The sequence below is a fragment of the Ceratotherium simum genome, chromosome 35, assembly GCF_057802395.1.
Source record: "Ceratotherium simum simum isolate JZ-2026a chromosome 35, ASM5780239v1, whole genome shotgun sequence".
Taxonomy (NCBI): Eukaryota; Metazoa; Chordata; class Mammalia; order Perissodactyla; family Rhinocerotidae; genus Ceratotherium; species Ceratotherium simum.
The window spans coordinates 6,443,118-6,515,206 of NC_141934.1; the positions used below are offsets into that span (position 1 = coordinate 6,443,118).

At 40.9% G+C, this 72,089-nt stretch overlaps 2 protein-coding genes across 2 annotated transcripts in view; both read left to right on the top strand.

Annotated features, from left to right (window-relative positions):
• Positions 1–2,226, top strand: part of ZNF280A (zinc finger protein 280A) — a 5,640-nt gene extending 3,414 nt beyond the window's left edge. The window contains exon 2 of the mRNA XM_004444036.2: positions 256–2,226. Within this exon, the coding sequence (XP_004444093.2) occupies positions 323–1,777 (1,455 nt within the window). The 5' untranslated portion in view covers positions 256–322 and the 3' untranslated portion in view covers positions 1,778–2,226. The remainder of the gene's footprint in view (positions 1–255) is intronic.
• A 5,512-nt stretch (positions 2,227–7,738) lies between these two features.
• On the top strand, positions 7,739–29,763 carry ZNF280B (zinc finger protein 280B). The gene is made up of 3 exons (XM_087423930.1): positions 7,739–7,869; positions 8,705–8,765; positions 24,992–29,763. Exon 3 carries the CDS (start codon positions 25,065–25,067, stop codon positions 26,694–26,696), a length of 1,632 nt encoding a protein of 543 aa, XP_087280056.1. The 5' UTR covers positions 7,739–7,869; positions 8,705–8,765; positions 24,992–25,064; the 3' UTR covers positions 26,697–29,763.
• Positions 29,764–72,089: the final 42,326 nt, after the last annotated feature.

Below are 72,089 nucleotides of genomic sequence, written 5' to 3' on the forward strand. Positions count from 1 at the left end.
CCTAATGCTTCCCTTGCTTCACCCTACTGATGGCCCTGCAAGAGGGCACGTTGAGCAGTTTGCAATTGCGGCAGACCTGGGGGACTGGAGAAGTAAATTTGGAACTAACGTGTCACTTAAGTGGTTTGAGCCTGTTTCCTCACATGTAAAATAAGGATTTTAATAATTATCTCAGTGTTTCAGGGGAGGATTAAATAAGGCAATGATTTTGTCTTTTGAAATAAATACTGACTAATGTCACATGGTTGCACTTAGGTGGCCATTTACACAAAGAAAGCACTAGAAGTTGAAGGGACCGCTTTAAGCAAAAAGCAGCTGTAAAATGATAGATCTCCTCTTGTCGTGTGAGGAGGAACAAGCGCCAAACCCACCACAGAAGAACACAGGAGAATCCAAACTCAGGGACAGGTACAATGAAGATGGTGAGCTGATCTTTGTTGGAGTGGAACATGTAAAAGAAGACGCTGAAATTCTCTTTGTCAGAGTGATTTCAAATTCAAAACCAGTCATTTCAAACATTTTGAACAGAGTGACCCCAGAATCCTATTCAAAAAGAAAGAAAGGCCACGTGAATCAAGATCCTGCTTGTGCATGGCAGCCTGCAAATCACATGACCCATTCCTCAAAAGCAGTGGTCATCTCGCCAGTTTTTCAATCTGAATGGAGAGCAATAGATAGTCCTATTATTTCTGAGCCTTCACCTAAAGCTGATTATAAAATGAGCTCACCGCAAGTCATGCCTCACAATTCCTCCGATTTGTTCTCCCCATGGTCTCAGAGTCTAGTTGGAGCCGTACATTCCGTAGGAGGCAAGGATGAAAGTCCTCGTGATTCAAAGCGACTTTCCACTTGTGATATAAACAACGGAAATCCTAAGAGACCTAAACTCAGTGATGGAATCCCAGGGGGATATTACTCAACTGTGGCCCCTTCAGATATCTCTCCTACAATGAGCAGGAGTTTACCCTCAGAAGGTGTCCCATCTTCACTAAGCCGTGTTCAGAACAGAGCATCATTTTCTTGGGCTTATGCAAATGACAAGGCACATTTCCATCTTATGGATCCAGACACAGCAAATAGTGTGGAAAGGCTGGAAAAAACAGACTTTTTGAGTCTAGCAAGTCAAAATGAGACTGTTGATCCCAAGAAAGGAAATCTGATCATGTTACTTCATGACTTTTACTACGGACAGCATGAAGGAGACGGGCAGCCAGAACAGAAGACGCACACAACCTTTAAATGCCTCAGCTGCTTGAAAGTTCTAAAAAATGTTAAGTTTATGAATCACTTGAGGAACCATTTGGAACTTGAGAAGCAGAGGGGTGACAGCTGGGAAATTCACACCACCTGCCAGCACTGCCATCGGCAGTTTCCCACCCCATTCCAGATGCAATGTCACATTGAAAGTGTACACACTACCCAGGAGCCCTCTGCTGTCTGCAAAATTTGTGAATTGTCGTTTGAAACAGATCAGGTTCTCTTACAGCACATGAAAGACAATCATAAACCTGGAGAAATGCCCTATGTGTGCCAGGTTTGCAATTACAGATCGTCGGCCTTTGCTGATGTGGAAACACACTTCAGAACATGCCACGAAAACACTAAGAATTTGCTTTGTCTGTTTTGCCTCAAAATTTTCAAAGCTGCGATACCCTATGGGAATCATTGTTGGAGGCACTGGAACAAGAGAATCTTTCAGTGTTCCAAGTGCCGGCTACAGTTTTTGACTTCAAAGGAGAAAATGGAGCACCAAACCAAGAATCATCAACCGTTTTAAAATCCAGAGCAATTGGAAGGGTTGCCTCCTGAAACAGTGGCTATGATTCAAAATTTAGTTCAACCAGGATCAAGAAGTGCAGCATTCGTTATTGTGATCAACACTGACCCTCAACTGTCACGTGTAAAAACTAAAAAGAGGATGGCTGTCAACTCTTAAGTATTCCAGATGTCACTGCAGCTAGGGTTCTGGTGAAAAGTTATGTTCTACCCACCTCTAGGAATTCTGAAAGGCAGAATTGAGGCTGGGCCATCTTGGCTGTAGATGATAACAAGCAATGTTAGCAATTGTCAGATTTTATAGTGAGAGTTCTCCAGCTTCCTACTGTCAAGAAATAGCTCAGAAGTCTTCATGCTCTTTCCTAGTCAACCCCTCCCCCTACAGTAACCACTATTCTGACCTCTACCAACATAGATTAGTTTTTAAATAAACGGAACAACACAATAGTGTTTTTTTTGTCTTTGTTTTCCTTTAAATAAATGAGATTCATTCTTGTGTGTAGCCATGGCACATTCTTTTCCATTTGCTGGGTAGAATCCCATTGAATGAATATAGCAGTTTTATACACCCATTTTACCATTGATAGATTTTGAGGCTCTTTCTTTTGCTACTTTTTTAAATTTTTTTATTTTTATTTTTTATTTTATTTATTTATTTTTTTTGGTGAGGAAGATTGGCCCTGAGCTAACATCTGCCAATCCTCCTCTTTTTTTTTTTTTTTTTTTTTGCTGAGGAAGACTGGCCCTGGGCTAACATCCATGCCCATCTTCCTCTACTTTATATGGGACACCGCCACAGCATGGCTTGACAAGCGGTGCATTGGTGTGTGCCCGGGATCTGAACCAGTGAACCCCAGGCCACCGCAGCGGAGCGCGTGCACTTAACCACTTGCGCCACCGGGCCGGCCCCTCTTTTGCTATTTTGAATAAAGTTGCTATGAGCCTATGTGTGTCTTTTCATAGACATATGCAGTCATTTCTCTAGGATATATATATATATGAGAAGTTCTGGAACTGCATAGATTTAGCTTTTCAGTTTAGATACTACTAACACGTGTTCCAAGTGACAGAAACAATTTACATTTCCACCAACAATACTGAGAATTTCATTGCTACAGATCCAACACTTGGTACTGTCAGTCCTTTTTATTAGTGCTATTCTTTTGAAGTTGTAGTGGTATCACACTAGTTTTCATTTGCATTTTCCTGATGAGTAATAATGTTGAGAACGTTTTTTTCATATGCTTACTGGTCACTTGAATATTATCATCCTCTATTAAATGCCTCTTCAACTCTTGCCTCCCTCTTTCTTTCTTTTTTTTTAAATTACACTGTCTGTCAACTGGGAAGGGCATGAGGGAACTGCTAGGCACTGAAAATGTCCCGTATCTTGACCTTGATGGTTATTTCATGGGCGTATACGTACATTAAGGTTGGTGCTTCGTCGTGTGTCCTACTTAAGAAACTATTGTTAAGCCAGCCCTCATGGCCTAGTGGTTAAAGTTCGCCACACTCAACTTCAGCAGTCCCAGGTTTGGTTCCCGGGTGTGGAACCACACCACTCGTCTATCAGTAGCCAAGCTGTGGCAGCAGCTCACATAGAAGAACTAGAAGGATTTACAACTAGAATATACAACTATGTAGTGGGGCTTTGGGTAGAAAAAAAAAGGAAGATTGGCAACAGATGCTAGCTCAGAGTGAATCTTTCCCAGCAAAAGAAACAAATTATTGTCTACTAAGGACATAAAGATATTCCTCCTATGTTTTCTTCTAGAAGCTTTACTGTTTAGCTATTCACATTTAGGTCTATGACCCATCTCAAATTAATTTTTTTGTTTATGGTGTGATAAATCAAGCTATCAAAGTTAATTTTTTCATATGCATATGCAAATTAACCAGCACCATTTACTAAAAAGACCACTCTTCTACCACTGTATTACAGTGGAAACTTATACAGATGACTGTATATATATTTCTTGATTCCATTCAATTCCTTTTGTCCAGTTCTCTACTCTTGTGCTAATGCTACAATTATCATATCATAAATATTGTAGCTCTGCCTAAGTTTGTGTGATGGTTAATTTTATGTGGCAACTTGAGTGGGCTAAGGGATGCCCAAGATAGCTAGTAAAACATTATTTCTAGGTGTGCCTGAGGGTGTTTCTGGAAGAGATTAGCATTTGAATCAGACTGAGTAAATAAGATAAGCAATCATCAGTGTGGGTGGGAATCATCCAATCCAATCCTCCAATCCCCTGAAAGCCCTAATAGAACAAAAGCGAAGGGTGAATTTTCCTTCTTTCCATGAGATGGGACATCCATTACTTCTGCCCTTGGACATCAGAGCTCCTGTTTCTCATGCCTTCAGATTCTGACTGAATTACCCCACTTGCTTTCCTGGTTCTCTAGAACTTCTTGCAGACAGTATATTGTGGGACTTCTCAGCCTCCATAATTGCATGTGCCAATTCCCATAATAAATCTCTTATCTCTGTGTATATCCTATTAGTTCTGTTTCTCTGGAGAACCCTGACTAATACAGCTATTTGGGAGTTTCAGTTCTCTAGCTTTGGTGTTCAAAATTGTCTCGGCTATTCCAGGTGCTTTGTTGAATCAAAGTTGTTATAGTGGACATCTTCGTCTTGTTCTCAAACTCATGTACAATAGTTCATCATCAATTTTGGTGTTTGCTTTGGGGCTTTTTGTAGCTACCCACTGACTGCAGGAGGATTGATCTACAAATCAATAACAAAGATAATAGAGAAAAAAATCCCAAAAGTTTGGAAATTAAGCAATATAATTCTAAACAGGGCTGGGACTAGGGTGAGGGAGGCAGGAGCCTAAAGTGCAAACATGCCATCCCTGCATTTTCATAGGCCTCTCTAATGTTGTCTAGGCTCACCCTAGTCCTGAGTCTTGTTCTAAATAACTTGTAGCTGCTATGAGAAATCAATGTGGAAAACAAAAATATTTGGAAATGAATGATACTGAAAACAATACATTTTATGGAACAAAGCTAAAGCAATTATTAGAAGAAATTCATATTTTAATTGCATATATTTGAAAAGAAGAAAGGTTGGGGTCTGTGAAATGGGTGAAGGAGGTCAAAAGGTACAAACTTCCAGTTACAAAATTAAAGTCATGGGAATGTAATGTACAGGATGGTGACTATGGTTAATAATACTCAATTGCATATTTGAAAGTTGCTAAGAGAGTAAATCTTAAAAGTCATCATCACAAGAAAAACAATTTTTATAACTATGGTGACAGATATTAACTAGACTTATTGTGGTGATCATTTCACAATATATACAAATATCAAATCATTATGGTGTACACCTGAAACTAATATAATGTTATATATCAATTGGACCTCTATAGAATTAGAAGAAGGGGGAGGAGGAGGAGAAAGAAGGTTGGAAAAATAATGATCTAAGTCATTGCTTTCCGTAGAAGTCTCTGCAGTGATGGAAATGTTCTGTATCTGCTCTGTCCAATATGCCACATGTGACTACTGAGCTGTTGAAATGTAGCTAGTGTGACTGAGGTAATGAATTTTTAATTTTATTTAATTTTGATTAATTTAAAATTAAATTTAAAGGTACAAGAAACAAATCTTCCTTACAAATGAATTACAACTAATTTGTGTACTCTCAATAATTTGTGTATCTCATAGACACTCCCCCTTCCATGAAACCACATGTCCCTTCCTGAGTTTAGGCTGGATTTAGTGTTTTTGTTTCCAAAGAAGAGAAGGTAGAAAGGGGGAAAAAGTAACTTTACAGTGGAGAAACTAGTGGTAAGTCATATCGAGAGAATATATCCCTGATGGGAAGTGATAAGGAAACATTATCTCTGTGGTATAATTCTAAAAACCTATATCCCCAGTGTAACCATGAGAAAAACATCAAACCCAAACTGAGAGACATTCTACAAAATATTAGACCCTTAAGGACTCCTTAAAATTGTCAAGGTCATGACAGACAAGGAAAGTTTAAGAAACTGTCATAGATCTGAGTCGGCTAAGGTCACACTATGACTAAATGCAATGTGGTATCCTGTATGGGAATTTAGAACAGAAAAAGGACATTAGTGGAAAAACTAGTGACATTTGCATAAAGTCTGGAGCATAGTTAATAGTACTTACTGAAGGATATTGGAGTAATTTGGAATTCTAAAGGAGGTCTTTTCACACATATACACCTTAGACATTGCAAATATTTTCTCTACATCTACATTCTCTTCATTTTGACTATAGTAAATTTTACTGAACAGATATCTTCAAATGCAAAGCTTCAATAATATTTAGACTGTGTGATATGATCATAATGCAACAAGGTGAGAAATTGATAAAGGGAGAGCTTAAAAAATCCCATAAATTTGTAAAATAAATAGCATATTACATAACCCTTGTGTTAAAAGAAAATCACCAGAGAAATTAGGACATACTTGGAATCGAATGATAATGAACATATAATGAAGCAAAAATTGTGGGACACAGTTAAATTGGTACTTAAAGTAAATTTATAGCACTACATACAAGAGAAATAAAGAGAGTTTACAAACAAATGAGCCAAGCATTTATCTCAAAAAATTATAAAGAGAAGCAACAGAAGCTATAGAGATAAGAAGGACCAGGGGCCGGCGGGTGGTGTAGCTGTCAAGTGTGTGGGCTCCATTGCTGGGGGCCTGGGTTTGGATCCCAGGTGTGCACCGACGCACCGCTTGTCAAGCCATGCTGTGGCAGTGTCCCATATAAAGTGGAGGAAGATGGGCACAGATGTTAGCCCAGGGCCAGTCTTCCTCAGCAAAAAGAGGAAGATTGGCATGGATGTTAGCTCAGGGCTGATCTTCCTCAAAAAAAAAAAAAAAAAGGAAGGAAATAATAAAGAGTGGAAGAAATAAAAGAAATAGAGAAGAAAATAGCATTATAGATTAACAAACCAAAAGCTGTTCTTTTCAAAAGATTACTTAGACAGATAGACTTCTGGCAGAACTGGGCAATTAAAAAATTCTGCAAAGGGCCAGATAGTAAATACTTTAGGCTTTGCGAGTATGATTTCTGACAGTTAATCAACTTTGCTATAATAAGAAAGCAGCCATAGTCAATACCTAAAGGAATGGGCATGTCCATAATCCAATAAAATTTTACTTATGGACACTGAAATTTGAATTTTATAAAATTTTCAGATGCCATAAAATAATATTCTCTCTGTGGTTTTCCAGCTATTAAAAAAAGTAAGTTCAGGGGCCGGCCTGGTGGCGCAAGCGGTTAAGTGCGCACACTCCACTGCAGCGCCCCGGCGTTCCCCGGTTTGGATCTCGGGCGCGCACCTACGTGCTGCTTGTGGAGCCATGCTGGGGCGGCGTGCCATATAAAGTGGAGGAAGATGGGCACGGATGTTAGCTCAGGACCAGTCTTCCTCAGAAAAGAAAAAAGAAAAGAGGAGGGTTGGCATCAGATGTTAGCTCAGGGCTGATCTTCCTCACACACACACACAAAAAGTTCATTCTTAGCTTGCTGCAAGCTGTACAAAACCAGGCGGCAGGCTGGACCGGATTGGCCCAGATGAAACGTCAAGAGGATGGGGGTCCCGGCCCCACTGGGTGGTCAGTTTCCTTAAGCATGGAGCAGGCAGCTAGCGCTTTTATGGAAAAGGGCCCACACCTGAGGATTATGAGAACCGCACTCCAGCGGGCACTGATGGACTTGGACCCGCCCTGAGCCCTGAACCTTGGCTGGCTGCAGAACCTTGACCGCCCAAGACCCTTCCACAGACTCAGGGTCATCCCTGCTACTCTTGCCCCTCTCAGCCTGACTCCACGCCCAGCAGTCGCCGCCAGGGGGCGCCAGTGCACGCGCATGCGCTCGACCTAGCCTCGCAGCCAATCAGATCGCAGCGCCCGGGTCCGCGCCGACCTCGCTCCCGCACCTGGCAACCAATCACAGGTCGCAGCGGGCGCGCGTGCGGAGGCGTTGGCGGCGTCGGCGGCGCCTGGGGCCTGGGGAGGCGTCGTCGCCTCGGGCTCTGCCCGGGGAGCGACCGGTCCCGGTGCGCCGCCCGCAGCTCCAGGACTGCCGCGGACAGGGACGGTAAGCATGTGAGCGGGGCGCGGCCCCAGCGTTCTCTGAGGGGAGATGGGAGGCATTCCATGGCCGTAGCCCCGCAGGTCCGGACACCACGCTGTCCGAGCGGCTTGCCCCTTGGCCGCGGCCCTCTGAAGGGAGGGTCGGTTAGGCGGCCCCTGCGGGTCCTAAGACCCCTTCCACACAGGCTTCCTTCTCTGATCTTAACTGGCGCCGCTTTCAGTCAGCCTCCGCTTCCCCCGCCCCGCGGGGCGCCCCCCTCCCCCAGGTCTGGGCAGAGCCCAGCCTCCTGGCGAAGGGCCTATCATGGCTCCCCGTGCCCCCCCGCCCCGCCTCGGCTCTCCCTAGCCCCGGCTCCCCCCTCCTCCCCGCGGGGGTCTCTTGTGCAGATTAATACTTTACACACTGTTAAGCCAGTTGTGTAACGCCAGCCCCGGCCCCATGCTGGACATCTGTAGGCCCAGACCCTTTAAGGCGTTGAATGCCTTTTAAAATTCACTTATTGGTCTCCCTACGCAGCGCCTTGTTTGTTTTTCTTGCTTACTGTGTCTCCGCCTGGACTCTGAATTCAGCACCTTAGACCCTCATGAAGTCCCGCTGAGAGCCAGCACCAAGGGTGATTTCGCGGCTTTTGATGTGGGCGTTTCGCAGATGACGAGTTGTCTTTACTGAGGAGGGTAGATTGGAGGAACAGGTTTGGGGGAAAGGAATTTAGTTCTCTTTTCTGGTTCAGTGTGAGACGCTTGAGAAACAGCCAAACGGCAGTATCAGGTAGGCAGTGGGATATAAAATAGTGCAGAACATGTAAGTAACCCTAATCCTTCTCTCTGGTTGACTCAAGGGTGGGACCTTCTGCTGCCCCGAAAATCTCAAGTTCCTAGAAGTTTCAGTGCACACCTGAGGTAAGATGAGAGGGGTCTTTGTAATAAAGACCAACGTTCTATTTTTTTTTTTTTTTGAGTTTTGCTCTTATTATCTCCTGTGCTAACACATTACTATTTAGGCGGTGTTTCCTGAGTGTCTATGATCTGAATTTGAATGTGTATGATAAATTCAGGCCAGTCATTGATTTAGATAGTTCTGGAATTCTCTAAATTGCTTCCTTAAAAGAGGAGAGGGTGGGGCCTGCCTGGTGGCGCAAGCGGTTAAGTGCGCGAGCTCCGCTTTGGCGGCCCGGGTTCTCAGTTCGGATCCCGGGCGTGCACCGACGCACTGCTTGTCGAGCCACGGCGTCCCATATAAAGTGGAGGAAGATGGGCATGGATGTTAGCCCAGGGCCATTCTTCCTCAGCAAAAAAAAAAAAGAGGAAGATTGGCAGATGTTAGCTCGGGGCCAATCTTCCTCACAAAAAAAAAAAAAAAGGAGAGAGTGGTGGTGACATTCTTTGACCAGATCCCTTGAAAGGAAAAAGAAAGAAAGTAAGAACACTATAGATTTTAAGCGATGTAAAGCTGACATCGTTTACCATGTTATGAGGCTAAAATGGGGTGATACACATACTCTAAGATTTGGGTGATGTGTTAAAGTGTAAAGTTAATGAGTATTCGTTAAAAATGATTTTATGGGTTAGTTTGTTCATTTCCATACCCTTTTCCTTAAGGGCTTTATTTCATGCCTTGAATATGACTGCATAGGGGAGTCCATCTGAATTCATTTCATGCCAGTAGGCAAGATTATAGGTAAGTTCTGTGCCCAGCAACTTGTGCATACAGCTCAGTGAGATCCATTGTATAGTTCATTCGTTATCTATTGCTGGGTAGAACATTACGGCAAAACTTAATAGCTTAAAATAACAAGTGTTTATTATCTCACGGTTTCTCATGATCTAGAATCTGGGAGTGGCTTAGCTGGGTGGTTCTGGCTCAGGGTCTCTCATGAGGTCGTAGTCAAGCTTTTGGCTGGATCAGTAGTCTCAGAAGACTTGACTTCTGTTGCATGAGTCCAAGCTCACTGACTTAGCTTTTGGCAAGGGGCCTCAGTTGCTTACTCCGGGCCTCTCCATGGGGCTGCTCATGTCATGGCAGCTGGCTTCCCCCGGAGTGAGTGATTGAACAGAGAGCTTGCACCCAGGATGAAGTACTGAGTCTTTCAGAAGTTACATACTGTCACTTCTGCTGTATTTGCTTAGTCCCACAGGCCAACCCTGTGATGATAGTGTAGGAGAGGGCTACACAAGAGTGTCAATACCAGGAGATGGGATTCATTTGGGGCAATCTTGAAGGCTGCCTACCACACCCATTTATCCACCTTTCCCACCCTTCTCCATATGATCTCAGGCATTTGTCCTATTACTATGGGTGAATTATTTGGCTCTAGGCTAAGGCCAAAATCTCTCCTTGTGTACTCCATTTGAGCAGTTCTTGTTAATTAAGGATATTGTCCCAGCAAGTCTCCTCTTTGTTCTGAATTAAGTTTTCTATTTTCTCTGCATCATTCCCATCAGCGAACAGACTGATTGCAATGGGACCTCTCATTAAAAATTCATCTTTTGATTGCACGTCCTCCTTCTGTTTATTTGATATTTACTTGTCATTACAGGAAAATTTCTCCAGAGTTGTCTGTATTTGCTGTCTCTAATTCTCCCATTCTCTTTTAAATCCACTCTTGTCAAGGTTACTAATGAATTCCTCAATGCTTAATCCATTGGTTAACTTTTAGTTTTTATTTTATTTGAATTATTGGCAGCATTTATCAGAGTAGTTCATTTCTTCCTCCCTGAAAATGATTTTTGATTTGGAGTACAGATGCTTCTCTTTCTTGGTTCTGGTCTTAACCGCCACCCCCATCAACACACCCCCATGGTTGTAAGTAACTTTGCCCTCTTCATATCCTTTTCTGGTTCCTTCTCATCTCCCTGACCTCTAACCAAAGGAATGCCCCAGGGCTTGGATCTCAGACTTCTTTCCCTAGGTAATCTCATCTACCTTCTATTTTAAATAACATTACGTGCTGAACACTCCAAAATTTGTATATTTAGCCCAGACCTTTATCTGAGTTCTGGTCTGGTATATTTAGCTGCTCAGCATCATCCCTTGTGTGTCTCCTCCTCTCCTTCACATCCCAAATCCAATGCATCAACAAAATCTTGTGGACTTTCAAGATTTTGATCTAGAATCTGACCCTTTTTAGTTACCTCCGTTTTTCCACCCTATCTGGTAATACCATCATCCTTTGTCTGTGTTATTTTAGTAGCCTCTTAACTTGTCTTCCTGCTTCCAGTATTACTCTCTGAAGTCTATTTCTCCACACTGTAGCCAGAGTGATCCTGTTGAAATGAAAGTCAGGTCATATCACTCCTTACTTGAAACCTCCCAGTAACCTCTCATCACACTCTTTAGAGTAAAAACCAGAGAACTTAGAATGGCCTACATCAACCTATGTGATCTTGGCTCTCCTCCACCACAACAAGCTCATTCTGATCTCATCTCCAACTTCTCTCACTTTCCATTGGCTTGCCTATGTTAGCCTCTTGACCAGTCCTGAAATGTGTTAAGCATGCTCCAGTCTCAGAGCCTTTGTATTTGCTGTTCCCTCTGCTGAAGTATTCTTCCCAAGATATCTATAACTATCCCATACAAATATCACTCTGCATCCATACTACCTGGCCCATTTCCTGCTTTATTTTCTCTCTAGCATTTATAACCATTTGAAATTATGTAAATGTATATATACTTAATATATAATATAATTTATTTTATGTTATATGTAGTAACATTTTATATATATATATATATATTTTAAGATTTATTTTCTGATTACCCCTACTGGAATATCAGTTAGCTCCCTGAAGAAAAGGCCTTTGTTTGGATCTCTGCTGTATCCCGTGTACCTAGACCAGTACCTGGCACATGGTAGCTCCCCAAACGTTCGCTAAGTGAATGGTCTGATGCTCAAATTCCTCACAAACTCCTTGATGCTCCTCTTTACCTCTTTCTCTGTGGTTAGGAGACTGTCAAAACTGCAAACTCTTTCCCATTCCATTCCTGTGTCATTTCTCTGTTTCTTAGTCTTTTGTGGACAGGGATATGTTCTAATTCTACTGATTCAATACGTCTTATGGTTATAGTTCACCCAAAATAGTGAACATCAAAACATTACCAAACTTGTATGTATGACCACACATAGAAGCTTTTATGATGATCTTTCCATAGAGTAACAATTTCTCCCTAATTTCTTAAAAAAAAATTCCTCCCACCTCCCTTTTTTTTTTTTGGGACCCAGGAGTTCTACATGGCAATATTATTTTAGGGTCAATTTGATATGTCAAAAAATATGATAGTGACTTTCATCTTTTGGCTTCTTGACAGTTAATAAATTGCAGGTACAAGCTATTTTAACCTTACCCTTTGTGAGCTTTTTTTTTTCTGTGAGGAAGATTAGCCCTGAGCTAACATGCGTTGCCAATCCTCCTCTTTTTGCTGAGGAAGATTGGCCCTGGGCTAACATTGTGCCCATCTTCCTGTACTTTATGTGGGACATTGCCACAGCATGGCTTGACAAGCAGTGTGTCAGCCCGCACCCGGGATCCGAACCTGCGGACCCCGGGCCATTAAAGTGGAGCACGGGCACTTAACCGTTGCGCCACCGGGTTGGCCCCGACCTTTTGTAAGCTTCTTATACTTGTAAACTACAAATAGTCCTGGGTCCATTTGTCGTTCTTTTCCTTAAATATATAAATTAGTCAGTTATTTGAATAACACTGAATAATACAATTCTGAGAGTTTAGCTTAAGCATTAGTATTGTATACATTTGAAAACAAAATATGGATGCTCTGAAGAAGTCTTGCCAGGATTTTTACCCTGGGAGCTTCCCAATAACAGGGAGATAGAAGTTATGCAGAGATTCATGGCGGTGCCCATCTAGCCTGCCTGGAATATGCTCTCACCACTTTACAACCTCCAGATTCCTTATAATTGGATTGACTAATTAATCACCCAAATCAGGGTAATTTTAAGAGTGAAAAGTGGCACTATTAATAAATAATAAGGATGGCAGGTTAAACTGGAATTGCCCTGGTCAAATCAGGATATTTAGCAATCCTACTTATAATTAATTTGGTCTTCCTAGTCCTTAGTATCAGAGAAGTGTCCACTCTGCAAGTTATCCTTCCATCACTGGAAATGTGTGCCTCCCACTATAAATATATAAATTGACCACCTGATACTACCTTAATTCTCTTTGTTGGCTAGATTAGTTTGCATTGTTACCATAATCCTAATCACCTAACTCTTGTTAACATGAATGGAGTCTGCTTAGGGGCTTTGAAAATTTAGTATCAGTTGTTGGGTTGTGGGGGTCACACCAGCCTATTGCTGGGCATCTTTTTTGTTTTTTTTTTTTTGGGAGAAAGATCAGCCCTGAGCTAACATCCATGCTTGTCCTCCTCTTTTTGCTGAGGAAGACTGGCCCTGGGCTAACATCCATGCCCATCTTCCTCTACTTTATGTGGGATGCCACCACAGCATGGCCTGACAAGCAGTGCATCGGTCGCACCCGGGATCCAAACCTGGGCCGCCGGTAGCGGAGCACGCGCACTTAACTGCTACACCACAGGGCCGGCCCCCAGCATTTTTTTCTTTAATTGAGATATAATTCACATACCATAAAATTTTCTCTTTAGAACATAAGACTGAATGATTTTTAGTATATTCACAGAATTGTACAGCCTTTGCCACTATCTAATTCCAGAACATTTTATCAACCCTAAAACCCTGTATCCATTAGCAGTCACTCCTTGTATTAGTTTCCTGTGGCTACTATAACAAATTACTACAAGCTTAGTGGCTTAAAACAAACAAAAATTTATTCTCTCTCAGATCTGGAGGCAGTAAGTTCAAAATCAGTGTCACTGGGTCTAAATCAAGGTATTGGCACTTTAGGGGGAGAATCCATTCCTTGCCTCTTCCAGCTTGTGGCTGGCATTCTTTGGCTTGTGGCCATGTCACTCTAGTCTTTTCACATTGCTTTCTCCTAATGTATATGTGAAATCTCCCTCTGCCTCTCTTATAAGGACACTTGTGATGGCATTTAGAGCCCATTTATATAATCCAGGATAATCTCCCCATCTCAAGATCCTTAATGATGTCTACAAAGACCCTTTTTCCAAATCAGGTGACATATACATGTTTCAGGGATTAGGATCTGACATTATAGGGTGTCACTATTTATTTATTTTTTTTATGAGGAAGATTAGCCCTGAGCTAACATCTGTGCCAGTCTTCCTCTTTTTTGTATGTGGGGTGCCGCCACAGCATGGCTGGATAAGTGGTGTGTAGGTCTGTGCCCGGGATCTTAACTTGCAAACCCCAGGCCGCCAAAGTGGAGTTTGTGAACTTAACCACTATGCCACAGGGCCAGCCCCAGGGGGGTCACTATTCAACCTAGTACACTCCCCATTCCTTTTTTTCACTCAGCCCATGGAAACCACTAGTTTATGTCTGTCTCTATGGATTTTCCTATTATAGACATTTTATATAAGAGGAATCATACAATATGTGGCTGTTTGTGTCTCGCTTTATTCAGTTAGCATGTTTTCAAGGTTCATCCAGGTCATACATTTACAGCAGTACTTTATTCATTTTTGTGGCTGAATAATATTCCATTGTATGGATATACCACAGTTTGTTTATCCATTCATCAATTAATGGACATTTGGATTGTTTGCACTTTGTGGCTTATGAATAATGCTCCTGTGAACATTGTTGTGCAAGTTTTTCTATGGGCTTATATTTTTAATTCTTTTGCGTATATACCTAGGAGTGAAATTTCTGGATCATATGGTAACTCTGTATTTAATTTTTGAGGTACTGCCAAGCTGCCTGCACCATTTTATAGCAATTGTACCAGCAGTATGTGAAGATTCAGATTTCTTCATATCCTCTGCAACACTTGTTATTATTCCTCTTTTTGATTATAGCCAACCAAGTGGATGTGAAGTAGTATCTCATTGTGATTTTAATTTACGTTTCCCTCATGACTAATCCATGTTGAGCAGTATTTCTTGTGCTTATTGGCCATTTGTATATCTTCTTTGGAGAAATGTCTATTCAAATCCTTTGCCCATTTTTTTAATTAATTTTTTTATTGTGGTAAAAAACACGTAATATAATTTTATCATTTTTAAGTGTTAAGTGCATTCACATTGTTTTGAAACAGATCTCTAGAACTTTTCGTCTTGCAAAATCGAAACTCTATACCTATCCCATTAAACAACAAACTCCCCTTTTCCCTCTCCCTCTAGATCCTGTATCCACCATTCTGTTTTCTGTTTCTTTTCTGTTGCTTTGACTACTATATATACTTCATATAAGTGGAATCATACGGTATTTGTTTTTTTGTGACTGGCTTACTTCATTTAGCATAATGCCCTCAAAGTTCATACATGTTGTAGCAGGTGACAAGATTTCGTTTTTATGGCTGAATAATATTCCATTGTATGCATATATCACATTTTTAAAATTCATTCATCAGTTGATGGCCATTTGGTTTGCTTCCACCTCCTGGTTATTGTGAATAGTGCTGCTGTGAACGTGGGTGTGCAAATATCTCTTCAAGACCCTGCTTTCATTTCTTTTGGATGTATATCCAGAAGTGGGATTGCTGGATCATATGGTAGTTCCATTTTCAATTTTTTGAGGAATTCTATACTGTTTTCCATAGCAAGTGCACCATTTTACAGTCTATCCGCAGCACACAAGGATTCCAATTTCTCCACATCCTTGCCAATGGTTATTTTTTGTTTTTTTTTTGGTAATAGCCATACTAATGCGTGTGAGGTGATAGATCATTGTGGTTTTGATTCACATTTCTCTGATGATTACTGTGTTGAGCATCTTTTCATATACTTGTCAGTCATTTGTCTATCATCTTTGGAGAAATGTCCATTCAAGTCTTTTGCTCATTTCTTAATTGAGTTATCTTTTTATTCTTCTGTTATAAGAGGTCTTAATATATTTTGAATACAAGTCCCTTATCACATACATGATTTACAAATATTTTCTTCCATTCTGTGGATTGTATTTTTACTTTCATGATGGTGTCCTTTGAAAGACAAAAGTTTTTAATTTGATAGAATCCTGTTTATTTTTTCTTTTGTCATTTATTCTTTTGGTGTCTTCTCTAAGAAACCATTTACTCCTATTTTTTTTAAAGAGTTTTATAGTTTTAGCTCTTACATTGAGTTCTACAGTCCTTTTTGAGTTACTTTTTGTATATGGTGTGAGTGGGGGTCCAACTTCATTCTTTTGCATGTGGATAGCAAGTTGTTCCAGCAATATTTGTTGAAAAGACTTACCTGTTCCCCACTGAATTATTTTGGTAATCTTGCTGAAAATCAATTGATCGTTAATATATAGGTTTATTTCTGGACTCTGAATTTTATTCCGTTGTCTATGTTTCTGTCCTTTTGCCAATACCACACTCTTGACTCCTGGAGCTTTGTAGTGAGTTTTGAAATCAGAAAGTGTAAATCTTTCAGTTTTGTTCTTCTTTTTCAAGACTATGTTGACTATTCTGAGTGCGTTGCGTTTCCACGTGAGTTTCAATTTCTGTGAAAAAGCCAGATGGGAATTTTTATAGATCCGTTTTGGGAGTCTTGCCGTCTAACAATATTAAATCTTCTAATGGGTATACATGGGATGTCTTTACATTTATTTCAGTCTTCTGTAATTGCTTCAACAATGTACTCAGTAGAATTCAATTCTCAGTATAAAAATCTTGCATTCTTTCGTTAAATTTATTCCTAAGTATTTTATTCTTTTTCATGCTAGTGTGAATGGAATTGTTTACTTAACTTCATTTTCAGAGTGCTTATTGCTACTGTATAGAAATAGGATTGATTTTTTTATTTTTATTTATTTATTTATTTTTTTAAAGATTTTATTTATTTATTTTTTCCCCCCAAAGCCCCAGTAGATAGTTGTGTGTCATAGCTGCACATCCTTCTAGTTGCTGTATGTGGGACGCGGCCTCAGCATGGCCGGAGAAGCAGCGCGTCGGTGCGAGCCCGGGATCCGAACCCGGGTCGCCAGCAGTGGAGTGCGCTCACTTAACCACCAAGCCACGGGGCCGGCCCAAGGATTGATTTTTTTATATTGAGCTTATTTTCTGCAACCTTTATGAACTTGTTTATTAGTTCTAATACTTGTTTGTGGATTCTTTGGGATTTTCTATAGAGAAAATCATGCCCTGTCCAATATAGTTCTGCTTCTTTCTTCCTTTCCAATGCAAATGCTTTTTTACTTCTTTTTCTTATCTGATTGCCCTGGTTACAGAACCTCCAGTGTAATGTTGAATCAGAGTGGTGGAAGTGCACACCTTGTCTTATTCCTGATCTTAGAGGGAAAGCTTTCAGTCTTTCACCATTAAGTATGATGCTGCTGCTGGTCTTTTTCAGATGCCTTTTAGCTGATTGAGAAAGTTCCCTCCGTTCCTAAGTGTTCAGTGTTTTTTTCTTTTTTTTTTAATCATGAAAGGGTGCTAAATTTTGTCAAGTGCTTTTTCTGTAGGCAGATGTGTTTTTTGTCCTTTATTCCCTTAAAATGGTATAAAGTTGATTAATTTTCATATAATGAACCAACTTTGCATACCTTACATAAATCCCACTTGGTCATGGTGTATAATCCTTTTTATATGTTGTTGGATTGTTTTTTTTTTCCTGAGGAAGATCAGCCCTGAGCTAACATCCATGCCAATTCTCCTCTTTTTGCTGAGGAAGACTGGCCCTGAGCTAACATCTATTGCCAATCCTCCTCCTTTTTTCCCCCCCTTTTTCTCCCCAAAGCCCCAGTAGATGTTGTATGTCATAGTTGTACATCTTTCTAGTTGCTGTATGTGGGACGCCGCCTCAGCATGACTGGAGAAGCGGTGCATTGGTGCACGCCCGGGATCTGAACCCGGGCCTCCAGTAGCAGAGCACGTGCACTTAACCACTAAGCCACGGGGCCGGCCACCTGTTGGATTTTGTTTGGTAGTATTTTGTTGAGGATTTTTGTCTCTATATTCATAAAAGAGTATTATAGTTTTCTTTTTGTGTGTGTGTGATGTCTTTGTCTGATTTTGGTATCAAAGTAATACTGGCCTCATAGAATGAGCTGGAAAGTTTTCTCTCCTCTTCTAATTTCTGGAAGATCTGATAAAGGATTGGTGTTAATTATTCTATAATTATTTTGATACAATTCACCAGGGTAGTCATCTGATCTTGGCTTTTTCTTTTGTGAATTTTTTTTGATTACTATCTTTTTTTTTTTTTTTTTTGATTTTATTTATTTTTTTTCCCCCAAAGCCCCAGTAGATAATTGTATGTCATAGCTGCACATCCTTCTAGTTGCTGTATGTGGGATTCAGCCTCAGCATGGCCGGAGAAGCGGTGCCTTGGTGCGCGCCTAGGATCCGAACCCGAGCCACCAGCAGCGGAGCGCACGCACTTAACCGCCAAGCCATGGGGCCGGCCCTTGATTATTGTCTTAATCTCTTTATTTGTTTTGGATTTATTCATGTTTTCTTTCTTTCTTTTTTTTTTTTGTGAGGAAGATCAGCCCTGAGCTAACATCTGCCAGTCCTCTTTTTGCTGAGGAAGACTGGCCCTGGGCTAACATCCGTGCCCATCTTCCTCCACTCTATATGGGATGCCGCCACAGCATGGCTTGACAAGCAGTGCATCGGTGTGCACCCAGGATCCGAACCCTGGGCTGCTGCAGTGGAGCGCACTCACTTAACGGCTGCACCACCAGGCCCACCCCTGTTTTTTTTTTTTGTCTTGAGTCAGTTTGGTAGTTTGTGTCTTTCTAGGAACTTGTGCATTTCGTCTAGGTTATCTAATTTGTTGGACTAGAATTGTTCATAGTATTCCGTTAAATTTTTTTTTTTTTTTAATTTCTGTGTGGTTGGCAGTAATATCCCTTCTTTATTTTTAAAAATAATATATTTATGTGAAATTCATATAACATAAAATCAATCATTTTAAAGTGAACAATTTGCTGGTATTTAGAGCATTCGTGATGATGTACATCTGCTGCCTCTTTCTAGTTCCAAAACATCTCCATCCTTCCAAAGTAAAACCCTTTACCCATTAAGCAGTTTCTCTTCATTTCCTCTGGCAACCACCAATCTGTCTTTAGATTCTATGAATTTATTTACTCTGCATATTTCCTATGAAATGATGAAGTCATACAATATATAACTTTTTCTGTCTTGCTTCTTTCACTTTGCATGTTTTCAGGGTTTATCCAGTTTGTAGCATGTATCAGTACTTCATTTCTTTTTTTTTAGTTAAGTTAAATTAAGAGGTATAATTGACATATAACACATTAGTTTCAGGTGGACAACATAATGATTTGATGTTTGTATATATTGTGAAATGATCCCCATGGTAAGTATACTTAACATCCGTCACCATACATAGTTACAAAAATCTTTTTTCTGGAGCCGGCCCAGTGGTGTAGTAGTTAAGTTTGCGTGCTCTGCTTTGGTGGCACAGGGTTCGCTGGTTTGGATCCTGGGTGTGGACCTACGAACTGCTTATCAAGCTATGCTCTGGTCGGTGTCCCACATATAAAATAGAGGAAGATGAGCACAGATGTTAGCTCAGGGCTAATCTTCCTCACCAAAAAAAAAAAAAAAATCTTTTTTTCTTATAATGAAAACTTTTAAGATCTACTCTTTTAGCAACTTTCAAATATGCAATACGTTATTATTAACTATAGTCACCATGTTGTACATTATGTCCCCATGACTTATTTATTTTATAACTGGAAGTTAACACCTTGTGACTCCCTTCACCCATTTTGCCCATTTCCCATGCCCTGCCTTTGGCAACCACCAGTTTGTTCTCTGTATCTATGAGTTGCATTTTTTTGTTTTGCTTTTTTTTAGATTCCACATATAGGTGAGATCATATGGTATTTGTTCTTCTCTGTCTGGTAAATTGTAGAAAATAAGGACGCTAGAGGAGAAATGATAAGAAAGTTCCCACAGTCTAATGTTACTCTTGTTCCAAGTGAACTCATTCATTAACATACTTGCTTTTATATCTGATTCTTTTTCTGCTCTTACTTTTCATCTTGAATGATGGGTTGGATGGAAAGTTAATCAGTATGATCAACAGCTAAAAATCTTAACAAGATCAGTTGGGTGCAAGTCCAGCAATCTTACTGGAACCCAGTTTATTTTTATTTTTGTAAAACAACGGGAATTGGGGGCCGGCCCGGTGGTGCAAGCGGTTGGGTGCATGCGCTCTGCTTTGGCAGCCCAGGGTTCGCCTGTTCGGATCCCAGGAGTGCACCGATGCACCCCGCTTGTCAAGCCATGCTGTGGTGGCGTCCCGTATAAAGTGGGGGAAGACGGACATGGACGTTAGCCCAGGGCCAGGCTTCTTCAGCAAAAAAAGGGGAGGATTGGCAGATGTTAGCTCAGGGCCGATCTTCCTCACAAAAAAAAAAAAAAAAACAGGAGTCTCATGGTTTTGTTTTCGTTTTTGTTTTTTTTTGTGAGGAAGATCTGCCCTGAGCTAACATCCATGCCCATCTTCCTCCACTTTATGTAGGATGCCGCCACAGCATGGCCTGACAAGTGGTGCTTCGGTGTGCGCCCAGGATCCGAACCCAGGCTGCCAGCAGCAGAGCGCACACACTTAACTGCTACGCCACGGGGCCAGCCCCTTTCTCATGGTTTTGAAGGCTGGAAAGTCGGAGATGAAGGTGCCAGCTGATTTGGTTCCCCAGTGAGGGCTCTCTTCCTGGCTTGCAGATAACCGCCTTCTCACTGTGTCCTCACATGTGTTGGGTGGTGCTGGGGGTGGTATAGAGAGGAACCAGTATCTCTAATGTCTCTTCTTGGCACTAATCCCATCATGAGAGCTCCACACTCAGGACCTTATCTAAACTTGATTACTTCCCAAAGGTCCCATTTCCAAATACCATCACATTGGGGGATAGAGCTTCAATATATGAATTTTGGGAAGACACAGTTCAGTCCATAGCGTACCTAAAATGTATTCTCTAGAATTGGAGGGATCATTTAACATGTGGGAAAAGAGGAGTCATATAATTATAGTGGTGTTTTAAGATTCATCTAGTGGTGATATGCAGTATATTTTGAAGGACAGAGAGACAAGACAACAATTTGGAGTGTAGTACATATGTACAAACGTGAAGTAACCAGTTAACCTACACTAGAAGTTTGGGGGAGGTGCTGTCACAGGAATGGAAATGAAAGGTAGTTAGAATGACTAATGCTCTGAAAAGTTATTTAGAATCACTTAAAAGTTTCTGTGACTAATTTGATGAGAGGTTTGTTGAGGTTAGAACAACTTTTATGAAATAGAGTAAAAGCGAATCTAGTGAGGCTCTTTGATCCTTAGAGACTAAACAGTTCATGGCACCGTCATTAGAAATAGGCATGCATTGGGCTGCCCCTGTGGCTTAGTGGTTAAGTGCGCTTGCTCCGCTACTGGCTGCCTGGGTTCGGATCCCGAGCACGCACCGACGCACCACTTCTCTGGCCACTCTGAGGCTGCGTCCCACATACAGCAACTAGAAGGATGTCCAACTATGACATACAACTGTCTACTGGGGCTTTGGGGAAAGAAAAGGAGGAGGATTGGCAATAAATGTTAGCTCAGAGCCGGTCTTCCTCAGCAAAAAGAGGAGGATTAGCATGGATGTTAGCTCAGGGCTGATCTTCCTCCCCCCCCCCAAAAAAAGAAAAGAAATAGACATGCATTAAATCAGAGTTCTAGTGGGAAGAACATAGAACTAGAATTCAGGAATCATGCATTTCAGTGCTAACCCTGTCTCCAGACACTACGTATAACTTTAGGTAAATCATACACTTTTCTAGGCTTTAAAGATCCATCCTCAGGTAATTCTGATGGTCATATGAATTGTCAAATTATGATTTTTATTTTATTTTTAATTTTTTAATTTAATTTTATTCTGATTTTTATGATTTTAGGGAGAACATTAATAATTTTGATTTAGAATTATTTCTTTAGAGAGAATATGAGCACATATATGTAGAATTATCTAGAAAGTGGTTACTATAAATGCGGAAGTGATTCTGAGAAGGTTGGATTATGGCAGAAGTTCTTTCATAGAACTTTTTTTTCAGTGAGGGAGATTGGCCATGAGCTAACATCTGTGCCCATCTTCCTCTGTTTTGTGTATGAGTCGCCACCACAGCGTGGCGTGATGAGTGGTGCGAAGGTCTGTGCCCGGGATCCAAACCTGTGAACCCCGGGCCACCGAAGCAGAGTGCAGGAACTTAACCACTACACCACCAGGCTGGCCCCTCATAGAACATTTTTGATTGCCACATCTAGGGGATTGCTACTGGCATCTAGTGGGTAGATTCCAGCAATGCTGCTAAACATCTTAAATGTACCTGATAACCTCCTACAACAAAGAATTATCTGATCCAAACATGTCATTAGTGCTTAGGGTGAGAAACACTGGACTAAGTGGCATCGTCCTGGAGTTAGATGATTGAAGTTATGTATAAACAGACCAAACCAATTTTCGTTGACTCCGAAGAGCAGTGTTTTCAAATTTGCCTCATATATTTTCTTGCATTACATATCTCATAATTATGTACTTGATCTTAGTTTTAAGAAGTGGTAAATCTGTTCATGACACATGAGACTGTAAGCTTCATGCATTCACTATTTTCTACTCAGTGCTTAGTAGTGTTGGACCACTGTTGGGCAAACAAAATATAGTTGTAGAATAAAAGAGGAAAAGAATAAGTAGTTTTTATTATGCTTAATATTATATTTCTTTTTTAAATTACTTCCAAGTCAGTACACACATTTTCAGAATTAAATATCTGTATGTTCCAAAATTATATATTGATATGCTCATTAAATTGATGAGAAGTGCATGGCACGTATTTGATGCCAGTTTAGTTTTTATAGGTTGGCTTATGCTGATTTGAAGGGTCCAATTGGGCTACAGTGAATTCTGACACTATCTTTTCAGAAATTGGTGAGTTATGAACTGTAGTTTAAACTGCTTACATTTTGCTAGCCTAAAAACCAGTGTTTTCAAACCACTGGTAGTGACCCATTGATATGTCATAATTGATTTTGTGGGTCATGGTCAATTTAAGAAAAATGAACTAGAAAATATTGGAATATGCATCCCATGTAGTAAAGGAAGTTATTTTTTATGTTTGTGTGGTGAGACTCCATATAATTTCTTTTTTTTTTTTTTTACCGTGGGTTATATTCAAAAATGTTTGTAAAAGGTTAGCAGCTTTAAATCCTTTATTTTGGCCTACAGAATTTCTGATATGGACAAGGTTCTCAGAGTAATTCATAGAAAATGTGACATTAATGGAACGCAATCTGCTCTACAAATAAAGGTTCTTATTAATGAGAGCTACTATTTATTAGGTTATTTAACAAATTCTGTATTTGTTGGGTTCCTATTGCTGTGCCAGGTGCTGTTCTTTGTGCTGAGATACAGGAGTCAGCAAAAGATCATTCTTGTCCTTTGGAGTTGACATTTTACTGGATAGACAATAGAAAAGAATCAAGATAAGTAAATAAAGTTTATAATGTTAGATGGTAATAAGGGCTTGAAGGTGAAAGAGAAGGGAAGAGAGATCGGGAATATGAATTAGAAGTTGGTTGGACTATTTGAGAACCTCTCTGAGAAGATGACTTGGAACAGAGCCCCAGAGGTGGTGAGGGGCCAGCCATGCAGGTATCTTGTTGATGAGCATTCATATTAGAGGGACAGCAAATACAAGGGCCCCAAGCAAGGTAAAGTGTTTAGTGTGTTCAAGAAATAGAAAGGAGGTTAGTATGGTTAGAGTGAAGTAGATGAGGGAGAAGAGTATGAGATCACTGCAGGGTGGTGTGTAGGGTTGGAAGCTTGGCCTTACAGGTAGGCTTTGGAAGGACTTGATCTTTTACCGAGTGAACCAGAAAGCTATTGGAGGGTTTTGAGCTGAGCAGTGACATAATCTGATTTGTTTTAACAGAATCACTTTGCGCTCCATGTGGGGAAGAGACTGAGGTCAGTTGAGGGTGGAAGCACTGTTGGATTTAAATTCAGTGGGGAAGTCAGGATTGGAAGGAGAACTTCAGGAGACATCAGTGAATGGATTATAATTAAGGCCTTAAGTTAGGATGATATTATCAAGAGTTCATTCCCAATTTGCTAGGCATGTGCGAAGCACTTGACGCTGAATTATGCTATTTGTTCACTATGTGTAGGTACTCTTACTCTATTCTTCGGATTTGATACTTCTTTTCAATAATATATTAATATTTATGAAATTAGTATTATGAATCAATTAAGATATGTGCATTTAATATAAATTTTCCTCCAGTTCTACTACAGAACAAGCTGCTGTTGAATAGTTGGTGCTTTTTTTTTTTTTTTTTTTGGTGAGGCGATCAACCCTGTGCTAACATCTGCCAATCCTCCTCTTTTTTGCTGAGGAAGACTGGCCCTGGGCTAACATCTGTGCCCATCTTCCTCTACTTTATGTGGGACGCCACCACAGCATGGTTTGCCAAGCAGTGCGTCGGTGCACGCCCAGGATCTGAACCGGCAAACCCCAGGCCACCGCAGTGGAGTGCGTGCACTTAACTGCCTGTGCCACCGGGCCGGCCCCAAATAGTTGGTGCTTTTTAAAAAGAGCTGTTACCCTAAGTCTAAGAAATAAGAATTTTTACCTTGAAGATACAGAAACACATTTAAAACTTATAAACTTGCCAAGAAGATGAAGCTGGTGTGTGGCCGACTTAAAATTCCAGCTTAATCTTCCCTAACCCCAAAACCCGTTTCTAAACACTGCACAATGGTGCCTTTGTGAAAATACTTGTCCTTTACATATGATTTTGCCTGGTGATTAGTAGTTGGAGTTTTTTCTTTTCTTTTTTGATGGAAGAGATCATCATAAGCATTGGGCAACGCTATGAGTCTAGAGTCCCATAGACTTGTAATCACAGATTTTAAGCTGTCATTTATCCTTTTTGAGTCTCAGTGTCTTTATCTGTAAAATACAGATGTTTATAACTACCTTAGCGTTTTGGAGAGAATTAAGTAGGGTAACGCATTTTTCTGAATAACAGAATATATTTTTCTGTACTTACTGATGTGTAGTGTGTTTGTACTTAGGTGGCAGTTTATATAAAGGAAGCACTGGGACTTGTGGCCACACCCTTCAAGAATAAAAAAAAAAAAATAGAAAATGGAACAACCATGTATGTTATGTGAGGAAGAACAAGAGCCAGAACCACGGAAGAGTGTAGAAGAAACCAAACAAGTAGATGATGAAGATGCTGAGCTGATCTTTGTTGGGGTGGAACATGTAAATGAAGATGCTGAGCTGATCTTTGTTGGAGTGACTTCAAAATCAAAACCAGTCGTTTCAAACATTTTGAACAGAGTCACCCCAGGTTCATGTTCAAGGAGAAAAAAGTATGGTCACCTTAGAAAAGATACTGCTCAGAAGTTGCAGCCTATAAGTCAGGTAACCCCTACATCAGAAGTAACTGTCTTGCCACTTTCAGAATCTGAATCAAGATCAACAGATAGTCCTATAATTATTGAGCCTTTGTCTAAACCTAATTATAAAAATAATTCACCACAAGTTGTGCCTCATAGCTCTTCAGAGTTATGTTCTGCTTTGAACACATTCACAAGTTCATTGCAGCATCCAGTAGGAACAGCACTTTCTGTAGGAGGTATGAAGAAAAATCTTTGTGTGTCAAAGCGACATTCCACCTCTGAAGTAAACAGCGTAAATTCCAAAAGGCCTAAACTCAGTGATGGAATCATCCGGGGACATTCTTCAGCTTTGTCCCCTTCAGGTATCTTTCATACAATGACTACTCAGCAAAGCACACCCTCAAACGGTGTTCATACCTCATTAAGCTATGTTCAGAATGGAGCACCTTTTCCAACAGCTTTTCCAAAGGACAGTGTCCATTTCAAGCCTATAAATCCTGTTAGGGAAGATAGACTGGAAGAAAAAGATTTTGTGAGTCTAGCAAGTGAAAACAAGACTGTTGATCCCAAGAAAGGAAATCTGATCGTGTTACTTCATGACTTTTACTACGGACAGCATGAAGGAGACGGGCAGCCAGAACAGAAGACGCACACAACCTTTAAATGCCTCAGCTGCTTGAAAGTTCTAAAAAATGTCAAGTTTATGAACCACATGAAGCACCATTTGGAACTTGAGAAGCAGAGGGGTGACAGCTGGGAAAACCACACCACCTGCCAGCACTGCCATCGGCAGTTTCCCACTCCCTTCCAGCTGCAATGTCACATTGAAAGTGTACACACTACCCAGGAGCCCTCTGCTGTCTGTAAAATTTGTGAATTGTCGTTTGAAACAGATCAGGTTCTCTTACAGCACATGAAGGACAATCATAAACCTGGAGAAATGCCCTATGTGTGCCAGGTTTGCAATTACAGATCGTCGGCCTTTGCTGATGTGGAAACACACTTCAGAACATGCCATGAAAACACTAAGAATTTGCTTTGTCCGTTTTGTCTCAAAATTTTCAAAACTGCAACACCATACATGTGTCACTATAGAGGACACTGGGAAAAGAGCGTTCACCAGTGTTCCAAGTGCAGGCTACAGTTTTTAACTTTCAAGGAAAAAATGGAGCACAAGACCCAGTGTCATCAAATGTTTAAGAAACCTGAGCAACTAGAAGGATTGCCTCCTGAGACAAAGGTTGTTATTCAGGTGTCACTGGAACCTCTTCAACCAGGATCAGTGGAAGTAGCATCCGTTACTGTGAGCACATCTGAAACTGAACCATCACCCCCTAGATCTAAGGTTAGAATTTCAAAAAACCCCCGTTAATTTAGTTTCAGTAAATCCAAAGCAAGTATTTCAATCAAAGTAAAAAACTCATAAAAACAAAAAAAAAAATACAAATCATACATTATTAAATAGTATCAAAAATAGACCAATGGATAATTTGAGTATTTTTAAATTCATGAAATACAATATTATTTTCAGTATGAATTATTTCAATATGAATGATGTGAATTTTGAGCTATTTAAAAATATATTACCTGATTTATGAATTTTGAGCTGTTATTTAAAAATATATTACCTGATTTTTATGTAACTATCTGGCTTAACACATAAAAGGTGTTTGTGTGTGTGTGTGTGTGTGTGAGTGAGAGAGAAAGAGAGAGAGACAGGAAAAAAAGTGGGAACCTATTTATTATTTTGGTATTTCATGTTACTGGTAAATTTGAAAGCTCTTCTATGTATAGAATCTTTAGAGTTTTTAAGTACTTATTTTTATTTTCAACTTTTTCCATGCCTTGAAGATTTCAATATTAACTGTAGTCAGACTGGAATGGCATTGCTGTGGCATGGTCCCGTTTGTTGCTGAACTCCCAGAAGTGCCTCTGTTGTGTTGGTCTAAAATAACCTGTCTCTGAAAGCTGTGGCATGAGTGGAAACCAGAAACTGGGAGATTAGTCAATGCAGAGCAGTGACTGCTTGTCCCATTTGAGGGAGAGGTATACGTTCAGTCCAGTTTTGGAGCCTAGGCAGAAGGAATGCTGTCTTGAGTGTCTTTACCTAGCCTAAGAACATCCAAAGAAGCAAAACCATCTAAATAAAATGCCTGTGTTTGGTGAGGGGCCTCTTCAGACATCAAGCAACCATTGTGTATCATTGGCTTCAGACGGCGAAGCAGAGGTAATTAATGGAATGGGCCTGGTGCCAGTCCACCTCCTGTTGAGTGATTCAAAGAGGAATTCGATTTGTTCCCTCCCTTCTCCCTTTAGGCAGGCCTTTAGTCAGAAGCAACTAGCCATATTCCTCTTAGCTGCAGCAATAAAGCAAGTAAAGTTTCCCAAGGGAAAGAAGCCCTGACATCTATAGTTTGACTTGTACTGCACCCATAGTTTTAACTGAAAAAGGGCAAACAAATCATATCTGTCCAGAACTAACTAAATTTAGTTCTCTTACTGTTAAGCTGGAGTGGGCATTGTCCAGGAACAGTAGGTACAGTGGATGAAAGTAGCCCAGGGGGACTGACTAAAATTAAACCCGTTATAGAGCTTTTCCTTATGTTTTCCAAGTACATGCATTTTACCCAAGTTGAACATGTGAAGTTTGCAATTTTGTATCTTGCCTTGCAGCGAATATATTACAGTTTGTAACAGTTATTCTCTTGTTGAGTGTATAATTTTTCATTTTATCAAACTAATATTGAGTTTGGGTCTTAATTGACACACTCTAATGTGTAAGAAATATACCATTTATTTCAGTAAGTATTAGGTCTTAGAGTTTCTAACCTTCATCTAATCGATTGAACTATTGAATCTGTGACAGCACTATGGAGAAGCCTTTTTCCCTTGCTGTCTCCAAGCGCTCTTTCACAGAATTGTGGAGTACCCTCAGAGTATTGGTTCCTGAACATCAGCGGCCTTAGCTGCTTCTGTGGGTTCCCAAGGTTAAGTCTCCCTTGGCAGGTTCTAGTGCCATCCTTCCTCCACCTTTGACCCAGGTACCTAGCAGCCTCTGTGCACTACTGAAGGAGATCTGGGATCCTGGCTGTAGACCTAAGCCAGGAGAAATCTCTCCTTTTTTCTCTTGGTTTCTCCTCCTCCTTAAAGGCACCTTACCTCTCCTCACTCCTTTCTTCCCTCCTCAATCTAAGTTAAATTCCCTAAGCTTTCACAAAAAGTTGGGAAGTGAGAGTCATCAAGGACTGAGCATCCCTTTGAGAATTGGGGAGGAAGGACTACAGATAACAAAGTAGTTGTGAGTATATTGTCTGTGTTTTAGATGATTTCCTGAGTGTAGATTCTGTTGTATTTATTTGCTCAATGTTTGATTGATTGATTTGTACTTGGAATATTTTACTAGACCTTTTCAGTTAGATTGCTTGGGCCAAGGCACTTTGCTAAAATGTAGCCTGAACCCCTTTCTTTAGGTGTGGAGAGAGAGAATGAGAGTGTGTGTGTGTTCCACTTGTTCTGGTCTCAGGTGGAAACTTTTGTATAAATAGATCTGCAGACTTCTGCATGTTTATTTCCCTTATTGTGTTTCTGTAGTAAACATATGAAATGTTTTAGTTCTTTGTTTTTGTGGTTGCTTATTATTATCAACACCATTACTATTGTTTGCTGTTTCACTAAAGTATGCTCCTAAGGAGTGCAAATTGTTATTTATTGCCAACTACCAGGTTCCAGTGATATGGCCCCTGTCTACCTCCTTTTTTCCATTCTCTGCCATTCTGCTCTACCATTTTCCCTACTGTTGCACTATTTTTGACACACTGGCCTTGCTTTTCCTCAAACAAATCACATTTCTTCCCGATCGAAAGATTTTGCAACTGCTGTTCTCTTTCTTAGGATGCTCTTCCCCTAGGCCTGCATGGCTTGCTACCTCGCTTAATTGTTTGACACTTCCTTTGGTGTATTGAACTTCACCAGTATTCTTAATATGACACTGACAATGAAATCTCCACTTCCTCACCGTTTTTTTCTCTTTCTCCTTCAAGGCACTTTAAGTCTCCCCATTCCTTTCTTCCCTCTCCAATCTAGTTTTTTTGTAGCTTTTCACAAAAAGCTGGGAAGAGGTAATCATCAAGGGCTTTGCCTCTGTCTTAGAATTGAGCTAGCTTGAGTCAATTTCTGTGCCTGCAACCAAAAGAAAATTAATGTAGTGAGTTGAGTTCTTTCAAGAGCTTTCTCTGTTTTTCTATTGATACCTCTATATTTTTTTAAAGCGATGTCACTTTGTTTTGTTTACAAATATATTAAATATGTGCCAAGATTACTATTTTGTTATTGCCCATTGTGAATTCCCTTGTCTATTTTGCTTGCTTGTTCTTTCAGATAAAATTTATTATTTTATTAATGTTCCCAGAAATTGTAAGTAAAATAGCAATTATAGTAATAAAATGTTTTTTGAAAAAACTTTTTTGCTGTATTGTCTTTTCACCAATAACATGGCATGTTTTTAGTTTTAGCTGATTTTTATTTAGTACTATTGTGCTGTTTGCCTTCCTGCCAGTTGTATTTATTTTTAATTTTATCATCTCGGCCAGAACTTATAAACAATGATATGTAAATAGGCTTTCTTATTTTTGGTTTTAATGAGAACTGCTTTATCATTGAAGATAATGAGTATATTGTTTAATGAATTTCTATTTTTTTTTTTTTTTTTGAGGAAGATCAGCCCTGGGCTAACATCCATGCTAATCCTCCTCTTTTTGCTGAGGAAGACTGGCCCTGGGCTAACATCTATTGCCAATCCTCCTCGTTTTTTTTTTTTTTCCCCTTTTTCTCCCCAAAGCCCCAGTAGATAGCTGTATGGCGGTAGTCGCGCATTCTGTTAGTTGCTATATGTGGGGCACCGCCGCAGCGTGGCCGGATAAGCGGTGCGTTGGTGCATACCCGGGATGTGAACCCAGGCTACCAGTAGCGGAGCGCGAGCACTTAACTGCTGAGCCATGGGGCTGAGCCTGAATTTCTATTTCTGTCTTTAGAATCTTTAAAGAGAATTATTGTTTAGTTTTATTGGATAGTTTACAACATCTATTGAGACAATCATTTACTCTTTCCTTATTTTGCTTGGCTGTATTCACAAAATTTTTTTTTAATTAATTAATTTAATGTGTTTGTGTATGTGTGAGGAAGATCAGCCCTGAGCTAACATCCATGCCAATCCTCCTCTTTTTGCTGAGGAAGACTGGCCCTGAGCTAACATCCGTGCTGATCTTCTTCCACTTTACGTGGGATGCCGCCACAGCATGGCCTGACAAGCGGTGCGTCGGTGCGCGCCCGGGATCCGAAGCCAGACTGCCAGCAGCGGAGCACGTGCACTTAACCGGTATGCAACAGGGCCGGCCCCATTCACAAATTTTTTATTAGAAACTTTCCTGAAGCAGAAATAGTTCCACTTGGGGTTGAGTATTATCCTCTTTGCTCAGAATCTCATTTCCTTTCTCATTTCTAATGTTGAAATGTTTCCTCTTCCCCTCATTAGATTTGCAGCAATTGTATCAATGTTTCTGATTTACTTTTTCCAAGAAGCAACCCTTGATTTATTAGCCCAACTAGTTTTGTTTTTGTTCTCTATTTTTGTCTAGATTCATGATATACCTCCTACTTTCTTTAAGATTGTTCTTTTTTATGACCTTTTATTTTAAAAGCTTTATTTTTTCTTTAACAAAGGATTTAAGACTTTGCCTACCTTTGTTTACAGTTTTGGCTGAATCTTAAATATTTTGATGCATATTTTCATTTTTATTAAAGTTTTCATTCTCTTACACTTTTTTTGGTAAGTTAATTCCAAAGATTTAAAAATTTGTAGGCTGAATGTTTTAGTCTTAATTTATAGTTTACTGAGTAATTAAGTTTTCCTTGGAGCTGTGAGGGTATGTGTGTGTGTATACACTGACATGTCTATTTATATACACATCCTTTTCAAATTACTACATGGTTTATTAAAGAAAGGATGGTTTTTGTTTGTATGGTAAGAATATGAAATGTTTTAACTCCAGAAATTTATCCCTCCAAAATAAATATAGTATAAAAGGTAAAGGTATGGCTGGCCCCATGGCTTGGTGGTTAAGTGCGCGCGCTCCGATGGTGGTGGCCCGGGTTCGGATCCCAGGCGTGCACCGAGGCACCACTTCTCCGTCCATCCTGAGGCCGAGTCCCACATACAGCAACTAGAAGGATGTGCAGCTATGACATACAACTATCTACTGGGGCTTTGGGGGGAAAAAATAAATAAATAAAATCTTTAAAAAAAAAAAAAAAGGTAAAGGTATGAAAATATTCATTTGAGAGTAATTCCTAGTAACAAAACTTGGAAATGTTAAAGAAAATTGCTCATGATGCTTGTTAAAGATGGTAAGGAAAACTTTATTCAAGAGGGGGACTACTACAATGGAGTTTTTTAATAGGGGGGAGATACTGAGCTTCAGTCTGACTCCAGCAAGGACAAAATTGGGATTTATAGCCAAGGAAGCAGGGTGAGTGTCAGTGGATGGAAAATTACTAAGAGGAAACATCATCAGAGTAAGGTGGATTCTGGCTAAACTGACTTGACAGGATTATTGCTGAAGACAGGCCAGAGTGATAAGATATTGAGGGTGGGCCATAAGGAATTTGATCAGATATCAAGGGTGGGAGATTTTCCTAAACTGACCCAGCAGGGTTCTTGCTAAAACTGGACTAAACGGGCAGAGCCTCTGGACTAAAGACAGTCCAAAGTTGGGAGTGTTTTAGTTTTCTGTTGCATAACAAATTATCACAAAACTAACAGCTTAAAAAAACATTTATTATCCCACACTGTTTCTGAGATTTGGGAATCCAGGAGCAACACAGGTGGGATGTTCTGGCTCAGGGTTTCATGATGTTGCAGTTACCTGAAGGCTTAACTGGGGCTGGAGGATTTGCTTCCAGGATGGCTCACTCACTTGGCCCTTGACAGGAAAACTCCAGTTCTATTGCTGGCTGTTGGGAGAAAGCCTCAGTTCCTTCATGTGGGCTTGTCTGCTGGGCTACGTGACTGTTCTCAAGACACGACTAGCTGGCTTCTAGAGCGAGTGAGCCAAGAGAGCGAGCAAGGAGGCTGCAATGCCTTTTGTGACTTGGTCTCAGACGTTTCAGTCTGTCATTTCCACAATATTCTATTCATCAGAAGTGAGCTGCTAAGTCCAGCCCACATATCAAGGGGAAGGTAATTAAGCTGAAGGGAAGAATTTGTGAACATAATTTAAGACCACCAGGGTACGTACTCAAGCCACAAATTATTTACATACCTCCTATGTGCAAAATACAATCATCTCCTCCCAAGACCTCCAAAAGTTTCATCCACTACAGCATTAACTTGAAATCCAGAATCTCATCATTTATGTTAGGTCCAGATGTGAATCAGATCCTTGGGTGGTGGTCCTTATGTGCGGTATCTCAAGTACAGTTCCTCTAGATTTGAAGACCTGTGAACAAAAGAGATGAGTTATTTGCCTGCCTACATCCACACAGAACATACAGTGGTGGGAAGGACATAGGATAATCTTCATAGACACGCCTGTTCAAAAGCCAGAAGGGAGGTGGGAGTCACTAGTCAGTATCGATTCTGAAATCCCACCAGGTGCATGTTGGCAGTTCACTGATGAGGACTCAAGGCCTAGAAATTCTCTCGGCTTTGATCTCTGGGTTCTTGATTCTGCTTTTTTTTTGAAAGGTAGCACATAGTTATAGCAAAATAGTTTTCTCAGCCTGCTTCCTGTTTGTAGAAGGTAGAAGTCCAAAGTTCTCTTTTCATTTTGTACTCTCTCTGGTCCTTTCAGTCCAAGCTAGTGGCATTTCTTCAAATATATTCTCCTAAAAACTTCATGTGTCTCCTGTTAATCTTATTGATGTTCACACCAAAAAACTCCACTCCAAAGCCACAACTACACATGTCTTCAAGATAAGGCCTTCTCTGTCTTAGTTTTCTGCTGAGATAGCTAAGGAACAAACACCATTAAGCTTCTTAGAAGCCCTGTTTTGTGAGGCAATCTCTGAGGCACACACTTAAACTCTTTACAGAGCCTTGGCCTGACTGAATGGTGCTCTGAAGCATCACCTTTGATTCTGAGCCTTAACAAAGAATTTTATAGTCACACTTTCATCTTTAGACCACATTTCTTCAGTGCCCTGGGTATATTCTTTGCTTGGTAGCCATTACTTTTAGCATATTTTGCCATATGAAGAGGCTAGAAAGTTTCAAAACCAGCCAGTTCTGGCTTTTTTGCTTAACAGTTCTTCTCTTAGCTTTTTAAATTTTCTTTCACATTGTACTATAAGCAACAAGAACCTAGGCAGCACTTTCAGCACGCTGGCTGGAAATCTCCTTAGCTGGATAACTCAATTAGGTACACGACTTTCAACTGATTAGATACATTTTCTACTTTATATAACTGCAGGTGATACTGTTACTAAACTTTCTGCCACTACATAACCCCTTTCTCAATTTTCTAATAACATGTTCCTCACTTCCTCACACTGGAACCTTCTCGAAGTGTTTTGTTGTTTTTTACTAAGGCTTGCACTAACAGTCTCCTCCAAGTCCTTTCAGCTTTTGCCCTGTTCCAAAACCACTCCCCTATTTCAGGTACTTGTTACAGCATCACTCCCCTTCCAGCTACTAAAATCTGTATTAGTTATCTCTTTCAGTATAAAATATTACCCCAAACTTATCAGTTTAAAACAAACGTATTTTATGGTTTTCAAGAGTGAAGAATTTGGAATTGGCTTAGCTGAGTGGTTCTGGCTCAGCTGCCTTCATGAGGTGGCAATTAAGATATTGGCTGGAGTTCCAGTCTTCTGAAGGCTTGACTGGGGCTGCAGGGTCAGTGCTGTGGTCTGAATGTTTGTGTCCCCCCAAATTCATGTGTAAATCCTAACCCCCAAAAGTGATGGTATTAGTAGTTGGGGCCTTTGGGAGGTGGTTTGGTCATGAGAGTGGAGCCTCATGAGTGGGATTGGTGCTTTTATAAAAGAAATTCCACAGAGCTCCCTAGCCCCTTCCACCATGTGAGGATACAATGAGAAGTTTGTGATTTGGAAGAGGTCCCTCACCCGACCATGCTGGCACCCTGATCTTGGACTTCCAGCCTTCCAGAACTGTGAGTAATAAATTTCTGTTGTTTTATAAACTACCCAATCTGTGGTATTTTGTTATAGCAGCTTGAACGGGTGAAGACAATCAACTTCTAAATTTACACGGCTCTTGGCAGAAGGCCTCAGTCCCTTGTCACATGCTCCTTATGACATGTCAGCTGGCTTCTAGCAGAGTGAATGGTCCAAGAGAGAGTAAGGAAGAAGCTGCAACCAAGCCTTGAAAGGGAAATACCATCACTTCTGTTGTATACTATTGGTTATACAGACCAACCTTGATATAATATGTAAGTGGACCACATATGAGTGGGAATACCAGGGGGTGGGGAATCCTTGGGGGCTGTCTTGGAGGCTACCACAGGGAAAATGGAACATTAGACGTTTTTATGATGCTTTACAAGGAATGCAGGTAAAACCGAGTTAAGGGTCATGGTGTTACTTTCGCACTCTGTAGTGGGCCATTGTGGCTGACACTGACAAGTCTGAGATGAGATTCTTTTAGAAGTAAGTACATTAATTTAAAAACTTTGAATGCATAATATGTTCACATTGTTCAAAATAAAAAAAAGTATAACAACTTTTCTCAGATTGTTTTTTAGCCTTTCAGATAATTTTTTTTTTTTTAGTATTTTTTTTTTTGATAACTGATTTATACACAGTTTTCTTCACCTTGCTTTTTTTTTTTTTTGACAATGTAACATGCTCACAATGTTTTATGGCATATAAACTGGCAAAATCATTGCCTAAAATTATGAAAGGGGTAATTAGAAAAAATCTTTTCTGAAGTGTTTCTAGAGATTACTAAGAAAAATCTTTGATGCACTATTATAAAATTATTGTAAAGAAGACAAAACCTGGCTATTTCATTAAAAAATTATAGCTAGTTAATAAATAAATACAAAATTCTGAATCTTAATGGAAAACACGGAAATTAAAACAGTGGTATCTTATTAATGAATATTCTAGAAATTATGTCTACACCAGTGAAAGTGTGATGAAAGGAGTGTCAATTAGTATAAGCCTTTCTGGAAGTTATTTCAAAATATGAATTAAAAATCAATAATATCATATTCTTTCATAGATAGCTTTTATAAATTCAATAAAAATTCACAGAATGAATGTTTATGTATAAAAAAATTTAGCATACAAGAAAATTCAAGATTTTAGTTTACTTATAGAAAGTGGAAATAATTTAAATGCTTGAAAATTGAACACTGGTACTTTCATTTAATAGCTGCATAATATACACATATATTTTAAAGAGATTAATATGAAGTAAAAGTAGCACGTTACAAAATTGTGTATATGTTGTGATCTGAACTGTGGAGAAAATATGTAATAGTAACTTCCTTAGTAATTCAACTTTTGAACTATTTTGGTCTTTACAGGGTAGGTAGTGCTTTTTCCAGATTTTATGCAGTAAACTTGCATTGTTTAGAAAACTTTACTTATATAAAACGAGGAGCTTGTTTTCTTTGCTACTAGCAGTCTGAACTACATCTTCAAGAGATGCTTTCTTTGGAAAAAATATTTTCTCATAAACTCTTGATCTAGTGCAGCTTCTATTCCCTATGGATTGGCAAAATATTTGGATTCTGTTTTTCCTAGACCCGTCTTCTCCCAAAACATTCACTGAATCATTCTAGCCTCCTTTCCCTGACTTTTTTCCCCCTATGAGTGGCTAACATTTAGCTTGCCTTGAGAGTTAAAATGTCTATCCATTTGATACCCAATTTAGGTGATCATATGTAGACCCAGGCTCAGCCCGGGTAGATTCATGCCTTCATTACTCATCTGGGTCTCTCACTGTGCCAAGCACTAGGATATGCCAGCAAACATTAGTACTCAGCCTTGTCCTTGGGCTGTGCCCCTGAGAGGGTGAAGGCAGCTTTGCTCCCAGGAGGAGCCTGAGAAGTGAGCAGGGATCCATGACTGTCTGTTTTTTGTGTTATAAATCAATGTCCTTGGAATTTGGTCAGGCTTCCTCTGGCTCCATTATGGATAGTTACCCTTGGTGACCACTCCAGTGCTAGAGCTGCAGGTGAGAGTGACTGTTCGTCTGGTCAGTGAGGACTCCTGAGTAACCATAGTCTGAGAACAGGTCCCTGAAACAAAAAACACAAGATACCAGTGGGAATGAGGAGAAAGACAGAGAGAATCACTTCAAATACTGATCTCTGAAATTTCCATGAACCTGGCCAGTGACTGAGGAGGGGAAGGAAGAGGAGAGGAGTCCAGGCCGTGGTGCAGATGTTCTAAGGACCCATTGGCTCCACAGTTAGTGTTGGACCCTCTAATGAGTCTTTTATACCGCCTCACCTCTTTCAGTCAAGGTTGGGTGTTTGTGTGATACATTATGCAAATCTAAGCCCTTAACCATCATCCTTTTACTACCCCTTTCCCCTCCCCCCCGTTCTGGGTCCTTGGCCCAGGAAGCAGCTCCATTGTCCAGGGGAGGCGTGGGGTGGCTATGAGCTCTTGGTTTGCCCCATGGGAGGAAACAGCTGCTGTAACCTTTCAGGGGGACCATTGAACAAGTGCCCAGTGTCCATTAAATTGAACCACTTGAAACTTCCTTCAGGCCTCTGAGAAGATCCACAGCACCCCCTTGTGGCTTCTTTGGGCCAAGGATGTGTGGTACCCCTCTCATTAATTTAGCAAATTACTCTTGCTTAAACTTATTTTCTGGGCCCGGCCCAGTGGCTGAGCGGTTAAGTGCGCGCACTCTGCTACTGGCGGCCCGGGTTCGGATCCCGGGCACGCACCGACGCACCGCTTCTCCGGCCATGCTGAGGCCGCGTCCCACATACAGCAACTAGAAGGATGTGCAACTATGACATACAACTATCTACTGGGGCTTTGGGGGAAAAAAGGAGGAGGGTTGGCAATAAATGTTAGCCCAGGGCCAGTCTTCCTCAGCAAAGAGGAGGATTAGCATGGATGTTAGCTCAGGGCTGATCTTCCTCACACACACAAAAAAGAAAACTTATTTATTTATTTATTTTTTTATATTTTTAAAAAACTTCTTTTTTTTTTTTGTGAGGAAGGTCAGCCCTGAGCTAACATCTGCCAATCCTCCTCTTTTTGCTGAGGAAGACTGGCCCTGGGCTAACATCTGTGCCCATCTTCCTCCACTTTATATGGGATGCCACCACAGCACGGCCTGACAAGCAGGGCATTGGTGCACGCCAGCGATCTGAATCCGGGCCACCAGCAGTGGAGCGCACACACTTAACTGCTATGCCATGGGGCGGCCCCTAAACTTATTTTCTGATATTTCTGCTGTATTTCTCAGACCAACCCACATTCATTGCTTTTTTCTTCTTTGCTCATTGCCATTTGTACTTCTTTCTGTAGTTATTATTGAAAATCCACTTCATTGTCTGTATTCAGTTTCAGTGTTACTTGGTCTTAATTGTTAATCTGAGTATTTTGAGTGACTAAAGAAATTATATTCATGACCATCTGACTTGAAGTTGTTTACTTTGAATCTCAAGTTGAATAAACCTCTGGTTTAAAATGATAATTATTTTAATAATTTAGAGCTTTTTTTTTTTTTTGGTGAGGAAGATTGACCCTGAGCTAACATCTGTACCAATCTTCCTCTGTTTTGTATGTCGGATGCTGCCAGAGCATGGCTTGATGAGCAGTGTCTAGGTCCACACCCAGTGATCCAAACCAGAGAATCCTGGGCCGCCAAAGCAGAGCGCGTGAACTTAACCACTACGCCACCGGGCAGGCGCATAATTTAGAACATTTTATTTTATTTATTTTGTGTGTGTGTGAAGAAGATTGGCCCTGAGCTAACACCCATGCCAATCCTCCTCTTTTTGCTGAGGAAGACTAGCCCTGAGCTGACATCCTTGCCCATCTTCCTCCACTCCATATGGGACGTGGCGACAGCATGGCCTGACAAGCGGTGCATCGGTGCGTGCCTGGGATCCGAACCCGGGCCGCCAGCAGCGGAGTGCATGCACTCAACCACTGTGCCACGGGGCCGGCTCCTAGAGCATTTTAAGTAGAAAATATAGACACATAACCAAAAACTGACTGTGCCAGTCCAGCACAGATGTTAGGCTCTGGGGTACCTAGACAGGAAAGGGAAATCTGGAGCATTTAAAAGCTGGGATGCACAAACTGTCCTGATTTAGGACGACAGTGCCTCCTAGTGCTGTCCCTTGGTAGGAGACACCAGAGCCTATGATGAGGCTTTGTGTAAGTTCTTTGCCTCAGTAGCTTTTGCTATGTGTGAGTGTGACATCCTGGTTTGGGGATTATAGGCCCTTCTGTTTTAGCAGACCACTATACTATACTACTGTCAGCAGGTCAGTTGGCCACATCAGTAAAAAAGGCATCCTAGAAAGGATTGATGAGCCTTTATGCACTTTGGAGGGATTTCAACTTTAAGTACAAAGCAGGAAATGATTTTGTGACTTGAAAAATCTGGGAGGTGCTTATTGTTTATTCTAATTTATTATAATTATTTGCTTTTAATTTCTGCCCATAGCTCTGTGGTAAGAGAATGAGATCTGCACAAAATGTTGCTTACTTGGTTTCAGCTAGAAATTTAGGAGTTTTTACAAAGGAAATGACTGTTGTTATAGGAATAGAAGTAGTTTGAAAGAAGTTCAACAACATGCAGTTTGTAATAGAGAAAACACATAAAATCCCTACAATACTATGAATAAGTAATGATCTAAATAGGTGAAGAATACTTGAAAACATGCAGAGATGTTGACTGTGTGTTACTAAATGGAAGACTGGATTATGAGATATATTGCAGTTTGACCCTTCTCCCTTCCTTACTTTCTCCCTAACCCCTCCCCCTGCCCCAGCCCAACTAACATCTCACATAGAAACAAGCAAACACACAAAAACCTGGAAAGGTATATGTTGTCAAAATATGTGCAATGGTTACCTCTAAGCTGTGAGACTATGGGTGGTTTTTTTTTTTTTCTTTTTTTTGTGAGGAAGATCAGCCCTGAGCTAACATCCATGCTAATCCTCCTCTTTTTTTGCTGAGGAAGACCGGCCCAGAGCTAACATCTATTGCCAATCCTCCTCCTTTCTTTTCCCCAAAGCCCCAGTAGATAGTTGTATGTCATGGGTGGTTTTTGTTTTAAACAATTTTTACATTGGCCATTTATTACTTTTGTTATATTATACTCACCTTTCCTTTTCAATGTTATTTAACTTAAAAGGAAAGTTTGGGAGAGCATAGAGGAGCAGTCAAGAAAAAGAAGCAATTCATTCCTTATCATGAACAAGTCAGTGGTGCCCACATCTTTCCTCTATGGCCCAGGGTCATTGGCAGCCCTTTCACAGCTGCTTGTCCTTTTGCATGCCAAACGGTCTTAGTCATTTCCAGCTACTATAACAAAAATACCAAAGACTGAGTGGTTTAAACAATGAACATTTATTTCTCACAGTCTGGAAGCTGGGAAGTCCAAGATCCAGGTGCAGGCAGATTTGGTTCTTGGTGAGGGCACTCTTCTTAGCTTGTAGATGGCCACCTTCTCACTGTATCTTCATATAGCAGAGAAGAGAGAGAACTCTAGTCCTATTCTCTTATTTCTTATAAGGACATTAATTCCTTCATGGGGGTTCCACCCTCACGATCTCATCTAAAGCTAATTAACTCCCAAAAACCCCACCTCCAAATGCCAGAACTTCAGGGGTTAGGGTTTCAACATATGAATTTTTGGTAGATGCAGCCGTCCTGGCCCCCCAAAATTCATGTTCTTCTCATATGCAAAATATATTCATTCCATCCCAACAGCCCTAAAAGTCTTAACTCATTCCAACATCAATTTTAAAGTCTAAAGTCCAAAGTTTTATCTATATATCATCTAAATCAGACGTGTGAGATTTGAGGCACAATTCATCCTGAGGCAGATTCCTCTCTAGATGTGAACCTGTGAAACCAAAGAAGTTTTGTGTTTCTGAAATACAATGGTGGGACAGGCATAGGATAGATATTCCCATTCCAAAAGGGAGAAATAGAAGAGAAGGAACGTCTAAAGTCCAAAGCATAGCAAGGCAAATCCCATTAGATTTTAAGGTTTGAAAATAATTCAAAGGTGGTAGCCTTGATGATCTCTGAATTGCCTTTGGGGTCCTTTTTCCCTCGTCTTGAAGAATAGTGCCTGTTCAGTCCTGTAGGATCTAAAAGTCCAATAGCCTTCTTTATTCCATCCTATCTCCATACCCTTCAGTTCCAGCTGGCAGTGTTCCTGCTGGGGTGGGCTGATTAAGTCAGTGATACTAATCTTATCGAGTGTTTGCTTTGCACACCCTTAGTGTTCTCTTAAGAACATGGTTTCTCATTTTTTGCAATATGGATAGGCTGAAAACTTTCCAGATCTTTAAGTTCTGGTTCCTTTTTGCTTAACAATTGCTTGTTCAATTTATTTCTCTCTTTTCTTATTTTACCATAAGCAATAAGGAGGAACCAAGTTTTGGCTTCAATAGTTTGCTTAGAAATCTCCTCAGCTAAATATCCAATTTCGTCCTCACAAATCCTATCTTCTACAAAACACTAGTACACAAACACAATTCAGCCAAGTTCACCTTATAACAAGGATTATCTTTTCTCCATTGTCCACTAACATATTCTTCATTTCCCTCTGAGACCTCATTAGAATGGCCTTTACTGTCCATATTTCTACCAACATTCTGTACATGATCATGTATTCTCTAAGAAGATGGAAATTGTCTCTTAGCTACCTTCTTTTTTTCCTGAGCCCTCACTAGAATCACTTTTAACAGTCCCTTAAGGCAATATTGGCTTTTTGTAGCGTGCACTTCAAAACTCTTCCAGCCTCTATCCATAACCCAGTTCCAAAGCCACTTACACATTTTTAAGTATTTGTTACAGCAGTACTCCACTTCTCAGTACCAATTTCTGTCTTAGTCAACTCAGGCTGTTTATAACAAATTACCATAGACTGGGTGACTTAAACAACAGACATTTATTTCTTAGAGTTCTGAAGTCTGGGAAGTCCAAGATCAAGGTGCTGGCAGATTTGAGGGCACGCTTCCTGGCTTATAGATGGCTGCCTCTAGCTGTATTCTCACATGGCAGAGAGAGAGCTCTAGTCACTTTCTCTTCTTATAAGGACATTAATCCCATCATGCGGGCTCCACTCTTACCTAAACCTAATTATTTCCCAAAAGCCCATCTCCAAATACCATCACATTAGGGGTTAGGGTTCAATATATGAATTTGTGGGGAGACACAAACATGCATTATATAGCCAACACACAGTCCTTCTACTGGAGATGCCCTTACTCCCTCCACATCTGCTTACCCCTCCTGTTCTGAGACTCCCCAGATGCATGTCCTACCTAGGTGGACTCTACCTTGATTTTCCCAGAAAAAGGGTGGTTACTTTATCAGTTGAGTTTTCAAAAATCCTTGTTAATTCTTTGTAATAGTAATTAGCATATGAGTTTATACTTTATTTCTAATATCTTTGAAGGTGATCTCCTTGACAGAAGGAACCTCTCTTATCTGTCTTCGTATTTTCACCTTCCTAGACTAACCTAAAATAGTAGTTTTCCCTTATCTGCGGTTCCGCCTTCTGTGGCTTCAGTTACTTGCAATCAACCACAGTCCAAAAATATTAAATGGAAAATTCACCTGCAGCAGATGATCCTCCTGATGTATCCTTAGAAGGTCAGTAGTAGCCTAGTCGTATGTCACAATGCCTTCGTCATTCCTCTCACTTCATCTCATCTCTTAGACATTGTGTCATCTCACATCATCACAAGAAGAAGGGCGAGTACAGTACAAGGACATATTTTGAGAGAGAGACCACATTCTCATAACTTTTCTTACAGTATATTGTTATACCTGTTCTATTTTCTTATTAGTTATTGTTGTTAATTTATTACTATGCCTATATATAAATTAAACTTTATCATAGATATGTATGTATAGGAAAAAACATAGTACATATAGGGTTTGGTACAATCCACAATTTCAGGCATCCACTGGGGGTCTTGAAACGTATCCCCCATGGATAAGGGGGGACTACTGTACAATGTATCACCCAGAACTGGCCCTTAATAAATGTTTGCTGGTTGAGTGGATGAGTTGCTGCATGAGTGGATGGATAGATGGATAAACGTTTGAGCCCAAGACGTATAGCTATAAAAATGAGGGTTTTAGATTAAACAATTATTAATTTTCCCCTAACACTTTGTTGTTAAAAAATTTAAAAATAGGGGCTCCATGTGATAAAGAGAACTGGAAAACATAAGAAGATAAAAGAGCAAATAAATTGGAGGCATATTAAAAATTTGGCAAAATGGCTGAATAAGAGTAGAGAAAACACATATGCAATGTTTGGGGATTATAAATATTCATTCCTTTATTTTTCTCTTAAAGTTTTCTTTTCTATAGCAATTCAATTCTCACCTGTAAATTTCTTTAGTTTTCTTTGACTGATAGGACTTTGGAGAATATATACATTTTTAATCTTTAATTTAAAATTTAAATGTTATTAAATCTTTTAATTATAGCATGGGCTGGCCCCATGGTATAGCAGTTAAGTGCATGCGCTCTGCTGCTGGCGGCCCGGGTTTGGACCCCGGGCGCGCACCGAGGCACCGCTTGTCAGGCCATGCTGTGGCGGTGTCCCATATAAAGTGGAGGAAGATAGGCACAGATGTTAGCCCAGGGCCAGTCTTCCTCAGCAAAAAGAGGAGGATTGGCATGGATGTTAGCTCAGGGCTGATCTTCCTCACAAAAAAGTAAAATAATTATAGCAGTTATTTCTAATTTAACATATCCATTTTAGACAATAGAATGATATATATAATGGTAAAAAAAAAAGGATCATATATAAATATAGACATTAAATCACCCATATAGCCCAGCCTCTTATCACTCCCAGTCACCTCCAATGAGGCATCTCCAAGTTTCTTGGCCTGTTAGAATGCTGCAGGGGCAGCATAAAAGGAGGGTTGTTCAACTGCTTGTGCTCACTATCCTAGTCCTAGACTCTTCCACTGCTCTTGGAAGTAGAGAAACTGCACCAAATATGAATCTTCCTCTTAGCTGAGTTGGTAAAATTAATGACTGCCCTCTGCTATTTAAACATACAAGCCAGCATGTGTTCACTCACTAGACCAATATCCAGTGTCTGCGTTATGTCAAGTGTATCAGTCATATATTGCTACATAACAAACAACCACAAATATAAGCTTTTATCACTCACATATGTGTTCGTGTTGAAGCCCAGACTGAAGGGCCAGAAACTACCCAGGACAAGGTCTTTTAGGTAATAAAAGCAGCAAAAGAGGACCAACTAATTGGTGCAAAAACATCCCATTGCTCAAGGGAGCACATGGCCAAGACCAAAGTCAAGGAGGATGGAAGGCATAGTCCTATAGGAAGAACTGCAAAGTTACATGACAAAGTTACATGAACACAGGTAAGAGTAATGTTTGCAGCCAATAGTTTAATTTAGTAAACCAGCCATTATGCTATGCTTGAGATATTCTCTGGACTTGTCTGGTGTTCTGTTTTCGGGATAAAGCTGTAACTAGAACTTCCTTTGTTTGGAAGAGCCTACATGCTCAAGAGAAGCTTTGAAACACCCTTTTCATGTTGTACTATCTGCATTCACTTCCTAGTGGTAATGACATATTCTTTATATACAGATATTTATATCCAGTACTTGATCTTGTAAAAGAACCCTCTCTTTGGGTTCTCATATATACTGTATATACATTATACATATAGATTTCCATATCTATTAAAAGGGTTTATATTGATACCTCCTACTTATTTCCAACACTCCTGGATTCATTCTAGGTTGCTTTTCCATATTATATCTCCCTTCTCTTTGAGTGAGAACACTAGCTCCTATTAACTACAATATATGTTCTTATTTTCTCAGTTCTAGAAAGCACATTACATGAATTCAGAATTGTTAACTCATACTACTTGTATAAACAAACAAGCCAGCAGTAGTTCTCAGCCTCATCATCCTTAGGCTAGGCCCCTGAGAAGGTGAGGGCAGCTTTGTCCCAAGGAGGGAGCCTGAGAACTGGGTGGGGATCTATGAGTTTTTGTTGTGTGTATTGTAAGTCAGTGTTCTGGGGACTTGGCCAGATTGCCTCTGGAACCAGGATGGATAGTGATCATTGGTGACCACTCCAGTGCTGAAGGCACAGGTGAGAGTGACTGTCCTTCCTGGGAACACAGTCAGTGAGTACTCCTGAGTCACTACAGGCTGAGAACCGGCCCCTGAACCCAAAAGCACATACATTTTAGGAATGAGGAATGAGAGCAGGGGGATGACTCCAAAGACCAGTCTCTGAAATCTGCATCAAGCTGGAAGTGAGTGAGTAGTGGGAGGAGGGGGAGGAGGAGAGGAATCCAGGCCATGAAGCGGATGTCCCAAGGATCCACGGGCCACCACAGCTGATGCTGAGCTCTTGACTGGCTCTTTTATTCCCTCCTGAATGCCCTGGGTGAGGAATATGTGTGTGGTGCATTGTGCAAATCTGCTCAGATAGCAGCTCCCTTGCTAGGAGACAAGTTTGCCTGATGAGGCAACCTTTCACATGGGCTGGTGAGTCCAGAATCCCTTACATTTGAAGCTCTGAGTTTGTCAAACCGTGCTTACCTCCAAGGGAATGCACAATGCCTCCTGGGGGTTTCTTCAAGAGAATGTGAATGGTGATGGGAAATAGGAAGAGTGAGTGGTCATCCATTCTTTCATTCAACTAACAAACATTGTTTTAATTCTTTTGATTTTTTCCCCTACAATTTATAGCTTGCCTTTCACTTTCTTACTGGTATTGTTTGATGAGCAGTAGCTTTTATTTTTTATGAAGTCCAATTTATCAATTTTTTCTTGTATCCTTGTTATCTTTCTGCCTTATCTATGCCAAGGTTGTGAAAATATTCTCTTGTTCTTTCTTTCTTTATTTTTTTCTAGCAGCTTTTTGTTTTGGCTTTCACATTTGGATCTGTATTTTGAATTAATTTTGTGTATGGTCTGAGGTAGGGAGTCAAAGATCCATTTTCCCCTCAATACAAATATCCTTTCAAGTACCATTTTTAAAAAGACTTTTTCCCATTGAATTTCATTGATACCTTTGTTGAAAATCAAGTGACTGTAAATGTGTTCATTTATTTGTTTATTTTCTCAGCTTTATTGAGGTATAATTGACAAAATTATATATAAAGTATACAGCATGATGATTTGATATATGTATACATTGTGAAATGATTGCCACAATTAAAGTTCATTAACACATTCATCATTTCACATAGTTACCTTTTAGTGTGTGTGTTTGTGTGTGTATGTTGAGAACACTTAAATTCTACTCTTTTGGCAAATTTCAAGTATACGATACGGTCGGTATAAAGTGTTGGATTATTTTTAAACTCTATTATGTTCTGTTGCTCTATTTGTCTATCCTTACACCAGTACCACATGCTCTTAATTACTGTAGCTTTATAGGAAGTTTCAAGATTACCAGGGCTATTATGGGTCCTTTATGTTTCCATATAATTTTAAAATTATTTAATAATTTCTGCCAACCCACTGGAATTTTTATTAAGATTGATTTGAATGTTTATACCAATTTGGAGATGTTTAATATCTTAAAATATTGAGAGAATTTTACTTCTTTTCTAATTTTTATGGGCTTTTTTCCTGAAGCAAAATTAAATTTCTGATTTATTTCAGGATTCACCATGATGAAGCATATTAGGTGAAATTGGTCTCTAATATAAAAAATGTTTCACAGATTTTTTTTTTTTTTTGTGAGGAAGATCAGCCCTGAGCTAACATCCATGCTAATCCTCCTCTTTTTGCTGAGGAAGACCAGCTCTGAGCTAACATCCATTGCCAAGCCTCCTCCTTTTTTTTTTCCCCCCCCAAAGCCCCAGTAGATAGTTGTATGTCAGAGTTGCACATCCTTCTAGTTGCTGTATGTGGGACGCGGCCTCAGCATGGCCGGGGAAGCGGTGCGTTGGCACGCGCCCGGGATCCGAACCCAGGCCGCCAGTAGCAGAGCGCGCGCACTTAACCGCGAAGCCACGGGGCCGGCCCTGTTTCACAGATTTTGCTTGCTACATTTTAATGGCTTTTCAACAAGGAAGTTTCCAGTAACATACATTTTACTTTTTATGTAGCAATAAGTCATTAAACTATGACAGCCCAAGCTGCCACTTCTGTGAGAGGATACATATATTTCTGTGTGAACAGTAGGTATGTGTTAGATACACCGTCAGTCTTTGACATGTACAAGCTCTGAAAATGAATGCTATTTTCCATGTCTCAATAAAAACTTCATGAATCATGACGTTCAGAGAAATATAAAGGATCTTGAAAGTACACTTGTCACGTTGTTCTTGAGTTGAGTGATTCTTCATGAGTTGAGCACATTTCAGTTGTATCTCCAAGTACTGTCAAAGCATAATTCTCATATTATTGAAAACATAATTATCATATAAATAGTGAGCATATGCCACATTTATGTATCCCATTAATGAAGGAGCAAACAGAATGGCAAAGCTGATTCAGTAAGGACATAAGGAAGTGGGATTTATATAATCAGTGGGGAAAAATGTTGAAATAAATAGCTAAAGTAGATTTGCTAAATTAAATACAAAACTGGTTAAAAATCCTAAAACTATAGCCCTTGAGATTATCTTTTCTACTTTACTTCTAATCTGTTTTCTACATGTTAACCTAAATTCACCAGTTGTAAAATATCTGGGCCATAATCAATTCTTAGATAAAGTTACAAATTCTGATAAGGTCAGATGGGACTATTTAAAAAAAATCTCTAGTGTCACATTACAGGGTCATACAATTATCTTTTTGTTGTATTTCCAAATTGTGGGTTATATTTTCCAGAAAAACACTTGTTTAAAAAAGTGTATTTTAAAATATCATAGACTCACAGGAAGTTGCAAAAATAGTACACAGAATCCTTCATCCAGCTTTCCACAATGGTAACATATATATAGCACAATATAAAACCAGGAAATTGACATTGGTACAGTATTGTTATCTAGGCCACAGACCTTATCCACTTTTCACCATATTTTACATGCATTCATTTGTGTGTGTATAGTTCAAGGCAATTTTATCCCATGTCTAGATCTGCATAACCACCACCGCAATCAAGATATAGAACTGTTCCAGCATGACTAAGGAATCACCTCATACTACCCCTTTACATGTGCACCCCCTTCCATCCTTGTCCCTTGGCAACCACTAGTGTGGTCTCCATCTCTATACTTTTGTCAAAATTGTTTTATCACAAAAGAAACACGTGTTTATTGCTGACAGTGACAGAAATACAGATACTCACACGCTCTGACTACTGTCAATTCTGATGAGGCCTTTTTAAAACATTGGCCTTATAAGATATTTTGACCATGGCACAAAAGAAATGTTCTTCCCTAAGGTTCAGGGAGAGCCTAGTCCTGGATTTTCTTTCACTCTTGTGGGCAGAGCTGCCCACTAAAATGGAACAATTGGGTGCACCCTGAGGGTGGAACCTGCCATTCAAGCATACATTCATGCCTGAGGTCACTCATTCAATGAAAGCTCATCGGCTCCTTTATAGGAGGCATTCTGGCTACAAGGAAGAATATATCAGAGAGCAGAATGGCAACAGCTCCTGTTATGAAGAGGTTTACAGTCTAGCAGCACAACCACCTCTGGAGCATCTCTGCAATGAGAGCTTATGATTGTTTGGATTTTCCTGGGGTACGTCAGGATGATTCCAGTCATGGCGACACTGATATGATAGAGCTTTTGGAAACTAAAGGATTTAAATAGTCATCCATCTATTCATTCAACTTTATAAAATCATTACGACTATTAAACACAAGATGAAAAATTCTGCTCTCTTGGAATTTAGAGTCTCCTTGAGAAAAAAGACTGGAAAAAAAATATAGGTCAGAAAATATGTTATTGTAATACATGAGTAAGTGGGGTAAATATGCCTGGAGAGGTCAAAGAAAACTTGCTAGAGGAGGTAAAATCTGAACGAAATTTGACCTTTGGGAAAGACCAGCATGGAGATAGACATAGTTGGGGTGCTGCGGGGAGGTCGGTTGAATGGTGCCTTCTAGATGAGAGATCATCCTACAAAAGGATCAGAGATAAGAAAGAAAAGTGTTATCCAAATAACTAAAGTGACTTGACTTGGCTGGACCGCAGGGTGGGGCTGAGAATTTGGGTCACAGAAGCTGAGAAGGGCTGAGAATGTCTCAATTAGGAGTTTGGACTTGATGTTTTATTTTTTATTTACTTATTTATTTTTTAATTTTTATTTATTTTTCCCCCAAAACCCCAGTAGATAGTTGTATGTCATGGCTGCACATCCTTTTAGTTGCTGCACGCGGGACGTGGCCTCAGCATGGCCGGAGAAGCGGTGCGTCCGTGCGTGCCCGGGATCCGAACCTGGGCCGCCAGCAGCGGAGCGCGCGCACTTAACCGCTAAGCCACGGGGCCGGCCCTGGACTTGGTGTTTTAGATGGTGTTGGAGATGAGGGAGAATCCCCCTCTGCCCTTTCCCTTAAGGTTCTTATGGCTGGCCAAATAATTAAAAGACAGATTAGCAGGAGAAAATAATACCAAGTTTAATAACATGTATACATGGGAGAAACCAGGGAAAGTGAGTTTCAACAAAATGGCAGAGATTCTCATCTTAAATATTATCTTCAGCTAAAGAAGGAGGATGTTGGGGGTGGGGGGAGTCAGTTATGGGAGATTACCAGAAAAGCACAATAAACAAGAGTATGTAGATTTAAGTCTTCTCCTTCTGTACCGATACGAGTTTCCACAGATAAGGTCATCCCCCCTCTTCCTAGCACACAGAGGGAGATACCTTTACAAATGTAAATATTTGGTAAACAGAACTTTGAAAACAATGGGCTTAGTGAGGACCCTGCCAGTCTGTCCATACCAAGAGTTAAATTTCTTTAGGCAGTTAGTGGGGGAGGTCAAATGTCCGTCAGAGAAAACAATCAAGGTAAAGAGACATATTTCAGGGTGGTGTGGGAGATCAAGATTTGGCCACCCTGAAATCTATCTCTTTACCTTGATTGTTTTCTCTGACGGACATTTGACCTCCCCCACTAAGGGCCTAAAGAATTTGACATAGTAACTCCTTCCTGCAACAGATTTTCTATCTGATGGCTGTAATATAATGTAAAATATATGTTACAATAGAAAAGGCACCAACAAGCCCATTTTATTGGAAGTTCTGTCTCTCTGGCCACATTCTCTGGATGGCCCTGTGAGGAGTTGCCAAACAAACATTTACATTTATAAGAGAAATCTCCATTTCTAAAGGTATCTCCCTTTCTGTATCGGGAAGAGGGGGGATGACCTCATTTCTAGAAACTTATCAATGTGGAAGGTGAGGCCTTAAATCTGCATAATAACCTTGCCCTTGTTTACAGTGCTTTAGTGGTAATCTGTAACTGACACCGCCCACCCCCAACATCCTCCTTTGTCTAGCTGAAGATGGTATTTAAGACGAGAATTTCTGCTATTGTGTTGAGAAACGCAGTGTCCCTGCTTTCTCCCATGTATACAAGTTATTAAACTTGGTATTATTTTCTCCTGCTAACCTGTCTTTTAATTATTTGGCTAGCCATAAGAACCTTAAGGGAAAGGGCAGAGGGGGATTCTCCCTCTTCCCCTACAGTGGCCAATTTTGATCTCCCACAATGGTGTGTGTGACTTCTGAAGGGAAAAGTGTCAGGAGCATACTTGTAGTTTATGAAAACACTCTAGATGAATTATGGATTGGAGGGGCCTGGATAGAAGGAAGGGAAAAGGAGAGTGAAGCTGATAGTTCAGAGAGAAAGACAGAAGAGTCCTCTCATGCGACTTACAGGAAAAGATATTTTCAAGAAGGAAGATGCCAGGGCCGGCCCAGTGGCTTAGCGGTTAAGTGCGCGCACTGCGCTACTGGCGGCCCGGGTTCGGATTCCGGGCGCGCACCCATGCACCGCTTCTCCGGCCATGCTGAGGCCGCATCCCACATACGGCAACTAGAAGGATGTGCAACTATGACATACAACTATCTACTGAGGCTTTGGGGGAAAAAAAGGAGGAGAATTGGCAATAGATGTTAGCTCAGAGCCAGTCTTCCTCAGCAAAAAGAGGAGGATTAGCATGGATGTTAGCTCAGGGCTGATCTTCCTCACAAAAAAAAAAAAAAAAAATGCCAGTACTTTTAACTGCTGGCGAAGGAGCAATCAGGTGAAAAGTAAACTGCGCCTGTGAAGCTGGCAATTAGAAGATCCTTCCTGGCATTAACCAGAGCACGTCAGCAGGTAATGGAAAGGGAAGTCCTTCTGCAGAGGTCTGAAGCATGAACAGGAGAGGCTGGAGTAGAACAGCAAACCACACCTCCCAACTCATCCATGGAGAAACCTCAGAAAAGAGGGGCAAACACCAATCTGTGGAAATAATGTTAAAAAAAAAAAGGGAAGGAGGACCAGGTGAGAATCAGTGCAGCAGAGACCTGTTTACATGTGGAAAGCAGCATCTTGGTACAGAGGACTAGAGGACCAGGCTTCTTGGTGAGGGCAGGAGTTGGCCAAAGAGCTTTGGAGTTTGGCTCTTTTCTCTCCTCCTTGCTGCCCTGGCTGGACTGCTGCCTATGTTTTCACCACTGAGAGATTAAGAACAAAAACAAAACAAAAAACTCCAGCTCAGGCCAAACTGACTTTACAGCCTAACAATAGGGCCAAGGGAGTCAACAGCACAGCAGGCAGTCTTTTGAGTATTTCTTCCTTCACTCCCTATCCCCTTCTAGGCCCTAAATTTACAAGAAAAAAAGAACCAAGGTGTAAACATCAATCTCTGGAGGAAATAAAGGGAGATTGGCGGTGGGGCCTATAGTCACCTAGGTGGGGCAAAGCAACAGAAGAGGGTGGACTCTCTTGCACTATAAAGCCTGGGCTCTATTCCTGGGCAGATCACTCCTCCTTGCTTAAATTCACAGTATTCACTCAGGCTGTTTTGAGCTTTAGTGCCTTCTTATACCTTTCTAATCTGAATAGCTGACATCCCTGTGGAATGATCACAAAAGGAAACAGATACCTACAGAACTGCACACACTGTAAAAAGTCATGAACATTTTAACAACACGAATCAGAATTAATTAAATATCAAGATTTAAAATAAGTGTAATGTTCTCAAAGATACATGGAAGAATAATGTAACAAACTATTAAGAGAATTTGTTGCCCTAAAAGACTCACAGTTTGGTCCTTAGTGCCCTGCATAGCTTGCTCCCCCACCTCCTCAAATTTTTGTACAAATATCATCTTAGTGTGGCCTTTACTGACCAGATTATTTAAAATTGTATCCCCCCATGGCATTCCTTATTCTTATGCTTTATTTTTATCCACAGCACTTTTTACCTTCTAACATACTACACAATTTATCTTTCTGGTCTGTTTCTCCCTCTTAGAATGTATTATCCATGTGCTTATTCGTCTGTATCCTTGGCACCTAGAAAGTGGCCTAACTCATAGTGGGTATTGAATAAATACTTGTTGAACTAGACCAGTAAGTGAAGATGGACAAGAGATGTGGGAATTAAGGATCAATTCCTACAGATTTATTATCTAAAGAAGCAAGGGCAAAAAGTAAGAAGGAAGGAAGGAGGAAAAAGGGGGGAGAGAGAGGAAGGGAAGAAGGAAGGGAGGAAGAAGGAATAAAAAAAAATCATTCATGTCAACCTGGACCTAAAATAATGAAAGATAGCTGTGGAGTAAAGATGCTGTGGGGTTAGGCACTGGGAGTGGAATCAAAGGACTGAGAGCTTGCTGAAGTGCTTGCTTTACTTAGTGGAAGATGAAGATATTGATAAATTCAAATTGCAAATTAAAACCGGAATGAGATACCACTCTACACCACTAGAATGGCTAAAATTTGAAAGACTGACCGTATCAAGGATGGGGGGCAACTAGAACCGTCATTACGTTATTGGTAGGAATACAAAAAATGACCCAGCAATCTCACTCCGAGATATTTACCTTGGCATAATAAAAACATGTCCACAAAAAGATGTGTTTTTCCAAGCAGTTTTGCGCGTAATAGCCCCAAACTGGGAACAACTCAAATGTTCATCAGTGTGACTGGATAAACAAATGGTAGTACATCCATGTAATGGAATTATATTCAGGAAAAAATATTGATACACATATGACAAAACAGATGAATATCAGAAACATTGTGGTAAGAAGTCCGATACAACAGGCTCTATGATTCTATTTAGATGATATTCTAGAAAAGGCAAAACTGTAGCAACAGAAAACAGATCAGTGGTTGCTGGGGACTTAGGGAAGGTGATACTGCAAAGCGGAACAGGGACACATTTTGGGGTGAATGTTGTGTATCTTGGTTGTGGTGTGGTTATAAAACCAGACACATTTGTTAAAATTGGCTAAACTTTTTATGATCACATAAAAAGAGTGTATATTTATTATATGTAAAATGCATTTCAATAAACCTGTCTAAAATTAAAAAATAAAATTAATAGGAAAAACCTAACACATATGCATTGAATGACTATATGCCCCAGTTAACCAGGGACACTCTTGTTTGTACTGATTTTCCTGGCATAATTATTAGTTATGTCCTCAATAAATATTTCTCAAATGAATAGATTGATAAGGATGATAAACATCTTCAGTTATTAGAGGTTTTTTTTGTTTGTTTGTTTGTTTGTTTGTTTGAGGAAGATCGACCCTGAGCTAATATCTGCCAATCCTCCTTTTTTTTTGCTGAGGAAGACTGGCCCTGGGCTAACATCCATGCCCATCTTCCTCCACTTTATATGGGACACTGCCACAGCATGGCTTGCCAAGCAGTGCGTTGGGGCATGCCCGGGATCCGAACCAGCGAACCCTGGGCCGCCGCAGCGGAGCGCAAGTACTTAATCACTTGCGCCACTGGGCCGGCCCCAAGAGGCTTTTTTTCTTACATTAGCGTAAAATGGAAGATTATCTACACACTAAGGATTATCTATCCTTAATGGTGATTAAGGGACTATTTAAATACATTGGAGTGTATCCATTTGATATAGTGTTGAAAACTCTATGTTTGAAGAATATTTAGTGAGAATGTAAACAGTGTCAGTGTGCTAATAAGCAAATAAGTCAGGATGCAAATATCTATTTCTCTTATGAGCCAAAATATGTACCAGAACACGTATATGTATTCAGACTACACACACACACGGGTAGAAGAAATCACTCTCAAATAAACTAAGTATGTCTAGTGGAGAGAAAAAGATAGGAAGTTCCTCAGTTCATTATTGGAAATCAGCATAACTCAAATGCCAGACCCTGGTAATACAAAAGAAAGGACAATGCTATGGGAAGGGGGAAGTTCTCAGCTCAGTCAGGATCCTGGAACAAGAAATTGTGTGTGTGTACGTGTGTGTTAGGGAGGTGGGAACTGTGGCAACTCAAAGCACAGACCATCAGACCATATATATATGGTGTTTTTTTTACTGAGTATTACACATTCCCCACCAAGGGCTTTAGCACCTGTCTACCTCTCTTTTAGTCTGGTGCCCCATGAGGTCAGACTCTTTGACTGATCTCCCGGTTTTAATACCTTTATAACAATTGCAAGCTATGCACTCAATAGGCTAAATTGTTGCTGAAAACCATTGTCCTATGTAAAAATGTGAATGCTTCTCCTTTTTCTAAGCTGAAAAAGCCAGGAAAACTTCATCTTCTGTCCATATCTTATTGAAGACATGTCCCCAGGTCACTGCCATGCACACTCACAGAGGTGCTGAAGAACACATCTGTCCTGAGGCCAGGGAGTCCCTTGTCCTCATGATCATGAGCCTGTCATTTGACACAGCCTAGCAGAGGCTCCAGTGTGTCCCCATGGAGGTGCTCCATGTGCCCCTGCAGTGCCTCAGTCTCCCTCTCCACAATCGAACTGTCCTTGTAGACTTTAATCAGTGAATCTCTTTATTAATTATCTATTGCTGCATGACAAATGATCCCCAAACTCAATGTCTTAAAACAATAAACATTTATTTTCTCATAGTTTCTGTGAGTTAGGTCTCAAGGGGTTGCTTAGCTGCGTGCCCCTGGCTCAAGGTCTCTCATTTAGTTGTAGGTGGGCTGTCAGTAAGGGTCCACGTACATTTGAAGGCTTGGCTGGAGCAGTTGGATCTGCTTTCTCACATGGCTATTGGCAGGCCTTGGGTCCTCACCATGTGGGCTTCTCCACGGGGTTGCGTCAGGCAGGGTGTCTTGCTACCCCCAGGATAAGCAATCAAAGAGAAAGCAGCCAAGCCAGACCACTATCTTTTTGTAACCTGCTTTCTGAGGTGAAATCCCATTACTTCTGTGTTCTGCTTGTTAGAATCCAGTTGTTATATAAGTGGGTTAAACGTGGCCTCTGTATATTGGCCCACTATGTTGTTTATTTCTTCACAGCAGGCTTGAGCCATTAGCTCAAGCCTGTCTGTACCCAAATCAAATGTTTACACATCCAATTGCTTTAAATACAGACCAAGTAAGCATACTTTTAGCAATTTAGAGGCTGCCTGCTTTGCGTACCCTGTGAAACTGCACTCAACATCTGCAAGCCATAAGTGAGAAAAACCCTGGGCTATAAAAGATCCCAAACTGCATGTCTTCGTAGCTCTCTGACCCAGAGATTTCTGGCTGTGCTGCTGAGTGACATCTAGACATGGAAGCCCTTTTCTGATTCACTTCTCACCTGGGAGTTCTCTGCCCTCTTCTGGATGTTGGCCCTGAGCCACTGTTTTTGGAAGGTTTACAGCTGTGAGGGACTTGCCCTCTTACCTAACCTGTCTAAGTACCCCCAAAAAAAGTTCCTTGTGGGCTACTGCCATCTCGTGGACATATCTTTTCTTTGATCAGCCTGAAATCCTCAAACTCACTACCCCTGTCACTCACTACAGGCCACACTCAAGGGAGGGGATCACACAAGGGCATGAATACCAGGAGGTGGGGGTCACTGGGGACTGTCTTTGTGGTTGTCTACCACACTCTGCCCTCTAGCTCACAAAGACGCATGTCCCTCTCACATGCCAGACACACGTCCTAGGCCTTGTGTTCAGCTCTTCACACACACAAAAGAAACACTGAGGAGCAGAGTGTGAGGCTGAGCCCGGGGGTTTGTGTCTCACTTCCCCACCTGCATCTGTCACTGTGGAAACGGTTGCTGAACCACAGAGCACAGTAATACTCGGCCTCATCTTCGGGCTGGGGCCCCATGATGGTGAGGGCAGCCTTGTTCCCAAGCAGGGAGCCAGACAATCGGGCAGGGACCCCTGAGACTTGGTTGCTGATACCACCTATTGAACCCTGGAGTCCCTCGTAGGGCTTCTGTTGGACCCAGCTGGCATAGTTACTGGTGGTGACAGCCCCAGTACTGGAGCCACAGGTAAGTGTGACTGTCCCCCCAGGAGTTGCCGTCAGTGAAGATTCCTGAGTCACCACAGCCTGTGAAGTGGCCCCTGAAAACAGGTGAGAGATCAGAGGTCAGGAGAAAGGGCAGGGGCATGAAAGTGCAGTGTGGCCTCTCCTCTCCCCACCCCCCCAGCCCAAAAAGTGCCTCCTAACCTGTGCAGTGAGCCAGAAGTGTGAGCAGGAGTGGCGCCCAGGCTGTGGTGTAGACACCCCAGTGCTGTGCTGTTCAAGACCCCTCAGGACAGAGATAGCCTCCACAGCTCTCATTATAACTCCTACCACCCTTTGGGGGTGAGAATTTCATGCAAATGAGCTCCCATCTCAGGGATACTCAGCAACATGGTCAGGTGACAGCTACTGGGTTGTTCCACGTCAGTGACCATGTGTTAGTAGGACCCAGGGCCTGGGGGGCCGTTTCACAGCTGAACTTGCTTTCCCAGGCCCTAGCTCACAGCCCCCTCTGGTGTCCATAGTGAGCGTATCACAGATGGAAAGATGCACTCCTGTATGTCTTTCCCTGTTCACAACCCCTGTTCCCTCAGGTCTGGAGTTTTTAGTTCTCCAGTAGGTCAAATTCAGTGCCTTTGATGTCCGAGGTAGGAACTGGCTGGAGGAATGTTGGGAAGGGGAGGCCTGAATGAATCACTGCCTCTTTCTTCTTTACTCCAATGTGGATACCTTGCCACATAGACAGTTAATCATCACATGGTCAGATGCTGGATCTCTACCAGGGCCCAGTAGCATTTCAGAATTTATTTCTGAATAGTGTTTAGTTTTCTGCTTCTCCAGAAAACTGGAAGACTGCATTGTGATTTTTCTATTAGGGCTGGCCAAATACTTCATGTGAGTGTGTATGTGTATCTGTGTCAGCTGGGTCATAGGACTCAAACGGCAGGGCTGTGTGCCTCATAGCTTCGGAGCCGTTGTCTGCTCTGGGCCACCTTAAGCTTAGTAGCCTCTATGTCTTAGTGCCTCCTAATCTGGTAGAGCAGTATTTCCAACAGTGAAATATGCGTTGACAGAAGATGAAGAGGCCAGTTAAGTGTGTGAGTCTCTCATAAGGGTGGGAATTGTGGGATGCAATAATTTGTCTTACTCTGGAGGCCATGTCCTATCATGTCACAGACTACTGGCCGCCTGGAAACCTCATTGATATGATGGGCCTCTAAAATTTGTCTGTGAGCCATCAGCCGCCAACACTCCTGGAAGCTGGAGGAAAGAGAGTATTGGTTCTGAAGGAGAGAACTGAGTGACACATTGTCACGTTCATACACCAGGTTCCTGGAGGAAGAGCACAGACAGAGCTCTTTTCCTTCTGAGTATGAGGTGAGCTTGGGGACAAGCAGGATACATAAAAGAATGAGTATCAGAAAATGGGGGCTTCTGGCAAAGTTTTGTACGTGTAGATCTATGTACTCTCCTCTTCTCCAAGAAGAAAGTTGATGCCAGACTGTGGTAGATCTTCTGGTCTCCTATGGAGGTGGGACTGAGGCCTCCACATCCTTGAGGCTCTTTGAGCTACTGCATTTGCAGCAGAGGAGTCCATGTGGTCCAGAGGCTTTTCTGCCTGGGCTCAACAGAGCGCTACTGACCTACCAGCTCATTCACTGCTGATCCCCAGGGTTGGGAATCCTGCACCTCTCACCATGCTCAAAATGGCCATTGTTCAAGGAGCCCAAGTCTGGAAAGTGAGCCATGAGTAGACAGAGAAAACAGCACCACATCTCAGGGGACTGTGCAGCTAGAGGTGGAAAGAACGATAGAGTATCTGGAGGAGACAGAGCAGAGTGTCAGAAGTGCTGGAGGAGACAGATTGTAACTAGGTAAAAAACAAATAAGAGGACATGGGGAAATTCTACTATGACACGAAAAGTCCTGTTACAATTAAGGAACATTATTTTATTTGATATAGTAGCTTCTTTAAATATTTTCTTTGCTTATTTCAACATGTAGGTCATCTCAAAATTTGTCTCTTGAGTGTCTTTGCTCATAAGAAATAGACACATTTTCATGTTTCTTTGATGCTGAATAATTTGATATTGTATTTGGAACTTTATGAATGTTATATTGTATTGATTTTGGATTTTGTTGTATTTCTTTTAAGTAATTTTGATTTTTAAAGCAGATAATAGTTTGGTTGGTTTCACACTGGAAACTCTGTCTCTTGGATGGTAGAAAGCTCAAATCTCAGTCAGTCCTTTTGTTCTTATTTACACTTCTTGGGATCTACCACCCACATGCCTGCTTCAGAGATTTAGGCAGAAATTATACACAAATTTCAAGTTTCCCCTCTGTGGCTCTCTTCTCTATAGGATTCCCTCCTTCCTTCCCAGTGGCTGTGGTTTCTCTGAACTCTGTGGATTGCTTCTTCAAAACAGATAGACTGTGGGGGCTGGCCTGATGGTGTAGTGGTTGAGTTTGTGTGCTCCTTTTTGGCGGCCCAGGGTTCGTGGGTTCAGATCCCGAGCGCAGACCTATGCATCGCTTATCAAGCCATGCTGTGGCAGGCGTCCCACATATAAAGTAGAGCGAGATGGGCACGGATGTCAGCCCAGGGCCAGTCTTCCTCAGCAAAACAAAACAAAACAAAACAAACCAGATAGACTGTGGGTTTTCTTTAGGAACTTTAGCCATGCCAATTCATACTGACTTCAGTCTAAAAGCCATAAAACTTAGAAAACTCTATTTCACCATACCCTTCTTCAAAGTATCAGTTTCCATCCAGGATCTTTCTGCTTTTCTTCACTGTCCAAGTTGTTTCGATAGTTGCTTTTTTAATATTTTGTCAAGAATTTGTAGTTGATATCTGCATAAGGTTCTGTCTAGTAGGAACTTATACAGATATACCAAAGCAGAGCTATCCTGTCTTTTAAAAGAAGCCTTCTACAAATTCTACACCAAGTTTAGATTATACTTTGTTTACTAGGACTTTGTCACATCCCCACCAACAGCTAGGGAGATGGGGAGATGTAGCCACAGTTCTGTGTGTCAAAGCAGGCATTACTGAGTTCTTCTTACTAAGGAAGAAGGGAGAGATTATTATTATTGGAAGAGAACAGTGCCAGCAACCCACAGAGAGAAAGGGAATGAGATGTAATTTTTCTTGTTTAGCAGTTATAACCTTGAAGCTCAAAAACTAAGTGTGACTTACCTATTCTGAGTCATGATCATTGACTGTCCTTAGGCCCAAGCCAGGAACCAGCCTCTGAACTAAGAAGAGGAAAGGGCTTGGGCAGGGCACTAAGCTGAGCCAGGAGGTTTGTGTCTCTCTTCTTTGTTGAGCTCTGTTGCTGTGGTAGCGATTGGTGAACCAGAGAGCACAGTAGTAAAAGGCTGCATCTTCAGGGTGGGCTTCTTTGATGGTGAGGGCAGCCTTGCCTCCAAGGAGGGAGCCAGAAAATCTCTCAGGGACACTTGGGTCTCTATAGGTGTTGTCACCAATCAGACCTCGGGGAACCTGGTTTGGCTTCTGTTGGACCCAGTCTGCGTAGTTAGTGGTGGTGACAGCCCCTGCATTGGAGCCACAGGTCAGTGTGACTGTCCCTCCAGGAGTTGTGGTCAATGAAGTTTCCTGAATCACCTCAGCCTGGGAAGTGAATCCTGCAAGCAATGATAGAGACAGAAATGTCACGGAACAGTCATGGACAATGATGGGACAGAAAATATCTCCACAGTTCTCTGCTATCAAAGCTCAGAGAGTCTCTCTCTGACCTGTGCAGTGAGTGAGGAGGGTGAGGAAGAGCCAAGGCCAGGCCGTGGTGTAGACACTCCCAAAGAGGTATTTCTTCTGCAACCCTTACAACTTTCTGGCCTGCCAGGAGTTATAGGTCCCTAAACCCTACAGAAGAAATTATGTATGCAAATAATCGCCCCAGGCCAGCACATTTAGTTACTTGAAAAGGAAACAGCTATTGTGATGTCACACAACAGTAACCATGGGCCAGGTGCACATCTACTCAGGGCCTGTGGACCTGGGCATTGGTGTTCCCTGGTGACCTTCTGTGATTTTTTATTTTATTTTATTTTATTTTTTTTCCCCCATAGCCCCCATGCAGCATAGATAGCTGCATGCCATAGTTGCACACTCTTCTAGTTGCTGTATGTGGGACGCGGCCTCAGCATGGCCAGAGAAGCAGTGCGTCGGTGCGCGCCCGGGATCCGAACCCGGGCCGCCAGCATCGGAGCGCACGCACCCAACCGCCAAGCCACGGGGCCGGCCCATGATTTTTTATTTTAAATTGTGTATATTTAAGGTGTATGACATGATGATTTGATATATATATACAGAGTGAAATGATTACTAATGTCAAGCTATTAACATATCATCTCACATAATTACCATTTTTTTGTACTAAGGCACGTGAAATCTACTTTTTTGGCAAATTTCCAGTAATTATTATAACAATAATTCAGTATTATGAACTATAGTCATCATGTTGTAAATTAAATCTCTAGACTTATTCATCCTACATAACTTCAACAGGCCAGCTCATAGAGTCAAAAACCGATTAGTGGTTGTCAGAGGTTGGGATGTGGACATCCAGTTGTTTCAGCACCATTTGTTGAAGAGTCCCTTCAACAAATCATACAATATGGAACCTATACTCTTTAAGCAGTCATTCACTATTTACCCTTTCTCCCAACCTCTGACAACCCTTCTTTTTACATTGTATGTTCTTGTGAACCTTGTGGAAAATCAATTAACCAAAGATGTGTGGGGTTTATTTCTGGACTCTCAATATTATTCCATTGATCTCCGTGTTTATCCTTGTGCCAGTGCCAAACTATTTTGATTACTGTAGATTTGTAGTAAGTTTTGAAATTAGGAAGTGTGAGAACTCCACTTTTGTTCTTACTTTTCAAGATTATTTTGGCTATTCAGGGTCCCTTGCAATTCCATAATGATTTAAAAATCAGCTTTTGCATTTTTTGTAAAAAAGACCATTGGGATTTTGATAGGCATTGCATTGAATCTGTAGATCACTTTGGGTAGTATTGCAATCTTAACTATTTTATGTCTTCCAATCCATGAACAGGGGATATCTTTCCATTTATTTAGGTCTTCTTTAATTGCTTTCAGCAGTGCTTTTCAGTTTTCAGGGTACAAGTCTTGCACTTTATTGGTTAAATTTATTTCCTAAGTATTTTATTACTTTTTATGCTATTGTGAATGGAATTTTTTTCTTAATATTCTTTTTGATTGCTTATTGCTAGTTGTTATGAGAGGTTCAGGGGATTCAATCGGAGATGTAAAAGAAACTTTCCACTCCAAACAAATGGACTGAAGGTGTATTTTATTATATAGAGGATAGTAAAGGCAATAGTCTGCAAACAGATCCAAATAAGTCAAATAATAAGAGGGAAAAACATCAGCTCGACTGGAAAGGGAAAACATCCACATCGACTGAGATAGCAGCAAATTGGAATAGATCATATAATGAGAGGGAAAAACATCAGATCGACTGGAAAGGGAAAACATCCACGTCGACTGAAGGGAAATGACACAAATCAACCGGAATGAGAAACACCAGGCTGACTGAAAAGAGAACACATCAAATCAATTATTCACAGCAAATCAATTACTCACAACATCTACGCCCCACTGCCGGGAGAGTCCTTTCAATTGACACGGCTGGGTGGGAATCACACGTTCTGGGCAAGGTGTCCCTTCCACAGGTGGAACTCTCACCAGGCCTCGGTTTCCAACAGTTTTTTTTTTAAGATTGTATTTATTTATTTTTTCCCCCCCAAGCCCCAGTAGATAGTTGTATGTCATAGCTGCACATTCTTCTAGTTGCTGTACGTGGGACTCGGCCTCAGGATGGACGGAGAAGTGGTGCCTGGGTGCACGCCCGGGATCCGAACCCGGGCCACCAGCATCGGAGCGCGAGCACTTAACCACCAAGCCACGGGGCCGGCCCAACAGTTTTTTATAGCATCAATAATTCCCAGAGTAAGCAGTTACAAAGCTTTTACAGAGCATGCATTCAGTGTTCCCATGCACAAACGGTTATCAGTGGCATACGTGCACTGAGTCTCCTGGCTATCATCCCAGCCTGGCAGTTGTGTATGTGCATTGTTTACCCTGGTTATCGTCCCAGCCCAGCACAGATGGCCAGTCTGCCCCAGGCTGCGGCACCTGAAGGGCCTTGAAATTTTTACGCGTTGCAACTATCTCCGTGGGAGAAGGGCCAGTTCCCACCACGCAGAAAGCAGTTTTTATATTTCTTTTTGTGCTGGTGGCTATAGGTCAATGGAGTGGCCAAACATGGCTGTACTCATGTCAAGACACTAGTGTATAGAATTACAACTGATTTTTGCATGTTGATTTTGTATCCTGCAACTTTTGCTGCAATTGCTATTTGCTCTAATATTTTTTCGTGGATTCTTTGGGATTTTCTGTGTATAAGATCATGTCATTTGCAAATAAAGATAGTTTTACTTTCTCTTTTTCTTTTGGATGCCTGATTATTCTCTCGTTTTACAGACTGTCCCCAGTTCTCTTTTACCAAGCTCCCAGATACCTTCTCATTCTCTTCCTTTTGTAAGCCTGAGCATGGTGTGAAAATTCACAGATTTCTAGCCTTGGTGGCATTTTGATCCTACAGGAGAGGTCCTACAGTGGTCTGCTTAAAACCTAAATACTCATTCTTTTTATCATGGAATGAGCCATGCCACAGAACAAGGGTAGAAACTGGTTGCTTCAGAAACATTTCACCAATTGTCTACTTCTTGACTGAATATTATTAGTCCTCCCATCTCAGAATGTCTTTAAGGGATTTTTTTTTTTACTTTTAATTATGCAATAGAATAAATTTGTATTAAAAAGTTACAGATATTATCACCAAACGGTACCTTAAATTTTAACCCAAGAGAATGAGACACATTGTTGCAGAAAATTTTTTTTGTGCACACATGACATATTTACAAAAGGGGGTTTATTATGTACTCACCATTCTGAGGTGTCCTTTTCTCACTCCACAGTGTATATCATAAAATATCCTTCAATAACCTTATATATATAGATGAAGTTAAAGGATGAAAAACAGACTTATTCATTTGGGACAATTATAAATAAAAATTGCAGGGTCTTGCTGAAGCACTGAGTTGAAAACCATGAGGCCAAATCTCGGCAGAGTGGAGAAGAGTGCTGTAAAGTGTGGGGTAACTGCCAAAGGAGTGGGATACCAAGGCACTGCCTTTAGGATGCCTGTTGGCCATCCCTGATGTTCATTATAGTGCAAGGTCTTTCTCAAATTACTGCAGAGCATCTTGTATGATTGGGGCTCATTTTGGGGACAGGACTGGCTCTGTCTTTACAAAAGTGGATTCTGTTTCCCTACTCATAAAATGGGATTAAGAATAGTACCTACTTTCAAGTGTTGTTATGAAAATGAAATAACATGATGCATATAAATGTATTAGCATATTATAAGTGCTCAGTCAATGCCAACAATTATTTTCTAGTAGCATTAGAATTTAATATCCACTGATATTGATTCTAAGTATTTCTTTTCTTTTTTTTTAAATTAATTTATTTTTTTATTGTGGTAACATTGGTTTATAACAGTGTATAAATTTCAGGCGTACATCATTATACTTCTATTTCTGCATAGGTTACATCATGTTCACCACCCAAATACTAATTACAATCCATCACCACACACACGTGCCTAATCATCCCTTTCTAAGTATTTCTAACATGCTTTTTCTGGGCATCTCAAAATTACCTTCCATAGTTCTGGTATTCTGTTTAGGATTATGTTCCAAATGTCTCTCTAATCTCAAATCATCTTAATTTGGACAAAGAGACAGCTACTGAACACACAGACACATTTAGAGAGAGAGAGAGAGAGAGAGAAAGAATTATTTCTAACACTGTTCTTGAAGATGCCTCAATGGTGTGAGTCACTACACGTCTCCTTGCTTCTCTAACCCCAGGCTCCTATGCTCCATCTTGCAGACAGACTACTTTTGGTACAAATGGAGACGAGTCAGTGAGTGGGTTAGGAGCAGGGTACACGTAGCTGATTCTACAAAACAAATCAAAGAATTTCAGCACAGAGTCTAAGGGTCTTTGGGATGGTGTAGCCTCCTCAAGCCATATGAACAGCAGAGGCACCACTACCTGGGAAAACTGCCCTGGAAAGGAGGCAGCAGGGTGGCAAAGAGGGAGGTGGATAAGAAAGCCTGGGTGGAGGCTGGACTCTCCTTCCCTCGCATAGACACGGAATCCTGCCTTTCCACTGCTCTCAAGCTTTTCAATCAACCTTTATTGCCCCTGCACCCAATGCTGGGGTAGCCACAAGTGTCCTAGCCCATAATGACACCTCAGTAGCATCTTGCCTGTGCCAAGCATCAGCCTTCACTCCCCTGTACTCCCAAACCAGAGGCTGCTCATACTGACACCTCATCTCTTATTTTCCTAAGTAACTCTAGGGATTTTGAACCTGTGCTTTAATTAGATACAAACATCTCCTTCAGTATGTAAGTGCATCCCATGTGCTCTAGAATACTCTGTCCAGGACCCCAAGTGCTTTCATTCAATAGCAAGTAACCAGCTCTCTCTCACCATGTGAAAAGTGACATTCAAATAAATCTCAGGGAATAGGAGTGAAGGACAGCGATGAGTCCCACGAGTCCTGTGTGCTGTCTGGAGAGGAGAGCGTTCCCGTGACACCCTTTAACCAGACTGGGAGGCTGTTAAGGTTTCCATCGCAGGGATGGGCTTGAGTTCTCAACCCGACACCCTCTCCTATCTAGTCCTTCTCTCCCACATTCCTTTTGTCTCAACTGCAGCAGCACTCGCCTGAGACTTCATTCTTTTATGTGCATTATGCCACCATCTCCTAACTGGGCCCCCTGCCTTCACTCTGCCTCCTATTCCATCTTCTTTGGAGAAGCTGGACTTTTTCTGCTAAAGCTGAAATCAGGTTCTAAATCTTCCATGCTTAAAAACCTCTAACAGCTTTCTTTTGTCCATTCTTTCGTCCATTCTTTCTTGCCAATGTCACCTCTTGTCACACACCATAATATGCCTTATTCTTATCAACTTGTTGACCCTCTCTCCTGTACGGTGTCAGCCCCATGAGGATGGGCACCCTGTCTGTCCATGCTGTATCCTGAGCCCTAGACCTGAGCCTGGCACATAGTAGGGGTTCAGTAAATGTTAGGGACAGACAGAGCTCTGCATCAGCTATTTTCCTTGAGCCAGACCCAGCTGGCTTCTCTGTCCATGCTCTGCCCTAGCCCATCACAGGCTCTGTCCCCAGGGCAGAGGGAACTTTATTTGAGGCGGTTTCACAGAGGCTCCCTTTGGGAGGATGAGGCTGCATTCTCTAGGTCACTGTTCCCAACCTGAGTCCTAGGCCCTAGTTAGAAGTGATACTAGCAAACATGCAAATAAAAGGTAAACAGGCCCAGCTGTCCTGGCTGTGGGTGGCTGGTGCAGCAGGCAGAGTCGCACTGTTGGGCAGCCTGACATGTTCTTGTCTCACTTCCCCACAGGCTGAAGAACTGTGGGAGCCTGTCTAGGGCCACACAGTAGTAATTAGCCTCGTCCTCAGGCTGGAGCCCAGAGATACTCAATAAGGCTGTGTAGCCAGCCTGGTAGCCTGAGAATCAGGCTAGGACCCCTGCAGGCCAGTGTTTGCTTCTCTAGACCAGAGGTTTGAGGGCACTGCTTGGTCCTTGTTTGTACCAGGACACAGTCCCAAGACCCACATTGGTGCTGTTTCTAATGCAGGGCTTGGCCACAGCCTGAGAAGGTAGACTCCTGAGTCAGCACAGACTGCAGCCAGGACCCTGAGAGTCAGAAGAGAGCCAGAGGGTGAATGAGGCAGGTCAGTGGAACAAAGGAGCAAGGCAGAGCCCCAGGCCCTCCCAATGCCAGCTCCTGATGCCCAGTCTCTACTCACCTGCACAGCGAGGGAGGAGGGTGAGAAGAGGGGTCCAGGCCATGGTGGAGAAGCCCCAGGGCTCGGTTTCCTAAGCCACACAGCTCAGGGCTAACAGCCCCCAGGCTCTGTTATTCTCTCCTCAACCCCTGGGGTGGGAGGGAATTCAATGCAAATATATCCTGCTGCTCCTGGATGTGCCTTCTCACATAGGACACTGAGCTCAGTCATTCATCTTGAGGTGGGGCTGGTTGGAGGTGGGAGGGCATGGTCAATAACTCTCCAGGGGCTCTGGGAAGACACAGCTGCTGGGACCCTGAGCACAAAACAGAGACAGTGAAACAGGTGTCTCATTTCCCAGCTGAGAGTTCAGCCTTGAACCCCCGTCCTAGGCTGCTCAAGATCCAGGTTTCTCTCTCCCTGCTTGATTTCTCCTTAGATTAGCACATAGAGCAGAGTGGTGAGTGTTTGGGAGGATAAACTAGCATGTTTGTATGGTTCACTGGATTCACTGGGAAATGAAGAGAAACCCGGAAAGTAGAAAGAGAAGATATTAGCTGAGGTGAAAAGAGAAAATCAGCAGGCTTAAGGGTCTTCAGAACTAAGGGATTAGAGAAGTTCAGGAAGGAGGAAGGAAATATATGTGTCAACTTCCAAGTAGTAAAGATCTGGAAAAATGTTAATGACTTTCCAGATAATAAAGGCCTTAGTAATTAACTGAACAGGGACAGGGGAGAAGGCAAGTGGCAGGAAAGGGAGAGAGAACCATGAATTTAGAAGGGCAGTCTAAATCAGGGGTGGGGAAGGTTCTGCCCTTTAGAGAAGACTGGAGGAGAAGCCAATAGGGAGACTGGGCTAGAGCTAAGGGGTGTGCAGGCCAGCAAGAGGTCTTTCTGTTTGTTTGTTTGCCTTTGTTTTTTTTTTTTTTTTTTGGTTTTTGGTGAGGAATATAGGCCCTGAGCTAACATCTGTGCCAATCTTCCTCTAGTTTTGTATTTGGGACTGCCACAGCATGGCTTGATGAGTGGTGTGTAGGTCCTTGCCCAGGATCTGAACCTGTGAACCCTGGGCCACCAAAGCTGAACATGTGAACTTAACCGCTATGTCGCCGGGCCAGCACCTGTTGGCCTTTGTTTTTGTTCTTAAAGAAAGAGGAGCCTCTTCCAGCTTTGCAGCTGTCCTCCCTGGTGGGCTCCGTGCATAGAGTATAGAGTTTTTCTATAATCCAAACTCATTAGTTCTTTATGTCAGAGATTTCTCTTAGGTTCTTGTCTGCCAGTGATTCTCCTTCTTTATTTATACTATTCTTATGGATTTACTATTAGTAAAACATATATGTGGGTGGCAGGGAGCTTTTAGAAATGTAGAATCTCTGCCCTCACTCCAGACCCACTGAATCAGAATCCACATTTTACAAGATCCCCACATGATTCGTGTGCACCTTAAAGTTTGAGATGCACTGGTCTAACGTGTGATCAAGGACACTGGCGTGGTTTTAGATATGAATCGTCCCACGTGTCTCAATCTATTCTGCTTCCGACTAATATGTGCAGCAACTAACTTCCTATTTTTCTATTTTGTGCCTCTTAAAGTAAGGATTAATGTACTTGAGGCTTCCCATTGAACATGGCAGGCAAACCCCCCACCTCTGCCTCCTGACCTCACAAAATCCGCAGAAATGACCAGGAGTATTTTATTAATTACAAGATTAATTACATAATGTTACTTCTTCATTTGATTAGTAAACACTCGTAAACCTAAATGCTATAATATTGCATTAGTACCCAAATCAAAATAATATTAAGCAATCATTCAAATACTTGTATACTTTTTAATAAATGGGAAGTTGCTTATATGAGAAGAGCAGTGTGTAAAATGCAGAAATATGAGCACAAGGTTTGATCACAATTGTGGAAATATTGAGAACAAAAATGAAAGACTGCATTCAAATTCAGAAATGTGGTTATGTTGATTGATTATAGTTATAATATGTTGATATTAATAAAGGTTTGGCATAAAGAATCTTTTCAGAGAACTTGGTAATTTTTTTTTCTTTTTTTTTTTATTGTGAAATTTTTGTTGTACATTATTGTTTGTCAGTCACCATATAAGTGCATCCCTCTACCCCTTGTGCCCACCCTCCTAGCCCCTGGTAACCACCAAACAGTTCTATCTGTGCGTATGTTGGTTTATCTTCCACATATGAGTGAAATCATGCCCTGTTTGTCTTTCTCTGTCTGGCTTATTTCACTTAACATAATACCCTCCAGGTCCATCCATGTTGTTGCAAATGGGACGATTTTGTCTTTCTTTATGGCTGAGTAGTATTCCATGGTATATATACACCACATCTTCTTTACCCATTCATCAGTTGAGGGACACTTGGGTTGCTTCCACTTCTTGGCAATAGTGAATAATGCTGCAATGAACATAGGGGTGCATAAGCCTCTTTGGATTGTTGATTTCATGTTCGTGGATATAGTCCCAGTAGTGGAATAGCTGGATCATAGGGTATTTATATTTTTAATTTTTTGAGGAATCTCCATACTGTTTTCCATAGAGGCTGTACCAGTTTGCATTCCCACCAGCTGTGTATGAGGGTTCCCGTTTCTCCACATCCTCTCCAACATTTGTTGTTTTTTGTCTTGGTGATTATAGCCATTCTAACAGGCATGAGATGATATCTTAATATTGTTTTGATTTGCATTTCCCTGGTGATTAGTGATGTTGAACATCTTTTCATATGCCTATTGGCCATCTGTATATCTTCTTTGGAGAAGTGTCTGTTCATTTCCTCTGCCCATTTTTTGATTGGGTTGTTTGTTTTTTTGTTGTTCAGCTGTGTGAGTTCTTTCTATATTATGGAGATTAACCCCTTATCAGATATATGTTTTGCAAGTATTTTCTCCCAGCTGGTGGGTTGTCTATTCATTTTGATCCTGGTTTAGTTTGTCTTGTAGCAGCTCTTTAATCTGATGAAGTCCCACTTGTTTATTTTTTCTTTAGTTTCCCTAGTCTGACTAGGCACGGCATCTGAAAAGATTCCTTTATGACCAATGTCAAATAGTGTGTTCCCTATAATTTCTTCTATGAGTTTTATAGTTTCAGCTTTTACCTTCAGGTCTTGGATCCATTTTGAGTTAATTTTTATGAATGGCGTAGCAGGTGGTCCACTTTCATTCTTTTGCATGTGGCTGTCCAGTTTTCCCAACACCATTTATTGAAGAGACTTTCTTTTCTCCATTGTATGTTCTTAGCTCCTTTGTCGAAAATTAGCTGTCCGTATACCTGTGGTTTTATTTCTGGGCTTTCAGTTCTGTTCCACTGATCTGTGTGTCTGTTTTTGTACTAGTACCATGCTGTTTTGATTACTATTGCTTTGTAGTATGTTTTGAAGTCAGGGATTGTGATGCCTTCAGCTTTGTTCTTTTTTCTTAGGATTGCTTTAGCTATTCTTTTGTTGCCCCAAATGAATTTTAGTATTCTTTTTTCTATTTCCATGAAGAATGTCATTGGGATTCTGATTGGGATTGTGTTGAATCTGTAGATTGCTTTAGGTAATATGGACATTTTAACTATGTTTATTCTTCCAATCTATGTGCATGGGATATCTTTCCATTTCTTTAGGTCATTATCAATTTCTTTCAATAATGTCTTGTAGTTTTCATTGTATAGATCTTTCACTTCCTTGGTGAGATTTATTCCTAGATATTTTATTCTTTTTGATGCAATTGTAAATGGTATTATCTTTTTGAGCTCTCTTTTCTTTCTGTTAGTTCGTTATTAGCATACAGAAATGCAACTGATTTTTGTAGGTTGATTTTGTACCCTGAGACTTTGCTGTAGTTGTTGATTATTTCTAATAGTTTTCCAATGGATTCTTTAGGGTTTTCTATATATAAAATCATGTCATCTGCAAATAGTGAGAATTTCGCTTCTTCGTCGCCTGTTTGGATTCCTTTTATTCCTTTTTCTTGCCTAATTGCTCTGGCCAAAACCTCCATAACTATGTTGAATAAGAGTGGCAAGAGTGAACAGCCTTGTCTCATTCCTGTTCTCAGAGGAATGGCTTTCAGACTTTCCCAGTTGAGTATGATGTTGGCTGTGGGTTCGTCATATTTTTTATTTATTTATTTTTATTGTGAGGAAGATCAGCCATGAGCTAACATCCATGCTAATCCTCCTCTTTTTTTTCTTTTTTTGCTGAAGAAGACCAGCTCTGAGCTAACATCTATTGCCAATCTTCCTCCTTTTTTCCCCCCAAAGCCCCAGTAGATAGCTGTATGTCATAGTTGCACATCCTTCTAGTTGCTATATGTGGGACGTGGCCTCAGCATGGCCGGAGAAGCAGTACGTTGGTGTGCACCCGGGATCCGAACCCCGGCCGCCAGTAGCGGAGCACGCGCACTTAACCGCTAAGCCACGGGGCCGGCCCTGTGGGTTTGTCATAAATAACCTTTATTATGTTGAGGAACTTTCCTTCTATACTCATTTTGATGAGAGTTTTTATCATAAATGGATGTTGGGTCTTGTCAAATGCCTTCTCTGCATCTATTGAGATGACCATGTGGTGTTGATTCCTCATTTTGTTGATATGGTGTATCACGTTGATTGATTTGCGGATGTTGAACCATTCCTGGGTCCCTGGTATAAATCCCATTTGATCATGGTGCATGATTTTTTTTAATGTATTGCTGTATTCGGTTTGCCAATATTTTGTTGAGGATTTTTGCATCTATATTCATCAGTGATATTCGCCTGTAATTTTCCTTTTTTGTATTGTCTTTGTCTGGCTTTGGTATCAGGGTGATGTTGGTCTTGTAGAATGAATTAGGAAGTGTTCCATCTTCCTCTATTTTTTGGAATAGCTTGAGAAGGATGGGTGTTAGATCTTTGAATGTTTGGTAAAATTCACCAGAGAAGCCGTCTGGTCCTGGACTTTTATTTTTGGAGAGATTTTTGATTACTATTTCAATCTCTTTACTTGTGATTGGTCTATTCAGATTCTCTATTTCTTCTTGGTTCCATTTTGCGAGGTTGTATGAGTCTAAGAATTTATCCATTTCTTCTAGATTGTCCAATTTGTTGGCATACAGTTTCTCATAATATTCTCTTATAATCCTTTGCATTTCCATGGTATCCATTATAATTTCTTCTCTTCCATTTCTAATTTTATTTATTTGAGCCTTTTCTCTTTTTTTCTTAATAAGTCTGGCTAAGGGTTTGTCAATTTTATTTATCTTCTCAAAGAACCAACTCTTTGTTTCATTAATCCTTTCTACTGTTTTTTTGGTCTCAATTTCATTTATTTCTGCTCTAATTTTTATTATTTCTCTCCTTCTGCTGACTTTGGGCTTGGTTTGTTTTTCTTTTTCTAGTTTCATTAGATGTTATTTAAGGTTGCTTATTTGGGCTTTTTCTTGTTTGCTGAGGTGGGCCTGTATGGCTATGAATTTCCCTCTCAGGATTGCTTTTGCTGCATCTCATATGAGTTGGTATGGCATATTTTCATTTTCGTTTGTTTCCAGATATTTTTTGATTTCTCCTTTAATTTCATCAGTGATCCATTGGTTGTTCAGTAGCATGTTGTTTAATCTCTACGTCTTTGTCACTTTCCCAATTTTTTTCTTGTGGTTGATTTCCAGTTTCATAGCATTATGGTCTGAAAAAATGCTTGTTATGATTTCAATCTTCTTGAATTTATTGAGGCTTGCCTTGTTTCCCAACATATGGTCTATCCTTGAGAATGTTCCATGTTCACTTGAGAAGAAGGTGTAGTCAGCTGTTTTTGGATGGAGTGCTCTGTATATGTCATCTCGTCCAGTTTTTCATTTAAGTCCAATGTTTCTTTATTGATTTTTTTCTCTGGATCATCTATCCATTGATGTAAGTGGGGTATTAGGATCCCCTACTATTATTGTGTTTTTGTTATTATCTCCTTTAGGTTTGTTAATAGTTGCTTTATGTACTTTGGTGCTCCTATGTAGGGTGCATATATATTTATAATTGATATGCCTTCTTGGTGGAGTGTCCCTTTTATCATTATGTATTGCCCCTCTTTATCTCTCTTAACCTGTTTTATTTTGAAGTCTACTTTGTCTGATATGAGTATGGCAACACCTGCTTTGTTTTGTTTGCCATTAGCTTGGAGTATTGTCTCCCATCCTTTCACTCTAAGCCTGTGTCAATTGTTTAAAATGTTTTGATATCTCTATTCCACAATTATTTTCTCC

Coding starts and splice junctions, on each gene's coding strand:
- ZNF280B (XM_087423930.1), top strand. CDS start 25,065: ATGGAACAACCATGTATGTTATGTGAGGAAGAACAAGAGCCAGAACCA.